Source organism: Candoia aspera, chromosome 3, assembly GCF_035149785.1.
Source record: "Candoia aspera isolate rCanAsp1 chromosome 3, rCanAsp1.hap2, whole genome shotgun sequence".
Classification (NCBI taxonomy): domain Eukaryota; kingdom Metazoa; phylum Chordata; class Lepidosauria; order Squamata; family Boidae; genus Candoia; species Candoia aspera.
The window spans coordinates 150,288,816-150,350,353 of record NC_086155.1 but is presented as its reverse complement, the minus strand read 5'-3'; the positions used below and the strand labels follow the sequence as shown (position 1 = coordinate 150,350,353).

At 38.4% G+C, this 61,538-nt stretch overlaps 2 protein-coding genes across 2 annotated transcripts in view; both read left to right on the top strand.

The window, feature by feature from the left end:
* Positions 1-3,407: 3,407 nt before the first annotated feature.
* Positions 3,408-28,385, top strand: CNDP1 (carnosine dipeptidase 1). The gene is made up of 12 exons (XM_063299032.1): positions 3,408-3,544; positions 8,042-8,164; positions 9,382-9,525; positions 10,844-11,006; positions 16,457-16,545; positions 18,457-18,657; positions 20,399-20,483; positions 21,223-21,383; positions 25,697-25,861; positions 26,911-27,052; positions 27,589-27,736; positions 28,175-28,385. Exons 2-12 carry the CDS (start codon positions 8,063-8,065, stop codon positions 28,263-28,265), a joined length of 1,491 nt encoding a protein of 496 aa, XP_063155102.1. The 5' UTR covers positions 3,408-3,544; positions 8,042-8,062; the 3' UTR covers positions 28,266-28,385.
* An 11,337-nt stretch (positions 28,386-39,722) lies between these two features.
* Positions 39,723-61,538, top strand: part of ZNF407 (zinc finger protein 407) — a 391,671-nt gene continuing 369,855 nt past the window's right edge. Inside the window, exons 1-2 of the mRNA XM_063299035.1 lie at positions 39,723-39,767; positions 58,220-61,538. The exon at positions 58,220-61,538 is cut by the window's right edge and continues 1,455 nt beyond it. Coding sequence (XP_063155105.1) covers positions 58,286-61,538 — 3,253 coding nt within the window. The 5' untranslated portion in view covers positions 39,723-39,767; positions 58,220-58,285. The remainder of the gene's footprint in view (positions 39,768-58,219) is intronic.

The following is a 61,538-nucleotide window of genomic DNA, read 5'->3' as shown; positions in this document are numbered from 1 at the left end:
GTTTACGTATCATGCTGAGTTATACTATGGCGTGTACGATAATGGCTTGGTGTGTGTGGAGATACCGATGTGATTTGTATATTAATTTTTTGGGCTCAGCATATGGATGGATCCTGTCATTGTGGTTTATTAAATCACGATGGGTCAGGCTGCCTTAGTAAAATGCACAAATCTAGTCAGAGATCGTACAGCCTTACCATGTCTTCCTCTGTGTATCCTTATCTGAAGAGATAAGTAAATTCATCTTTACAACTTCGTAAGATAAGATAAAGTGACAAGCTTCCTGAACCCTTTGGCAGTGATTGTAATATTTAAATGTTGGAATAAACCGAATTTTAATTTCACACATTTTCAGCAAGAAAGGGAACCTGTTCTTCAGCATTCCTCTCTTCATCTAATAGGGGAGCCACACTCCTTGTCTCATTCTGAGACATGGTTAGCAAATCACAAAGGCCATATGCCTTGCTACACCCTGCTTTGCTCTATCTAGTCTCAGAACATTACAGACATTTTGTGCGTTGCAGTCCCATATTATGTGAAGCCAATGCGCTTTGGGCTTTTTACTTAGCATGATGTGTGCCAGGACATTGAAAAGACCATGGTTTGTTTTAGAGCAGGAAACCACCATTTTCTTATTTCCTGATGGCAACTTTGGCCTGGTGTGATAAGTAAATGGGGATATAGTTTGTTTATAGATTTCCTAGTTTATTCCTGATTTATCTTTTGTCAATTCACAGATATGTAAGATAAGAGTAGGTTTGGGTGGGGAAAGCAAACCATTATTTATCTGCATGACTGATTTTTTTCCAGGTCTTCAATTAAGCATTATGAAAACAAACATTGGTACATTTGCATATTTTGCTTAGTATAGTATGCAAATATACTGTATGGCTTGAATTCTAAAGTGCAATGCTTGGGAGATTTTGCTCAGGTATGCCTGTCAAGATGTGATTGCAGCCTGTTGTTACTAATGCATAGATTTGAGGAGTCTTGTGCACAACAGTCACTTACTATCCAGTGCTCATGGCAAAAGTTTTCTTTTAGCATACTTTTATTAACTTAATTCTTAAGAAACAAAAATGAAGCTCCCTTGAAGCTAAAAATCATATGGGAAGATGATAATGCAAAGTGATCTTGAAAAAGAACATCTGAATGATATTTGAAGGCTGGTATTAGCTGCACCCTAAAAGTGGAGATCAAACCCAAGATGTAAAGCATGACATGAATAAAATGAATAAAACAGAGCTTGCGACAGGGTCACAATGCCAAGAGCCAGAGGAATGCTGATATCAACTGAGGGCAAAGTGAATTATTCCTTAGGAGAGCAGGTCATTACCATGCTCAGCAAAATACTTCCCTGATTAGCTTTACAGCCTTTTACTGAAGTGTATTATGATAAAGAAAAAAACAGGTATTTCATCCAGTCAACAGTGGAGAAGTATATCTGTCCCTCTCTGCATCAAATTGTGAGTCAGGTCAGTTCTGACCCTTACAAGGCAGATAAACCTCAGGAGACAAGGGCAAGCCTTCTCTGCATGGACCTCTCTTGCAGGGTTGCTGTTTTACAGTTTATCACATCATTGGCTAGGCAACCATGATGCTAAAAGCTATTTCCCTTGACTATTACTGTACTTTTTTGTACAGTAACCGGTGGCTAAATTCCTGGTAACCACACTTGCATGCCTGGGCCATTTTTCTTAGCAACAATGCAAAAGTGGTCTGTCATGGGGGTTTCCTGATGGTCTCCCATCCAAGTATCAACCAAGTCTGACTCTGCCTAGCTTAGTCTGAGATTAGCCTAGGTTGGATAGATGCTTCCACCTGCTATGTCAGTAACTTCCAATCCATTTCACAAAAAGATAATGTCCTTCCACTGAATATAAGCTTCAGGGTGAAGCTAAGCCAGGATTATGGAGCCAAAATGTGAGGATTCCACAGCTCAAGAGCCTCCCAAACAACTGTCAGAGGTGATGGAAGAAGCAACAAGTCCTGGGCAAAGATTGGTTTTCTGGAATCTTACAGCATTGATGCTGCCGGTCACATTATAGAGAGGGATGGTTAGAACAGTCAAGCAGACATGAATACAATCACAGATAGCCATTCTATTCTTTAAGTATATTCCATTTTCTCTAGCAGAATGATGCTTAATGTCAATATGTATGGTAACCAAGAACAATCACTTCCATTAGACGAGACCAGTGTTTCTCAACCTTGGCAGCTTTCAGATGTGTGGACTTCAACTCCCAGAATTCCCCAGCTGGCTAGGGAATTCTGGGAGTTGAAGTCCACACATCTGAAAGCTACTAAGGTTGAGAAACACTAGGTGAGACCTTGATTTGGCTGTATCTCTGCTCTCAGAATGCCAGCAAGTAGATAGAGGTCCCTGCCTATTTCATAGGAACCTTTGTAAAAATGAAATGGTTAGGCTGCTTACTGCAATCTTCACAAGTTACTATAAAATGAGAGATGTGAACTCTTTTTCATGAAAATGGATTGCCATTTTGTTTACCTACAGCAGCCTTTCTCAACCATTTGACCCTGGAGGAACCCTTGAAATATTTTTCAGGCCTCAGGGAACCCCTGCACATACAGGCTCAAATATAGTCCAGAAGTTACAAAATTATTTGTTTCATGTGTAGGTCTGTATATATGCATTAACAGTGTTCTTAAACTGAAATTAAAGAATGGAACTTTAATGTGAGGTTGCCTGAATTTGAAATAATGTTTTAAATAAATTGTGGTCTCCCAGGGAACTCCTAGTGACCTCTCTTGGAATGGAACCCTGGTTGAGAAACCCTGACCTACAGGGAAAAAATAATTATCTGGGTAGCTTCTTACTGTGAAATGGAGAGATTTTTTCAAAGCGGAGAAACCAGCCAGGGAGAGTGGAGAACTGAGTTCACCCACTATCCTAAGCTATGATTTCCCTTGACTTGGCCTGTTGAATAAACCACAATTGGCTTGGTTCACATTAAGCCAAAATTAAACCACACTGGCACCATGCGTGAATCCAGGTCTATGGGCAAAGCAGTCAGAAAACGCTGGCTTTCATTTGCAAGGATTCTCCACAACATTTAGCACACGGGTACAGTCGGCCCTCCCACACAACCTTCCCCAACTGGGCGCCTTCCAGAGGTGCTCAGGCAAAATCTCTTCCCGACTCCAACCAGCGTGTCCAAAGGTCCCAGGACAATGGAGACAGGACTGAGGGCTGGGAAATCGGCCTCCGGGAAGGGGTAGGCTCGTGCAAACGCGCTGAACTCCTGCCGCCAAAGGCGCTCGCCTTAGCAGTAGGTTCCGCGGGAACGCAACGCCCTCGCTCCTCCCCGTCCGCACCTCGCACCCGCTACTCCTCCCGCCGCGGGAGGCTCATAAAGTCAGCCTCCGCCAATCGCAGGCGTGTAACTCAGCTAGCGAGCTGGGAGCCGCAAGACTGGCTGACAGCTGCCCGGCGGCTAGCTGGTGCCCTTTGCGTTTGGAGGCGAGGGAGGGCGGAGTGGCCGCAGAGGATTGCCCCCTTGAGTAGACCCTTGGCGAGCGCCTCGTGAGTATTCAACCTCCTCCCTCCGAGTATCTCTCTGAGCGGCTTCCTTCGTCCTCTTCCTTGGCCATCCCATTGAGAAATGACAGCATGAACGAGAGACCAGGATAGGGCTCCAGGGTGGTCCACCTCAGCTTGCTCTCCAATTTGGCAGCCAAAGCCCTCCGTTGGCCCACCCCGCCCCTTTCCTCCAGCCCTCCATTTCACCATGCCAATGCAACCTCAAGGGGAGAGCCGAGAGGTGAGCCAGGATGAGCCCCTCCTGACCTGACTTGACCTCAGGCCGCGGGAGCACTGGACTACCATTTCCATTATCTTTAGCTGGCACCCTGGCTGGGCTGATGGAAGTGGGCTCTGGTTCCTGCCAGGGAGGTTGAGGTTGGGTGTGTGTGTGTGGCCATCTCCTTGGCCTGTGAGGGTTTTCTTTTGTGTCAGTCTCTAACCAGCCAGCCAGGGGTTGATCTGGATCTGGTGATGTGTTTGGAGCACCCTCTATTCCTGTAATACTTCAGTGGCTGGATTCCCACAACCTGTTAAGCCAGAATTAAATAAATAAAACCTGTGGACTTGGCTGATAATTTAGGGAAAACAACTGATGACCAACTTTCTTAGTCCCCACAAACATAGTATTGTCATTTACTATTAACATCATTAGCAACCAAAGATTGCCAGAAGAGTCACTGATGAAGCTCCATATCAAATGAGCTCCATATCAGATGAGATGGGCTGAGGTCTCTGGATGCTATTTTGCATTTGTAAACCCCCCACCTTTTGCCTACTCTTTGTCATAGCAGCAGACAGACTGAAAAGGGAAAAACTCAAGTGACTGTTCAATGTTTTTTGATTTATAACTTGTGTCTGCCACCTGTAAACAGTGCAAACCTAAGCAACAGCTCTTGTTTTGGGATCTGGATTTGCTAGTTCTCTTGCCAAATGGGTTAATTTGTTGCTGATGTCAGGCATATCCTGACATGCACCTCACCACCTCATAAATATGCCCCAACAGCATCTTTTGTCTGCTCTTTCTCTATAATGCTGCCTTCACCTTGTCTGCAGCCCATGAGTGGAACAGGCTTTAATCTGTCTTAGCTGTGGCTACTGTATTAAAACAGTAATTTCCCCATTTTTTGTCACCCTCCAAGGGCAACCTCAAAGTGTGTAAATGGCTTTGTCACCATTACTTGGACGGAAGTCAGATGACTGGCAGTACTTGCAAACAAAAGTGATAGAGATGGGATAGCAATCAACAATGGGCACATGTCATGCCAGTGTTTTTTGTCAACCTGAGGATGGGGTGGATAGCATTTACAGTAGGTAGCAGTTAACAAGCCTTAACTAACTGTTGTAAGAGTGCCTCTGGGCTTGGGTAGTGTGAATTCATGACTTATGGATCAAAAGCTGATTTAGATGGTGGTGTAATATTACAGGAGATTCATGCACATACAATATGTATAAGAAGGCCAGTATTTCATCTTATTCCTCTGGATAAAGAAATATTTATCACAATTCATGTCTCTGATCTTCATGTCATGCTTCCTCCTCCAGTAAGATGGAAATCTTGTACAATTATCCACAACAAACCTGGCACTTAGACTGTAACCAAATGTGCCTTCTGCCAGCAATATGTGGTAAATATCTTAGTTCCACTCCTATAATTTCATTCTCTTTGTTCTCACTGCCTCTAAAAGATGCCAGATAACTCTCACAAATAACGCCGAAACTGCTGCTAACTAAAGCATTAGCTTTATTCTGTAATAAGCAGGCTTTTACTTTTACAGCCAAAGTTGTATATTTATCGTAATCAAAACTGCATCTGAAGAGTATGCAAGGACTTATAGTTAGGCTGGGATTTCTTGTGAGCTGGAAGCCTTTTTCCCGATCTTTGTTTATTCAGATCTATGCCTCAAAGAAATGTTGAAATAATCCTCCCTAGCATAACATGATCCAGTAGTGATTTCTAACATACAGACTGATCAGAAAGGCAAAAAAAGAGGAAGGGGGCTTTCAATGTCACCCACTCCAGGGATTTTTAATTAATAGTTGGAGAGAAGAGCTTTTAACAAAGCCCGCTGCCACTGATCCCAATCTGTGGAATTGTGATTCTGTGAATGGAGACACTGTATATCCTGTTCCCGTTAGCACCACTGTGTTCATCACTAGCTCCTGCCCATTTCTGTAGTTCTCAGAAGACGAACTGTATGCCTCCTTCCAAAACTGACCTCAGTCACAATGTGACATAAATAACATATTTTATACTGCTAATTGATGATCAAGCATCATTAAATTGGTAAGTATACAAGTATCCTAAGTTTTTACTCTTTTTCACTGGCTTACCATTTTGCACTAAGTTTGCTTGGTCAGTTTGCTTTTACCCTGTCATTTAATAATCCACATCAAGCTAGAAATGGACTATGACTTCTAGTCCCACCTTAGGCACAAAGCCAGCTGGGTGACCTTGGGCCAGTCACTCTCTCTCAGCTCAAGGAAGGAGGCACTGGCAAACCACTTCCAAAATCTTGTCAAGAAAACTTCAAGGACTAGTCCAGGCAGTCACCAGGAGACAAGATTGACTCAAAGGCTGTGTGTGTGTGTGTGTGAAACAAATTTTGAAAGTAGAAAATAATACTTGAATGGGCTTTCCTTTCTTGTTTAAACATGGCAACATGAACCGATCAATCCCTAGAGTTAGGGTTTTTTTTAAGTTCTTGTTTTTAGGACCTGCTGTTTCACACTGAGAACTAGAAATGACAAATTCCAAAAGAATTATCCAGATATACTGTATGTAGTGCTGGGGAAATATCCCAAGTGAAACATTCAACAAGCTGGTGGAAATTAACAAGGCAAATTTTAAAAACAACAACAATGAGGGATTATCAGGCACTGATAATCCAGAAAGCAAAAAAGCTCTTGGAAAGAAACAAGCCCAGAATATATATTTTTCCAGTATCTATATTCATGTAACTAATATTCATATGAGAGCCACTTTGGTCTAGTGTTTAAGGCATCAGGCTAGAAACTGAGAGGCTGTGAGTTCTAGTTCTGTCTTAGGCACAAAGCCAGCTGGGTGACCTTGGGCCAGTCACTTTCGCTCAGCCCTAGGAAGGAGGCAGTGGCAAACCACTTCTGAAAAAAACCGTGCCAAGAAAACGGCAGGGACTTGTCCAGACAGTTTCCAAGAATCAGTCATGATTGGATATATGTGTGTGTGTGTGTGTGTGTGTCTGTCTGTAAAATTTATGAATAGCCAAGCAAGGTTACATTGTGTCATACACACATTGCTCTTCTAGAAAATCCTAACACCCTGATTCTAGACATTCTCCCTTTATCTACATATAAGGACCAGTTCAGACCAGCTTAAGAGTAGGGTGGTCAGGCAAATTCATAAAGTTACTAGTTTTCCTCAGGAGATTTCTTCAAGGCTATTTCGTACTACTGGTTGCATAATCTGCTTGCTTTGTATTTTTCCCTTTAGTAACCCAGCTGACTCCAAAGTAGATAAAGGGCAACTGGTAAGGGTGTCTGCAGGGTATGGTCAGAAAAATCAATATGGCAGCTGCAAAGGTGTGATTGAAGCTCTACCTGTTTTTTATTGTGTCACACATAAACGTTAGGAATGTTGGGGGGGGGATTCAAAGTTTGTAATCAAACCTTAGTCTGGGGAAGGAGATCCTGTTTTTTTTTCTCCCAAATCAGTATCCTTCTCCACACCCCCTGTATATCCTTTCTATATTTGGAATCTGAGTGCTTATCAGGAATTATGGTTGTATTGAGCATGGGGGTTGCTAAAAGAATCATATTGAGAAATTGGAAACAAGATATTATTCCAGATGTGAAGGAATGGTTGTTGGAAATGTGTAATGTATCTGTTTTGGAAAAGGCAGTATTTTCTACTAATCAAAGGATGCAGCAATATGGGTTACTATGGCAGAGATTTTCTCTCTTTTCTATTTTTAAAAAAGTTTTTTTTTAAGTTTAAAGATTGTCTGGTTAATTGTGTATGCATAAAATTTTGAGATAGACAAATAAATCCTCCCCTACTCCCAAAAGCTGAGTTTCCTAACAGAACTTCTGTTAATCAATAGTGAGTAGCAGCTCCTGACACTGAATTTAAGGGACAGAGATGCATGTCAGAACTGGTAGAAGATGATCCTAGTGGGAAATTTCAGAACTGGTACAACATTATTGTTGTAAGGCAGTGTTTCTCAACCTTGGCAACTTTAAGATGGGTGGACTTCAACTCCCAGAATTCCCCAACCAGCCTGGGCAACAAGTTGCCAAGGCTGAGAAACACTGTTGTAAGGTGTCCTTGTGTTTAAATAGAGTTAAATCTATTTGACAGTTTGATTTACTTTTTTCAGTCCATTATATGCAGATGTTGCTCTTTCACTTTCTCAGTCTACTTATAAATGCTGAGCTACAAAACACTATAGAATAATTTCATCTTGCAATATCTTTGAAGATTCTCTCTAAGATGCTGAATCTTGTCTTTGTAACCTGCAGCTATTCTACATCTCCCTCATCATGCTGCCCTTTGGAGTGGGCAATTCCTTATTTTCCAATTCCTTATCCCTGGAGGAGCAGCTTTTCAACTACATTGATGAACATCAGGATGAATTTGTTCAGGTAGAAAAAGAAATGATTGTGAGTTTTGCTAACAAAAGGCAACCCAAGTGTGTCTGCCTTTGCTTGGAAAGCTTGCTGATTTCTAGCAAGGATTATTGGCACGCCAATGCCCGCAGATTGCCAGTTTGAGCCACAGTGCAAAAAGAATTAAAGGCAACATTAATGCTGGCTGGGAGAGCTGTAAGACGTACAACAAAACAAGGCTTATGTACATTAGTTACATTCTGGATATTAAAAAGCACAAGACATGATGATGTAGTCTAAATACAGTATGTTCTGATTAACCTGTTGTTAGGAAAATATACAAAGCTTTTGGAAAAATTGCATTAGGCCTACCACATTTCACAGATATTTCATAGATATTTTCATATTCATAGATATTACCACAAAAAATCATCACAAAATTCATTTCCGAATAGCCTTCTGTGAATCAAAACCTCACCACACACCTTTAAATCTGCATAACTTACACACATGAGAGGTATCTACACTGACCCCTAAGTATACAAAATTACTCCTGAGATGTAATCTTGGTGGGTCAACTGCCTTCTCTTAGCCTGACGGAAATTCCTTCATTACTGTTCTAAACTTCTTGCAGAGGCTTTAAAGTTCTGTTCATGAAGAATTAGTTTTCTGGATCTCTGCCTGTTGCTTTCTTCTCTTCATACTCCAATCAAAAACACAGAGTATGTATGGAGAGGTATCAAAGTAATTGGTGAGCAATAGAAGCTGCTGCCAACAGCTTCACAAATTACAGTGTATATATGCAGGAATCCTCCTATATCCTCAGGAATCCTTGATTTACCAGGAGACCTGGCATTGCTACAGAAGGTATAGCTAGGCAAATGGAACATGGTTACAGGAAGATGTAGGTTCTGCAAGATGCTGTGTCTAGATAAAATGGAATAATAATCCACATTTGAAACATAGTCCAGATATTCTCCTCTCTTGATCTATGTCAGTGCTTCCCAAACCTGGGTAAATTACCCAAACCTGGGTAAAAGTGGTTTTTCTTGGGTAACGACACATGAACCCATTAAATTGACTTATTTTACCTACATTGGGTAAAAAGGGCTTTCTGATAAGCAGTTTTGGGTAATGAAGGAAAAAGTTTGGGAAGCACTGATCTAAGTACTTGATTGTTCAACAAAGAACATACAGACAACAGCATGACACTTCTATGAGAATATGAATTTTATCTCTGGCTTTCCTTTCAGAAACTTAAGGAATGGGTGGCTGTGGAGAGTGATCCGCAACAGCCACACCTAAGAGCAAAAGTCATACAAATGGTCAAGATAGCTGCAGCCAGTCTTGAAGACTTAGGAGCTGTTGTGACGCTCAGCGATACGGGCATTCAACAGGTACTGATCCTTGCTTACATCAGAAGAGTCCTGTGCTCAAATAGAAGGAATGTCTGATTGTGTAATGTGGTCAGCATAGAGTTATCAGATCTGGGTTACAAAAAATCTGGACAAACCACAAGAAAGCAGCAGAAAGATCTGGTAGGAGAAAGGTGGCACCCCAGATCTGGGAGCCCTAAATAAGAGACAGGGATAGGAAGATGTGTAGCAATGAGTAAGGCAGAGTTTTTGAGTCCAAGTCCATGTTTTAGTCTTACAATTGTTATGCAAATAGCTAGGCCTCTAATCAATTAAATAGCACCAAAAAAGATAATAGTTTCTTGGAAGGCACTGGCTGCTTTCCTTCACAATCTCTCTAATAAAAGAGTAAATATAACTTTGAATATTTCACCCTTTTCTTCCACTCCAACTACAAGCCATGTTAGTGGTTTAGATTTAGTGCTCTCTTAAAATATTTTTTTTCATGCAGGACGGCTTCATGTCTTCAGATTCAAGTATCAGATTATATCAGATAATTGATGAAAATAATGTTATTTTGCTCTATTTTTTAAATAGCTTGAAGCTCTGTTGGCTTTGTTGTTGGTTTAATTAAATGCTCTGTGATTTTGATATGGGAAAGCTACTAAGTGGATTGGATTGAACTAGGTGGTTTTTTCTTGAGTTGTGATTTTAATTACCCAGCCTTGATTAATACCTTAATGATAGAATCTATATTCTCTGTCCCTTCAGGAAAAAAGAAACAGGACATATTTAGGAAAAGATGTTTGGTCTCTGCTGGCTGGTATTATTGCCTGTCTCAGAGATAAGATAGTATGTACTTAGGATCTGATTAGAATCCAGTGTAAGGTATATGTGTAGACTGCTCTATAAAGATAAGACAGAAAACATTAAAGTTCCAGGTTCAGTCTCCAGACACTGTGAGAAAAGATCCTTTGAAGCTCAGCAGAACTATTACCACACAGTATTGATAGTACAGTACACTAGCCTGACTCAATATAATGCCACCAACTTTAAATCAGTAGCAGGCAATAGTCATATGGAGGTGTCACTTATGATAACAGGAGCTTTTACATGGCTACTGCACACAGTGAAGCTCTCAGGACAAGGACATTGGACATGCCCAGGCCCTGTTCAGCAAAAGAGTTAGAGGACTCTCTGTATAGATCCTTGGTGAATATGTAAAAAGTCTGAGCTGGAACAAAGCCAACAGCTAACACAAATGACATTGTTTCAAGTATATATCACAAAGAAGGAAATCATTGCTTATTATTTTCTTAAGAAACTCATTGAATAACTATGTTTCAATATCTTCCTGCAGCTGTCTGATGGTCAGAATATTCCATTACCTCCCATCATTCTGGCAAAGTTTGGGGATGATCCACAGAAGCCAACCGTGTGTTTTTACGGACATGTAGATGTGATGCCAGCTAAAAGTCAAGATGGATGGAAAACCCATCCTTTCAGTCTAACAGAAATTGATGGTATGTGTGTATTATCCAGTCAGTACAATCAAAAGTAAAAGGTGTATAAAAAAAAGTTGACAATTTTCAAAGTTTGTATGATAAAAACAGCAAGGATAGGCACTGTGTATATACAAAGACATGGTCATATCAATGTCAATCTTACTTAACAGCAAAGATGAATTTTTTGAGACCTTTTCGTTGCAAAATCATCCGTGCCATCTTCAAATGATGTTTTCTGCACAATCTCATTCTCAATAGAGAATGGAGCAAGAGAAGAGAAGTGTTGTTGTCCCATAGTTAACTGGAAACTAGTATTTTAAATCAGCTTTAACTTTACAAAATTATAGGCCCTTTCACAACTCACTCCCTAAACGTCAAGATACATTCTTTGAATATTGTGAACATTGGGAAATCTTGTTGATCAGGGCGGAAGGATATACTAGTAACTACCGTATCATCATATTATTTGAAATATATATAATGTCACACATAGTGTTTTGCTCTCTGAAAATAATTACCCACAATAATGTTGATCACCCATCAACATATTGAAACAAACACAGCCATAAAACTACATCTAATAAAGAACCAAGAAACTGAAGTATCTATAACTAACAAGACCTACTGTAACCATTCTTTTCAGGCAAATCCTTTTAAGTTTGTTAACTGGAGAAAGAAGAATACTTTGTTTAAAAGATGAATCTGATGACTTCTTATAAGAGGACCTTCCCCAATATATTAGGACTGTTGGAGGCTGAGGCATTCTCTGCATACATGTGAACCTTCCTAAAAGTAGAATCTGACCTGAGCAATGATTAGTGAACCAGGTGTTGTAACTATAACAGAACTGAGATTTATTTATAGGAAATACTTTTTTATTTTTATTTTTTTATTTATTAATTTTCTATCCCACCTTTTTTTTAAACAAATAACTCAAGGCAGCGAACATACCTAATACTCCTTCCTCCTCCTATTTTCTCCTGTGGAGTGAGTTGAACTGAGAGAAAGTGACTGGCCCAAGGTCACCCAGGGTCACTTAACAGGAATAGGCAGACTTAGTAGCATCTAGTTAGTACATCCAACCAAGAGGAGAGTCCAAGAGCATGTGCTCCATGACTGTGTGCCTGGGAAGAAAGGCAGAAAGAAGTGACTTCAGATTAGTAATCTTTTAGGCAAAGGATAGTCAGAATGGCTAAACAAAGAGGGGACACAGAGTAAATCCTTAACTCTATCTGCACTCCACTGCCTCTTTCTAGTCAGTAGGTCATGAAATACTGAAGAATCAGTACCATTGGATTCACAACTCCAACACACCTTCTCATTGGCTTATGCACCAATCCAAACACCCATCACTTTTCAAAGAGTTTTGTGCCAACTTCAGGACAAAGGCTTTGGAAGTGTATCTGCCAGATGGACTTTTCTGATGGATGGTATTTCAGTCCCATGAGATGAGTCCTGTGGGACATCTATGGGTCTATGTACTTTGTGATTTCCTCTTCATAGAAGAACTGAATGCTTCCTTGATTATTCTCAAAGAACTCTGTTGGCTTTGGTTCACCTTTCCTAGAGTCCATTAACAGTTTATATAGCCGCATAACCTCCTGGCATGCTTGGGCTGTGGATACCTACTTTACCTTGGTGGAAGACTGGGCAAAATATTGCTTCTTGCTTGCTCAACAGATTGTTTCCCCTATAAAAGAAGAGCTATCCGCTTGTGGACTTAAACTCTTCCTTTCTTCTGTCCAATTTGCATCAGTGTAGCCTATTAATTTTGGCTCGAAGTCTGATTAAGTATGCAGGGCCTTTTAGGTAATTACCCATCCTCTTGACTCAAATCTAATCTTCTTTGCTTAATACACTCACATTCCTATACAGAATCTCAACTGCTACAGCAGTGTCTGTTTTTTTCACTGTTTATAAGTACAGTAGTCCTTGGGTTATGACAGCCATTGGGACTGGGAACTCTGTTGCTAAGTGACACAGTCATAAAGTGTGATGTCATGTGACTATGTTGCTTAGTGATGGAAATTCCAGCAGTCCTGATTCCTGTAGTTAAACGAGGACCATGCAGTTTGTTAAGCAAGGACCTCACATGATTTCGACTTCCAATGGCTTCCCCATTGACTTTGCTTTTTGGAAGCTGGCAGTGAATGTCAGAAATTGCCCAGATCATGATCATGGGGCCACAGGGAGGCTGCGAGGGCCAGAACTCCGAGGACCCATCACAAGTCCGCCTTCTTCAGTGCTGTCGTAATTTTGAATGGTCACTGAACAAATGGTTGTAACCTGAGGACTACCTGTACAGGACTTTCCAACTGTAGTCCTTTATTTACAGTCTCCATCAGGGACTCCTTATCTGCAATCTGTTTCTGGAAGTCAGTTTCCATAGGCCTACTGGTTTTGTTAGCTTTACTTAGCCCTAGTGTCAGGGTCAGCCTCGCTCCGAATAAGACACGGACTCACTTAATAGGGATTAAGGATTTCCGGTTTATTGAAACGGTTCTGACAGAAAGAAAAACGGGAACGGGGGTGCGGTGGTGAGGTACCCTGTATATACCCTCTTGCGGGGTCCCGTGCTCCTCCACCCTTCATTGTCCCCAATCTCCCTTGATGGGTTTCTTGATGGCTGTGTGGGTGTTTTCCCGGTGGCTGTCCTTGTCCTCTTGGTTCAGGTGTGTCCTCCAGGGCACCAGGTGCGGCTTATCGCTGCTTATCTGAAGTCCTTCTATTCAGCTGCATATGATTCCATGGGTGTGGGTGCTTGGTTTAAGCGCTGATTTAATTATCTCCTTCCTCTCTCTCTTAATGATCATGATCCATGTTGTGAGGCTCTTTGTGCCTTGCAATGGGGTCATGACACCTAGACATTTAAGAAGAAATTTCAACTCTCTATGGTTGAAGAAGTAATTTCCATCCTCTCTTTCTACCTGGATGCCATGGTAGTAGGAGATGCTCCCCTCTGTTTCCTTGCTGAGGTTCCTCACAATCTCTAGGATATCCTTATCTTGGTAACACATTATTAAATCATCCACAAAGGTAAGTATGTCTGCCTGTCATTTCTGAATCTGGAATAAAGACAAGGATCAGCTTTATCTTGCATGAAGGCTTGCTTGACAAGCATCTGGTTGAGCTTCTCATTCCAGGTTCCAGCTGCTTGCTTCAGGCCCTAGATGCGCTTTTGAAGTTTGCATATGTACTAGATCTTTCTGTCCTAGTCCCTCAAATCTGGGTGTCTATTGCATGTATTTCTTCAATGATCTCTTCCATGCAGGAATGCAGTCTGTATCAAATGAGGTTTTGTAACTATGACAGAAAGGAGCTCTATTTACAGGAAATACATTTTAGTAATAGGCAAGGCCTAGCACTTAGCTAACTCCATCCTGCCAGAAAGAAGGTCCAAGAGAATATGCTCGATCCATGTATGCCTGGGAAGAAAGGCAGAAGAAATTGAGTTCAGATTAGCAGTCTCTTAGACAAAGAGCAGGCAGAGTTATAGATAGAGGATACTGAGTAAATCCTTCCCTCTCTATCTACACCTATTACCCTTTGAGGTGCTGAAGAGTTCATGCCATTGGGTTTACACCTCTAACAAGGACTAGGCTGGATATGAAATATTCAATTAATGGCGGGGGAGAAAAAAGCTTTCTACAGTTTTGTGGAGATGATCATTGCATATCTGGGCTTGTCTTTATGCTTTATAACTGGGTTGAGTGTAGAGATAGAGCCTTTGTATCAGCAAGGAGAATTATTCAGGCACTGCAGTATTTGGGACGTGGGCATCCATGACAACTTGCTGCTTTTGTCAGAAGGATAACAGGGTTGCACTGCCATGCTGCACGCTCTTGTATGTGCATCTGATGTCACATAGAACATGCATAAGGACCAGGCTTGTATCACAACATGCCCAACTGATTTGGGAGGAAAATTGTAAAGAGAATTACAGGGCTAAGCTTGATACAAGTATGAAATAGTCTTTTTATTTTTCCTGCCTTCCATTATGCCCATGATGAAAATAAAAAATGGAACCTTTTGTAATAAGAAATATTGTTCTATAGTTACTGAATTTAGAACTGCCTAGGCATTTTATTGAATATAAATGAAAGCGCACAAGATTTTGATTGCAGTTTTTCTAATCTCAGTTGAACTTTTTCTAAGATTCTAGATGAACTAGGGCAATCTCAACTGAGATTGAAAAAAAAATAAGGGTTTTCCTGAAGTGAAGCCCTAATACTTTATTGTCTGAAAATATCTTAATGGAATATATCAAGCATGAGCAGGTTGTTTTGGCCTAAGGATATACACGTCTCTGAGTAGCATGCTGGGTACTATTCTCTAAAAAAATGCATGAACCCACACAAAAATAACCTGAATTGTACTCTAATGCATTAAATATAGCAAATATAATTGTGCCTTTAATAATTTTCCTCTTCTGCCATATTACCCATTACAATTTCCCTCATATAAACTGAAATCCAGTAGATGCATACAATGTATATATTTAAAATGGCAAGTTTGAATCCATTTCTCATATTTTTAATAATTTTCTTCTTCTGCCACATTAAAAATGACAGTTTCCCATTTACACTGAATCCCATGAACACATTCAAAATGTATAGTTTAAATTTATTTCTCTCATGTATTTTGTAAAGGCCCTCCTCTGCACATTAAAAACCAAAAAGCAGTGGCAACTTTTGGTGTGGTTTTGGGACCAAAGAATCTGGAGTGTCACGCACAGTCCTGAGTCTGTAGGTTTTGCGCTGTTGTTGTACAGTATATAATTACATTGAACATGATGGATAGAAATGATAGAGACAGAGGCAGAGACAGCATACTGCAGTGTAAGGTGCCAGCCATTAGCATCATCTCTGTTTCCCAGAATGCTTGAGGTCTCTAACAGAACTCCTAAGAGTTCTTTAGACATGATGGGCAGCTGCACCTTGGTGTTCTGTTTGGAAGTGGAGAGTAGGTGAAAGAAACCTTGTGGTAGATGTGTGCTTTGTAACTGGCTGTATCTTCCACATAGTACTTTTGCAAGCAGGTAAGACCTTTGTCAGCAACCTTTTTGTAAGACTTTTGTCAACATTCCAAATCTGCCCACCAGCCCAAAACAGGTGGGATACCAGAAAAAGGATACAACTAATGCATACATCATAATTGGGGAAAGGCACTTTTGAGCAGAGCTGACTATTCAAGAACAGTGCTGGATACACAGACATGCCTGATACTTCCAAAGAAATGCAAAGCCATTTGGAGTAGGCAGGACTCTTAAGGTTGGCCTATCTATTGGATAGACGCACAGTTTATTTAGGCACATTTACTCTTTCAAGTTACTGCCACAGCCTCCTTAGCAGGGAGCTTCCTCAGCTGTCTTCATATCCATTGAAAGAGAGAGAAAGAAAGAGAGCTTTGTTCTGTTTTTAGCATAATCAGAAGTTTCAAATTTTAATATAAGTTTCCTTTATCCTAAGGAAATCTGTATGGGCGTGGAGCAACTGATAACAAAGGACCTGTCTTAGCTTGGATAAATGCTGTGAGCACATTCAAAGCACTAAACATAGTAAGTAAAAAAGTGGCCTTGTAGAAAAAGAAGGATTTTAAATGTTTTCAGCAATATTAAGTAGAGCAGCTTGGAAAAGCAGTTTAAATTAAGGAAAGATCAAGGAGGAGAGATCCAACACTCACTTAAGAGGCTAAAGGCTCATCTAGACTAGAATCCCTCATACACAGGGGCAATCAAATGCATCATGGAATCTCACATGCAAAACATAAACTCAATAGTTCTCTTGTGTGGTTCTTCCCAAATAACTGGTACTTCATGGGCTCAGCCTTGGATTCTGAAAGGGTTTATAGTTAGCCATTGATAGTCCATGTTCTATCATTGTGTCTGGTTGCTGTTGTTGTTGTTATTGTTATTATTATTATTATTTAGATTTGTTATAGCCACCCCACTCCAAAAGACTTTGGGTGGCTTACAACATCCAATATACAACTTAAAACAAATTAAAAACATAACTACACAGCATAACAGCCCATACAAAAACAGCCATAACGATTAAAAAAAACATGATAGGGGCTCTACTAACACATTAATCCCAGGCCTGGGAACACAGTCAGGTCTTGAGAGACACTTGGAAAGTGGAAGCCATATGTATGTCTGGGGAGATACTGTCCCAGAAAGCAGGGGCTACGATAGAGAGGGCACACTCCCTTGGTCCCATAAGATGACAACATTCAATTGAGAGGACCTGCAGTGTATCCAGTCTGCCTGAACATATGGATGGGCAAAGACAATTGGAGATAGGTGGTCCCTCAAATAACCAGGCCGTATGCCATGAAGGGCTTTATGGATGACGACCAGCACCTTAAATTGCACCCAGAAGCCAACTGGTAGCCAATGCAGCTTGCATAGCAGTGATGACACATGAGCATAACAAGAAATGCCTGTTACTTTTAAAACATCAAAACTGGTGGCCATGAACACATCTGGTGGCAGTGAATTTCATAGTTCAACTATGCATTGGGTAGAAATTGAATTTTCTAATTCACACCTCCTTAGATTCTGGAGAATATATGCAGGCTGGATGGTCCAAAGATGCTTTTCAAAGAACAGAAAATCATAACGTAGTCTGGCCCTCCAGTATCATATAAAATAGGAAAGGTAGCACCAAGGAATAACTCAGAATGAGAGGGTCAGTTTCTTACAGAGATAATCAAGAATGGGAGGAAGAGTGTGAGCTGGGAGTCATCATACTTTCAGTATATTTGCAAACTCACAAGGACCAGATTCCATTTAAAACAGATGTAGTTGTCCTGTTCATAAATGGTTTTAGTAGTTGGTAAGTCAACAAGTCCTAGAAACATATGCATTTGACACAGCATGTGATCATTCTTTGATCATTCCTGACAGTAATTATGACAGCTTCTGATTTCCCTTTCTTTCCCCTGTTATTTATCTCAGAGAGTCTAGTCCACAGATGTATTTGTCCAGAGCACTCCCTTTTAGTCAGTTATGCTGCATTCAGGCTTTAATATCTCCAGTTAAAACAGGGGTAGGAAATCTGCAGCCTTTAAGAACCTAATTTCTAGAGCTGTGTGAATCAGCCAAGATCTGATTTGCATGTACAGTTTGAATCATAAAATCAATTTGATTCCAAGTGTTGGTTTGATCTTATAAAGTGTGCGTGTGGATTCAGGAAAGGAAGCTGAATCTCAATTCAGTTCAAAGGCACCTGATTTGTTGAGACAAATCATGTTTGTTTTTTGCACCAGAGAACAAAAATGCTTTATCTCAATGCCACAAAGGTCTTTATTGAGGCGAATCACTAAGCTCTTTGTTGAGGCTAATCCAAGCTACTTTGCAATGAACTGGAATTTATTGGGATTGTACATTATAATTCTGTCTGACATTATACTGAGAATTCTTTTTTCTTTAATGGTTGCTTAAAAGGGGGTTTATTTTCTCTACCAGGATTTACCAGTAAACATCAAATTTCTTATTGAAGGCATGGAAGAAGCAGGATCCATTGGATTGGAAAAATTGGTTGAAAAAGAAAATGAGCAATTTTTCTCCAGTGTTGACTATATTGTGATTTCAGATAATACTTGGCTCACAAAAACAAAACCAGCTCTTACATATGGAGCTAGAGGAAATGCCTGCTTCTCAGTGAAGGTAAAATGGTAAAACCACAATTACTTGTGACTAAAAATTCTGATTGTGTTCTGGGGGAGTTTCTTTGAAACTGATAGGATGCAAATTTTACTATCTCCAGATAAGCTTTCCCAACTTGATGCCCAATAGAAAAATTGGATTACAACTTCTATAATTTCACTTTTTGGTGGGAATTGTGTAATATGTACAGAGAGCAACAGGTTGTAGAAGAATGGGTGTAGTCTGTGTGTGGTTAGAATGTTGGACTAGAATCAGGAAATCATAGGAGCTCCCTGGGAGAGTCTGAGCTGTCACAAATTCCCAAACAAATTCACAGAGTTGTGACAGGATAAAATCAGGGATGACACCCTTGAACTCCATGGAGAAAAGGAAGGATATAAAAGTAACCAACAGATAACAGATGAACAAGAATCCTAAAATCCATCAACTAGATTAGATGAAAAGAGATAGCTCATTTGAATGATGGGACACTAAAACCTGGAAGCTCTGAGCATGTGCTAAGATCAGTTGTTTGTGAACTATACCAGGATCAAGGTTAACAGCTTTTTTGTGCAAACATTCACTCCTAGTTTTCCTATAAATATTCTTTTTCAGCAACCCAGTTTAGGGGAAGGGCTATTGCTTTTTAGCCGTCGTTGTAGTTAGTTGATTGGGAGTCAGAAACCCAGGCTGACTTCCTGCAAACCTTCTTGAGATCTACTGATAGATCTTCTTCCCACCACTTCCATACAGGACTTCTTCATCTCTCTGCCCCTTTTCTGCTCTTCTTCTTAACTAAGCCTGACATTTCCAAGGATTTAATCATCAGCCCTAAGCTAATAAGCATAAATTTGTATTTCCTTCACTGTTTCTCATGCTCGTATTTATCATACTTGTTTCCTACACTCTATGTAAACAGATCAGGAGCTTATAGAGCTACCTCATTTTATTTTCATGACAACCTTTTGATAAATTTGATAAATAAATAAAATAAATAAATAAACCTTTTGAGATAGATTAGGTGTAAAAGAATAGTGACTTGTTCAAGATTGCTTTATAATGCCTGACAGAAATTTCAGATTGGGCTTCTTTCAGTCAGAATCAGTATCTTTTACCCACCATTCCACACTGGCTTCAAAATAACGTTGGGCATACGGAATTCTTGGATTGACAGCTACCTGTATTCTTGGCTCATTACAAGTAGCAGCTTTTAACAGAGCTGGTAGCTAGTGTCCAATGTATAAGCCAGGACTATTTTCTCACTCTCTGTCCTCACGTAAGCTAGACATAAAGACCCTCCATCCCAGGTGAGTTTCCATTAGTTCTGTGGAAAACTGAACTCTATCCTAGCCTGATGTATGTCTCTCTTGCTGAGGATCCTTAAGCAGTGTTTCCAATATTCCAAAAAAATTCTGGGTGGATGGTCTCCTTGACTGCCCTAATCTCTAAGAACATACTTCAAAATAGCCTTTATTGTAGTTATTGATTAGTACAATAAACATAGTTATATGAATGTTTGTTATTTGCATATTCTTCATTTACAGATGTAACTATGTTAAACAACTATCCTGATATAGCAAGGGCAACAGAAGGTTTGAACATTGGAGGAATCCATGCTAACTGATAGACAAAAAATGAATCGTTTTTTTACAATTAACTTTGGTGCAAGCACAAATAAAACACCAGTACTATAAATTCAAAATTCATTTAAATGTTGACCTTATCTGTGTGATGACCAATATGCTGTCTTTATTTTACTTAGGTAGAAGGTGGTGAAAAAGATCTTCATTCAGGAAGTGCAGGTGGCATCCTCCATGAACCCATGTCTGATTTGGTAGCTCTGCTTGGTAAAGAAGAAAAGTATACATTGTCTACATGGAATTAGTTAGCCAAAGTTTTTATTGATAGGAGTGGGTGGCCTCCCATTTCATCAGCATGTAGTACCATGAAAGTCAAAAACTGGGTTGAAAATGTTTAATCATGTCCTTCTGATAATTTCGCAGCATCACTGAGTAGACTCCTGAAATCCTCCAGAAGATTGGGAGGCTGAGTTGTGAGCAAGTCCCTCAACTCTATTATAGAGCAGTATACACACACAGATAACTGGTGCTGTATGGAAAGGTGGGAAAGTTGTAAAAGGCTTTCCAGAACAGCCTTCGCTAATGCCAAAGTCATTGTGATATTTAAGGAGATCTTAACTGTAAGGCTAAAACATAGAAGTGGAATGCTAATCAGAACATGGGCATGAGGCTAACTGATGTAAACTAACCACATGTTATAATGGCTGGTATAATTTATATGAAAATTAATTGATGCAGAGGCTTAAATCACACAAAACTTAAATTGGTTCTGTTTAAATCTGTTCATAAAGCAGAAGTAAACATACCAGAATATATTTCCTTTTATTTTAAAATGTCTCTCCATTTTCCATCCACACCTATATTTCACATGTAGCACAGTAACATCTACATTTTTGGTTTCCTCCCTCCCTTAACAGATTAGAGCCAGGCAATATCTTAGCTAGATTTCATTTAACAGTAAAAACATATGGTAAAATAATGATTACATTTTATTTTGGTTCCATAGACAGTCTTGTGAATTCATCTGGACGTATTCTGATCCCCGGAATGTATGATGATGTGGCTCCATTTACACAGGAAGATAAAAAGCAATATGAGTTAATAGAATTTGATACACAAGAACATAAATCAAATCTTGGAGTAAAGGAATTCCTCTATGATACCAAGGTACAGTACTTTCAGTGATAGTCTGAAGAAATGGTTACAAAACTCCCCATTCACAGGACAAGACTACTGTATGTATACAGTATCTATCATATTTCCCGCTGCAGACTCTGTCCTCTTTCTTCACAAAAAGTCAGGGAAAGAGAATAGATGCACATATTTTGATTAGTTTTATTAGAAATTGTCCCCTTGGAAGCACTGGGTAGGAAAGGAAACGAAGGCAGGCAAAAGGAAATAAATAAAAGCAATAGGAAGACCCAGTAATGTTATATTTAAGAAAATAAGTCTGAAGAAAAACAATTTGAAATATATGGTAAAAAGAAAATAAGTACCTTTGTATCAATGTGTTTTATGGACATAATGCTGTTTTTTTGCCTGTTTTTCCCTGTTCAAGCTGTCTGGGTAATTGATGTTCATGTTTTTTGAACTGAGTATTTAATACCTTGATAAAAATGTTGCACTGGACTGTCAAAGAATTTAATCACAGTAGATCTGGCTCTTCATTATCATTATCATACATGGTATTTGTTGGTTTCCACTTTGCCGCTTGTTTGGGTAGACAAAAAAAGACCAGGTCTAGTATCTAGGTTCTAGACCTCCCATGTTTTGTTGTGTAAGCCAATTTACAAAAATCATACAAAACACTAAATGTGTTGGTCTTTCCTGCTTCCTATACATATTGAAAGATGTGAAATCATGCTTGGGAATAAGAAATCAGATAAATGATTTCACACATTTAGTGTTTTGTATAATTTTTGTAAATTGGCTTACACAACAAAACATGATAAAAGTTTCAACCCATCATGTTATAAAGAAACAACAGGACCCTTTCTCATTGCAATTATTTATAGTTACCTGCTTTTCAAAGATTTGAGTAGAAAAAAAGGAAAACATCAATTTTATTTCTCTTGTCAGACCTAAAGATCCTTGTAGCAGGTACTTAAATTAACCTAGCAAGTAATTGAACATTGTGGAATTAAGGAAACATTTTCTTGTCAGCAACTTTCAGATTGTAAATTAACATTTAACAACCTAGACACATCATTTATTAGGTATGCTGTATATGACTTGAAACAGTCTTGGTGTGAGGAAGCAGAATCTCAATGATATCCCCACTGTGGTCACAAAAGAAATCCTTCAAACCTGACATTTGCATTGGAGGGCCATGCTCCAATGCTGAATGGAAGCGATGTCCGTCCATTCTTGAATTCTCATAAAGCTATCTTCCCATGATACTGTGCCCCTTTGCCAATACCTATGTTGCCTCTAATACATCTGTTTCAAGCTAGTGCAGTCATCTGACTGCCTTCTAAGTTAATGGGTGAGAAAGCCTAGAAGGTTTGACACACTTAGAGCTGCCCTTGGATGGTGAGGAATAAGGGAGAAAACACTACTTAACATCAACACAATTAAGGATAACTTAAGGTTGTGTCTCAGATGGACTGGAGTGACATGAAGGCAATTTCCGGAGGACATACGAAAAAGTGCTGTTGCCAGGGCATATTTATGCCATTGTCAGATGCAAATAGGAAAAGGTCCATCCATTGGGATGTTCTCATTGAGGTAAATGACATAAGAATTATTTTTTCAGTCTGCTGCAGAACATGAACCCATAAATAACAACTTCCAAATCAACTTACTTGTGACAGCAGAACTCACTGGTGCCAACCAATGCATGTAGCAGACTGAAACAGCAGCTTCAAAAGAGCAGTTGTGATCAAGACTGTTGTGAGAGAAAGGAAGAATTAAATTCAGTCTCTCTGACTGTCCTAGTCCAGTTTGAATATTTTGTTAAACCTCACGTTTAATGTTATATGTAGTTTGGGCCTTAATGACCAAAGAATTGGCACTGTAATGCAGCGTGAAGAATCCTTTGATAGTGTAATGGGAATGACCTTGGGAGACAGGGTGGGGGAGAGAGAGATGCTGCCTAGGGAATGATCAGATAAGAGAGGGCATAGCCCCATAATGGGCAGAGAAGAACACTCAGAAAGGAACCTCCCTAACTTACCAGGCTATAAAAGAGATGGCAAGAGATTTGTACTTTCAGACTTGCAAAATTTTGTTAATGTAGCCTTACAATAAAGTAGAATTAGCTCATATGGTCATGTTTCCTGTCTGGTCTACCTGGGACAGCTGGCAGGTAGCCAGTCAATGGTGTGGTCAAAAGGGGGATTCAAGGGATTTTGGGCTGCATGTGATGCTCAGGCTGCAAGTCTTGCCTTAATGGAAGAGGGAACATTGATTCTGTGAGGAAACAAGTCATACAAGCTTCACCTATATGATCAGCCATGCCAGCTGTAGCTCTAGACATACTTACAGAATAAATCCTGATGTAATGGGAAGAAGGAATAACCTTGAGGAACAGGAGGAAGAGATGCAAGCAAGACAATAGTCAGATAAAATAAATCTGAGTCCAGGGCAGTTCTGTAACCTGCGTAAACATCTCAGAGAAGGCCTTCCCTAGTTCTCTCTTTAATAGATTAATTAAAAATAGCAATTGCAACAATAAAAACTAATACAAACAAAAAAAAGAAAAGAATAAAAAGAAAAAATAGATGGTGCAGAAAAGAAAAAGAACAGAAAGAAAAAATAAGAATATAGTAGTAAAGGAAAGAAATATATAAAGAAACGACTACCCCCTTCATCATAACAAGTATAAACAATTTTAGTAACTTATCACCTTCTCTTAAAATACAACAAATGATCTCTTCTTTCCATATCCCATCTCTTATCTATAAACAAAGCCTTAAAGCCTCATCATTTCAGTCCTGATGTCAGCAGAAGTCCGTTAAGGGTTACCAGAGATAACATATTTATTTTAACCTTGATCAAATAAACTAACTTTATATTCCTTCCTTTTCCTTTTAACCATCTTGATCTTTAGTCCATTCAAATAATGCCCTAGAACTTTATTTCTTTTCATTTTTTCTTTGTCCCTCCTCACAAAACGCTTCAAAGTTTAACAAGCCTCTTTGGAAAATCCAGTATAGGAAAATTACCCAGTTCATTCTCTTGGTTTGTTATTTGTATATCCCTTTTAATTATTAAGACATCAGCCAGTTTCTTTTGTAAGTCCAGTATAACATCTTTTTCCATATAATTCTTGTAGCCTGTCATTTTTAAATCCACTTTCAACTCAGTCTCACTCTTGTCAGGTAAAACGTGTTCCTTTTCCATAACATCTTTTAAACACAGTCTATTTATAGAGGCAGACACTCTGAAAATTAAGTTCTGGGTCCATTGTTCAAAAATATCCTTCAATATGTCCAATGTTAAAATATTTTGCTTCATTCTGTGTTTGTAAGTCAAATTTAAGTGTTCTTCTCCTTTAATTGTAATCTTTAGTTCCTTCTGGTTCCCACTAGTGTCCAACCTTCAAAGTTCCATGCTATCATGTTTTTTTAAAAAAAGGATTCAAAACAAACACATTTTCCCATGGGAAGGATTCTTATAATTAATTTCAAAATCTTATTTCAAATCCATCTGGACTGTTTGTAACTTTCCAGAATCAAAGTTCTAATCATCCTTTTGCTGTTTATTAAAAAAATTAAGGCCTTAAACTTGTATTTAAAACTTCTTTGGCTAAGGATTGAAGGAAATTCACCTGGTGTTTTCAGACTTGTTGATCCAAAGGTTCCTAATATCTGAAAAGCAGTTAACAAGCAATTTCTGAAAGTGATTAGAAAAGAAAGTATGCAAACCCAGTGTCCTTTTAAAGGTGCTGACTGTGGTTTAAGCAAGATGGCTTATGCCCTCGTCTCCCAGAGCTCTAAATCTTCCGGAGACTGCTGTCTTGTGTCTTCTTGTGAGAAGCAGATGTCTGGAACACCTGTGGGTGATCTCAAGTCCTCTCCTTGTCTGGAAAGGAATTACAAAGAGCCAATGCACTTACTGGCTCTTCGTTCCACTACAATCATTGTCTCTGTTTTTAGTGGAGCTGTTTTCAGCTTGCCATTTCTCCCCCAGAAGTGACCTTCCCTAGTTCTCTCAAAGATAAAGGGAGGGATGGGGGAAGCACATTCACTTGCAAGATTCTGTTCATATAACCACATGATAAAAGTAGCATTAGCATGAATAACTTTGGTTTCCTAGTCTGGTCTATGTTGGAGGGCTGGCACCTGCTTAACATAATAAACTGTTTATGATTGGTTTTTAAACTTGGCTTTAGTTGTGTGGGAGCAGCCACTGAAAAAGCAATGGAATTGGAGTAATATTTATAAAGATATCCTGAAAGTGATATCATTGCTTGCTAGCTTTACTGAATGCACTCTGGCTAAAGTTTTCTATTTTGCTTTGTTCATTCTCTTTTTAAGGAGAAAATACTCTTACATATGTGGCACTTGCCATGTCTCTCTATTCATGGGATAGAGGGAGCTTTTTACGAACCAGGTATGAAAACGGTTATACCATCAAGAGTCATAGGAAAGTTTTCAATCCGGCAAGTCCCTCATATGGACCTGTCTAAAGTGGAACATCAGGTAATATCTTCTTGAAACTTAATGACTTTCATCATATCTTAGATGAGTAGTTATTGATCTTCAGCATATTTCTGAGTGGTTCAGTCTGACACTGTTTTGGTATCGTACCTCTTTTTCATAATGAGATATGAAGAAGGAGCAACTAAGCAAGACATTGAATTATGTGCAAGAGACCTTGGTAACAGGGCTTCGTCATACTAGCAGACCCTGGGTTATTCATGTTACAGTCTAAGCCCTGAACAGTTTGGTGTTAATAGCCCACAGTAGAATGAGGAACAGCTGGCTTCCTGGGTCAGATAAATAGGTAAAATTCAGCTGCATGCCTAGTTGCTTTTGGTTCCTGGCCTTCTTAGCATTGCTGGGTTACCAGGCTGCCTTGAATCAGAATTAGGGGAGAAACTGACCAATCAACCAGCTGGAATGATCTGTTTTCTTCTGAGAAATACTTTTTCTAATGGCTTGTCAGTTTTTAATAGCTTTTCAGGGCCCAGTCTATGGAAAACAAGAATGATATGAAGAGATTTGGTGTGGCTGCAAGATTCAGATCCCAATATTGTTTGATCACCAAGGGGTCCAACCCTTGCCAAAATCAAAACTGCATCTTTCTCCCTCAGTTTGTTCAGCTGTAGTCTGTGAAGTGGGGGTGGAGGGAACCAAATTGCTTACAGCCCAGATTCTGGGTGTGGAGGACTTGTCTAGGACAAACTCCTGACACTGGCACAGGCTGAAGATTGTGAAGAGGTTCTGAGTTGGGGAAAGTTAAAGAACAGCAGGCATACCAGAAGGAAACTGAGGGTGAGGCATGGAGGGTTACTAGAGGTAGGACCATCCATGAGGGGTGATGGTAATCAAGCACCATCCCTTTTTATGCCCTTTGATTGGATGGTACTGACTACTATCTTGACTTTAGTTGACACCCCACCCCCCAATCTTCTAGCCTAGCTCACTCACTCATTCAGAGGCTTCCTGCTTTGAGTTAAACACAATTCAAATAATATTTAAAAGACCACAAATACGTTAAGCTGAAAATAATTTATTTCTATTTTTAGGTGAAAAAACATTTAGAAAATGTATTCTCTAACCGAAGAAGTCCAAATAAACTGACAGTGTCTATGGAATTGGGTGCAAAGCCCTGGATTGCCAATATTAATGATCCTCAGTATACAGCTGCTAAAAAGGCAATCAGAAAAGGTTTGTACTGTTTTAGGCATTGCAGTTTATGTTCTGCATGTGGCTTCCCTGTGTCTTTATAAGGACAAGCAACAAAGGCTAATCAAAATTTATATTATACTTGTGTATTTTTCCATTTAAAGTTCTACAGAACTGGAAATAGGAAGATTCTTCAGATACAGATGGAAGCTATGGTTGAGTTACACAACAGTATTTTTATCTTATAAGGACATTTCAGATATAACATCTATATGTTGCATCAAAAGCCACTTTTGAAGGGATTTCAAAAACAAATTCTGATACAGTACAGGCTGGCCAGGGGATAAAGGGCAACCATTCAAGCTTTTTCCCATGCCTACTCAAACTTAAGCACAGCATGGAATGTTGGAATTGCTAAATTAGTTTCTATAGAATGACTCGTACTTAAGTACCTAGGAATGTTTACCAACATATACCACTTTGCCAGTAATTATATCTTGTTTTTATTTTTTTATTTGCCACCACAAAAAAATAAATTTTACATCAGGAATATATATTTCTCCTTACCTATGTTTCAGTTTTTAACCAGGATCCAGACATGATCCGGGATGGATCAACAATTCCAATTGCTGGGGTCCTTCAGAATATAACGAGGAAGAGTGTGATGATGCTTCCAATTGGTGCAGTGGATGATGGGGAGCATTCCCAGAAAGAGAAAATAAGCAGGTTCACAAGTTAAATTAATTTCATATGTTAGCATAAGAGAAAGATAAGCATAATCTCCCCTCCCCCATTTTTATTTCTACCAATTGTGGGGATAATTGTGGAAGGAGATAACTATTTCTCTGTCCCCCATTTTTGTGTGCATTACTGTATATCTTATTTCAGGCGCTTGAAAACTATTTATAGAGGACTCAGGTTGTATAAAACCTGGTTCATACTTTGTGTTAAACCAAGATTTGTTTTAACCGTAATTTGTTGGACAAGTCATTGCAGCCTCTTTGAGACATAATACTAAGCTAAAGCCCGTCATTTACAAAATATCTGGGTTCATATATCAAACTCAGCCCACAGGCCAGCTGTTTAGAACTTCAAAGCAACATAGCACCTTTTACTTTTAAATTGCTTTACAACTGTTTTTCTTTCCTTTCCTTTCCTGATCAGATTCAACTATATCAATGGAACAAAGATGTTTGTCTCCTTTTTACTGGAGATTTCAAAACTTCAAGCCTCCCATTTGAAAGTGGTGATATGATGGTGCATAAAACTACAATCTTATTAGTTTCATGTTTGTATTGGGTATGGTTGCAGCTCCAAATGCATATAATGATGCTGTATGAATCTTTCCAGAAATATATTTTCAGACTGACAAATCCTTATGCTACACAGCAAGATATTTCTTTCTCATTCTGAATGCATGTTGTCCCTTAAATGTATGTATTTCAATAATAGAAAGGCTGGATTCACACATTGTACTATTTGTTGAATAAGCCAGAGTAAATTAGTTCATATAAAACCAGGGATGGTGTCGGCCTTGCGGGGTAGGTAGGATAGATAGGTAGGTATCACAACCAGATGAGCTAATTCTATTTTATTGTAAAGCTACGTTGACAGAATCTTGCAAGTCTGAAAGTACAGTCCTCCCCTGCCCCCATCTCCTTTACAGCCCAAGAAACTAGGGAGGGTGTCTTCTAAGCCTCTTGCCCCACCCCCTATCCAGTTGCGGGCTATGCTGTCTCTTCCCTGACCATTCCCTTGGCAGCCGTCTCTTTGCCACATACCATTACAGATGAACAGCCCCATCTGTTTTTCCCACTACCATTACAGAATGGCAGCCTGCAGGCTGTATGTGGCAGCTTGTACCCCGTTTGTGTGATCCTTAAGCATCCAAGACCTTGCCACAAAAATTTGTGGCAAAAGGGTTGAAAAATCAGCAGTATTATTTAATTAAAAATGATAAATAATGTTGGGAATGGGAGCAGAGATTCTAGGAGATGAATCAGCTAGTTTGTTGGCCATGCTGTGCCCAAGTCTTCTGATACTCAGTTCTGTATCTGTGTTTTTTTAAAACACTTATGAATTTAGCACCATGGCAAGGCTAAATCATGGTGCATATAAACATTATTCAATATTCAGACTACTGTTTTGCTAGCATATTTGTCTCCCACATGGTTTCTCAAGTACAGTAGCATATTAGGTTCTATCTATAATGGCCTGTTAGATTCTATCTGAAATAATCTATTAGATTATATCCATTGCATTTGTTTTTAGTTTGAGCTCAATTATTTTCTAAACAGTATTGCTACCAATAATAGTTTTTAATTCTGGCACAATATTTTATTGGGTGAAGTGTTCCAAAAATTATTTCAACAATACCATTGCAATGGCTTTGTTGCTTATGGTAGACACTGAGCCACTTTAAGAACTCTGGAGTAGCTATGAAAAGTTGTTGTTGTTGTTATTATTAATTCGATTTGGATGGCCACCTGTCTCATCTAAGCAACTCTGGGTGGTTCACAATAGGTAAAACCAATCCAATAAAAGTAAGTTAAAAACCAATATTCAGACTTATAAAAACTGTCCATAATCAATTTTAAAAAATAGAAAATTGTGATCAGCGGCAGAATGCATTCTACATCAGCTCAACACAGCCACTATAAGAGGTTCTGACCATTGCTGGACCCCTGGGCGTGGCGGCAGAGCCATGTCTTCTGGGCCTGCCTAAAGGCTGGGCTGGTCGGTGCCAATCTAGGGTCCCAGGGGGTGATGTTCCACGGGGTGGGCACTATGGCAGAAAAAGCTTCTTCCTAGGTCCCACCAGATGACACTCTTTTCTAGATGGGACCGGTAACATGCCTCTCCTGCTGATCCTGATGGGGCAGGTAGATGTAACTGGGGAAAAGCAGTCCAGTCTCATGACATATAGGGCTTTATAGGTCATAACCAGCACCTTGAATGGTTGGGCCTAGTGATGGTTTCTTGAGAAGGGGGAAAACCAATGCCTCCTTAAGAGGTGAAGGGACAACCCCCTCTCTCAAGAAGAATTAACTGCTGCTAGAAGCCAACCACGTCACCTCCTGGGAGGCTTTTGCCAGCCAGTAAGGGCATGGATATAATAGACAGGTGGCCAAGCTTACAGTCATGAAGATCCAGTTCACTTCCTCAGGCCCAGCAGGATCAAACTCATCCCAGATAACAAAACAACACTGTGTCCCAGGCACCTCTAAAGGACCTTTACTAAGGCTGGTGTCCAACTGAGAGTGACTTCATTTTTTAAAAAAAAGGGAAATTCACACTAGAGCAATACCTTTATTAAGCCAAGCTGAATGTTACAAAATAGTGTGCAAACATCTGAGTTATCTAGGATTCCATTATGCAAGAGAGCTGATCTGATCTTTTTCTGTATTTTATTTTTAAGCTTGCTTAGCATATAAAATCATCTTGTGCTTTGGCAATATTGAAACATGCATTTTTCTCTGCCATATTTCTATTTTGTTGCCCACTAAGAGAGTAATGTTTTTTTAAAAAAACTGATGTTAGATAATTTTCAGTCAATTGTACATGTTTCTGAAAAACAGATGGATATTATAATCTTAAAAACAGGACCAATCAACAATGACAACATAATTTGTATCTTTATTTTAGAAGACCTTTGCAGATTCAGATACAGTCAGTACCAGAATGAGATTAGAAACTGATGTTAACATTTGGACAAAAGAGATCCAGGCACCATGAGATAGTTATGTTCTAAAATAATTTCTCATTTATCTGGGATGGTTATTATATTTTTGGGCTTTAATATACAATAACTATGGGAATGTAAGCGACTGAGAAATAGGCAGTTGCTTTCAACTCCCATGTTCTTGAGCTAAAATGCTGGGATTAGTAAAGGTATTCTGAAATTATATTTGGCTTTGTTTTGGTCTAAATCAAAAGAGTATAAAATACTTTATTTTTATAAAATAAAGGAATCTTCTATTGTTAATTTATGTTTAATTTTAAAATACTTTAAAAATATTTACAAAATTAAAAATGAAAGCAATTTTAATTGTTTGTTTTTTTCAGCAGTTATTGAGTACATGTTTTATGGTATAATATTGTCTCTTTCCACTAGATCTTAATCAGTTCCTTTAGATGGTAACTCCTTTTTCAATAGTCTCCAACCAATATCCTCCAGATATGTATGAGTGGAAACACATCTAGAGGTCATCAGGTTAGGAAAATCTGCTCTACAGTGTTTGCAAGAGTTCATTGGCACTTTTATATTTGCTCTTCAGGATTTTAGGCAGTTATAATATTAACTGTCTGTTGACTGATGAAAAAATGAAGATATTTGGGATCGAGTTTTCATGGAAAGCAGGAAGCTATTGAGAAGTATATATCCTATAGACAGAGCCACACATGCAGGTCTTCTGCAAGGATCCTTATGAAACAAACTTCTTCTAATTCTGCAGTTTGAAAGTCAAGCTGTGCAAGGCAATGATTCAGTGCGTCCTGAAATCTCATGAAGCGCCACGTAGCCAAAGCAGTAATTGCTTGCAGCGTTTTACTTTCACGCTAATTAAACTGAGGATTACTGAAGCTAAAAACAAAACAAAGACAATATGTGAGAATTTGCTTGTGGCTATTTCTGATGAGCGTTAAAGGAAGCCAAAAGTTTTTCTTATTGTACTGTGTTCATAATTGCAACGCTCATGAACAGCCCAATTAGATTTAAAATTTCCATTTAAAATACAGATTTATTTGGCGCCCAATCTCAGATCATGTATTCCTGGGGCAAAATTACATGCTTGTTTTTTAATAGCCGACGTCATAATTTGCACACACATTGTACATTTCTTGCACTTAGAACACTTGTGATTGCTGTTCAAAGGGAGGCTACCTCTATTCAAAGATTGACAAAGAGATGTTTTTCTGACATTACTGGTTAGTTTTACATCAAGTGGGAGGGAAGCAGGAGTCATTTGCAGAGTGAAATACTGTCTGCACCAGCAAGTTTTAAGCATCTGATCTGTTTACCTAGAATAGGGGCCATAAGAATGCTGGATTTCCTCATTCTTGCAGTCAGGGATGAGCTCCAGACCGCAGGGCAGAAATGTCAGGTCAGCAACTAACAACTGCTCAGCTTCAAGGCCATGAAGCGCAGAGCAAATCATCTGATGAAATGTGGGAAAGGCAGGAAGAAGCAGCACCAAGTGTAAGCTGCTCAGAGTATGAGAGGAAACTGCACCCTCATGCTGACAGACGATAATCAACTGGGCAAAGTTTTGGAGGCCGAGGGCTACACATTGTTTTTCAAAGGACTGGGAGCTACAGTAGTTGGGAAGTAATGCAAAGTGGGTGGATCTATATCACGTATCTGGATGAATTCAGGATTCCAATCTTCTTTCAAAGATTTGATAAGGGTTTTCTTCTTAACTTGTATTATACATATTTTATGGTGTATGTGGTGTTTTTTGTGAGCTTCCCGCTTCAAGATGGGAAATCGAAGCAAATACTTGTAGCTCAGGGTTGAACTGGGGAATCCTTGGTGCCTTGTGGTTTTCTTGCAGACATTTCATTGCCAGACTAGGCAACATCTTCAGTGCAAAGAGGGAGTGGGCCTTGCTCTCAGTTTATATACAGGCTCTCAGGCTTGCCCTGTTTGTGTTGGTAGGGGTGTTGTCAGCAAGTCAATCTTCATCTGTCCAACTAGAACAACAGAAATTTCAGAATATATTTAAACTAGCCAGCAATATATAAATTTTACCTATTTCGATCTAACTGATCACAAATAATGGCACCTTTGACTGCACCTTTTATATCTGTAGACCTGACGTTTGTACTTTTGAATGTTATCTAAGATACTCCCTTAATACTATTAATGTGTATACAGCATTCCTCTTCCATGTAAAGATTCAGGACAGTCAGCACTTACTGTGTCTGTCAGCACAAGACAGCACAAGACCGACAGCACGAGTCTGTCAGCACTTATTCAGAGTAAGTTCAGCTTCCATGAAAAGGAATTACTTCTGTGATACAAAAATTACTCATAAATGCAACCTAAGCATAAGATGAGTTCAAAACATTAACACAATGTATTTCTCTCTCGTCAGATTGCTGAGATTTCTTATACGATAGGGTTTGTTGCACTCACAGCTCAGACTGATTTTCTGCTTCGAACACAGCACTTTCTGTTTAATTTTTAAGGGGAAATAAGGATGGATAATCACAAGAGATCAGCAAACATTTTACCAGAGTGTTCTGGCATCAGGTCCCTTTGTGGGAGAGTAAAACATACTGTTTCAGCAGCTTGTTTGTCAGCGTTTAAAAGGCACTATTTTATGGCACCCACATTGATAAATGTACTAACAGAAAACTACTGTAATTCCCAAGAGTTGGGAGGGGACTCTTGAGAGGATATTTGGAGTACTCCCAAATGCATAATATGTTTAATTTGAAACAAAACATCCAACGTATTTACCCAGACTTTCAAGCTATTAATGAATTACTTAATGGCAGATTAAACTTAAGGCTGTTCCTCCAGGTGTTCATGTATTTCTCCTTTGGGCAGGTGGAATGTGCTAAGCGAGTTTTGCATTCAGAGGATGATTTGGGAAGCAACCAGTGACTTAAGAATTCTGTTGAGTTAATCTAATTGAGTATAACTGAGTATAATTTAGGTTACATTTCATAGAATTTTAGATAGTTTTGCCCTTATAATGTGTAAATACATGCAACTATTACTGTCCTGACTCCCAGGAAACACTCTGAGACAGGGAACTGTTCTCTAATGTTTTATTGCTAATACATAACAGTAATCCTAACAAACGTGGGAAAACCCAGCCATATAAACCCCGCAGGTTAAGGCAGTCCCAATCTGTGCCTCTTGGAATGGCTCAGTGCTACGCATGCGCTTAACAGTCTGGAAGGGAGCCCCCTGCTTGCCATCCTTACTCATGACAATTACCTAATCTTAAGCCTGGTTTGGTTGAAATTATTAGGATCGGGTAGACAAATGGCCATGAGAAGAACAGATGGTCCTATTTTACATTAAGTACATCTAGCTCTGTATACTCTGACTGTAAACGATCTTTGCAAAATTCCCAGATATGCAGAATGAGTTGTGTGCATCGGGTTCTTTTCATGCATTTGAATGAATTCATGGGTTGGAAGTAACTGATGCTTATGTTCATTAACCACATACTGTAACATCAGTGAGGTGAGACTGCATGAATGGTCATGGCCATTTCTCATGCTACTGTAGGAAGCTATTTTTTAATCTCTTCAGAGTAAGGAATAAAAAATTAAGAGGCCATGGAGGGGATGTATCTGGAAACAGCTCCATAAAGAGCAAGTATGTATGTTTAGTGGCTGTGGAAGGCAGACTGACTTTTGAGGAGGAAGGAGAAGCAGATGTTATAATTGGAGCAAGAATGGAATAAATTGCAAAACACACTGCAAAATATTGCTGCTAATTTCTAACAAATACATTTTGCATTCAGACTTCACCAGACATTCTTGTCTCTTCTAACTCAGCCCCTGACATCCCCTTCACAATATGGTGCTCCCCTATGCGGATGGTGATGTGTTTCCTCAAACTCTCAACTAGTGTTGCTGGTAACCATGTTAGATGGGAACTCCAGAAACTTTAGCTCCAACAGTTGGAGGGCACTAGGTTTTCTTCTGCAAAATATGGGGTTGCCTCAAGCCGCAGATTCCTCTAGTTTGCTATTTCAGCTACAGTTGCATCTGAGTACTGAACAATGTACAATTAAAACAGTTACATAAAAATAAAATGGGAGGCAGCACCAACACAATAAAATGTACCAAATACAACAGATGAAAATACAGAAAAAAATGAAAGGGTTTTACTTTAGAGGGAAAGACTATCTCAAATTGAGCCTGACTCCTGATGACTATATCAATTTTACATAAGATCTTATTAAAAATATTCAATAAACTGAAATTGAACATAGTTTTTAGAGTCTCATTTGTGGGGGAGGAGGTTTTCTCTAGATTAAAAATAAGCCATCCCAATGGAGATTTAATAAACATTTTTGTATTTGTTTTTACCATTGAAACAAACTTTGGTAAACTGTGTTGTGCTGAATAAGATACAACAGAATTTGTTTTCAGCAACGCTTGTTAATTCTTCAGGTTGTATCTTGATCCCTGGGTTTATGAAGCCATTCTTCCTGTCACAGAAAAACAAAATGAACTCAATAAAAATGCTAATTTTGAGGTGGCCACATTTGAAATAAAAACTTGACACATAACGTAAAAATACATCTCTCTCTCAGGCTTTTCCCATCATCTTCCCATCATCTCAATTAACAGAAAGGTAGCATCAGAAGATGCATAGGACTAATATTCAGCAAAATCTTCCAATTCAATCCTTTACTCTTCAGAGCTCCTACCTTTATGTGATTGAGGAACTTCACTAAGATATTATTATGTATATGGTGTAGTAATTCTCTGCATCTATGTACTCCTAATTAAAAACCTATTCATAAAACAGTAAGATTTAACATAAGCTTCCATTTCCTCAACACTCTTTGTCAATATTTCAAACTATAGGTAGATCTACATCAGTTTTTTTCAAACTTGGCAACTTTTAAGATATGTGTACTTCAACTCCCAGAATTCCCCAGCCAGAATTCTGGGAGTTAAAAGTCCACACATCTTAAAGTTGCCAAGTTTGAAAAACACCAAACTACATGGACATTATGTTACCTCAGTATTTCAATAACCACGGTCATAGAATATACAATATAGGCTCCAACACACTTTCTGGATGCTGCCAGAAAATCTGATTTCCTTTATGCATATTCACAGAAAATCTAATAGTCATCATTCTTTCTTATAATAAAACATGTGTATGAGATGCTGCCATTAGTCCTTAATTTATTGCTAAATATTTTCCTTTAAGTGAACCTCCAAAATCTATCTTGCCCACCTGCTATTTCATATTTTATCAGCATATTCCTCATGAATCTCACTATGCAGGAATAGGGCTGTTTATTTTTTTAAAAAAACGTATTGCTTTAAAGTTGATGTTTTTTATTCTGGAAGAATTATTAAAATAGAATGCTTACTACCTCTGTCTCTGTCCAACCTTGGAACTCAAGGCACTTTTTTTGCATCTGGAAATAAAATGCATCTGGTTCAAAGTTACATCACTGAAAAAAGTGACCTACGACCAGTCCTTGCACTTATGTCCATCACCGCATCCCTGTAGTCACGTGATCAAAATTGCCGTGCTTGGCAACCAGCTTGTACTTGGTTGCAGTATTACAAATCTGTTATTATATAAGTTACTTTTGTAGAAAAACGTAACAGATTAAATTTTTTCAAAACTTCATTATGTTACTTAATCCATGAATTCAAATATTCTTTTTGTATTCTAGGTACAATGCATATTGTAGATATCCACTCAGGAGTTCCCATGCAATTCAATGGGACACTTTTACTTGTTTATACGCATAATGATAAGAAAAGGCTCTGAATGCTGGAACTTAACTTGCAGCAAAATATACAATCTTGAGGTCCGTTTCAAATTTCCTTATTAAAAATATGATAGATATGTGCTTATATTATTTGGTACCTGCTACTGGGAATGTGGTTTGTTCAAGACCACCATATTATGTTGCTTCAGTTTGATTGGACACATAGAGCTTAATGGACCTAACATCAGCGGTTTAGGCCTATACCACAATGCAGGAGTATTAATTGGTAAAGCAAATGGAATATTTTCAAACATCAAGGGGGGAATATATTTTTGAACATCCCTCATTAAAAACTTACACAAGAAAGCTACCAGATCGTGCAGCATTTCTAACCCATCCATCTCTGCTGTGAGTCTTCTACTTGCTGGAATGATTTTTTTCTCCCTTGAATCGAACATTCAAAGATGTTCAGGAGCCCAAAATACGATTCAGTTGCATATATAAAAGAGATTTCATGGGCTACATAGCCATAACACAGAAATATATCCAATATCTTCACAGATGCGTACCTATTCAATAAAATATCAGAAAGGCCATTTATATGATAATCTTTATATTGGGATCTATCACTACTGTACAACATTTTCTGGGAAGTAAATTGGTATACTAATACTATAATGTACAATGGTTAAAGATAATTGTATCATATGAATGCTGAAGACAATTCATCATAAGTCTAATTGAGAAATAAATGAATTCATCTAATTTAAAAATATAGCCCAAAGAGCATAAATATATAAAAATGAAAAGAAAAAAGAAAAAGCAATCCCAGGTGCTTCTTATATACTGTAAATACCTCCCACTATAGCAAGAAACAGGAGTGAATCTCAACACCTTCATTTTGTAAACTTGTGAATCTTCTATTGATTTCCCTTATGCTATATTACTACTCACAAATGACATAAAACATTTCAAGAACATTTGATAGAAACAAATCCATTTTTTAAAAAAGAGGCACTAATAGAGTTATCTATGTCCACTGTACACCCTCTACTGGCTACATGAGTTTTTACAGAATCTTTTCTTAAATTCTAACCCTATATTTTTTATTAGAATCGTGGCATACTTACTTTTTAAATGCTTTCTTTTGCACTAAAGTCCTTGTTGCTTGATTCCAGAAGTAGAGAACTACAATTTTATATTTTTTTGTGGGCCAAGAACTGTACTCTCAGCAGAAAATGCTGTTTCCCCCCCCCCTAGATGAGATAGCAAAGAAACAAGAATGTGTAATAACTAGCTTCTCCATGACAAAAATCAACACTAAGCTCATGGTTGCTAGGACTATTATAAACAAATGGACATATATCACAGTTATATTAGGTTGTAGACATATACTGGAACTATGCCTTGAACACAACACACAGTAAACTAATATAATTTCAGCTCATATATGAATTAAACGGCAAAGCAGAGACAAGTTAGCTTCACATTACACACGTATAAATGTTCTAAGAGAATGCTTATTTATCTGTATTCCCACCCAAATTGTGTAGAATATCTCTTGCGAAGAATGTGTTTATAAAATAAAGCTAGATAAAAATTAAGATGTGTAGCTAGGCTGTTTATAAAAAAGAATAGAACATATAAAATACTGTGAGGAACTCAGCAGAGAAGCTGCTGCTCAGTCGCCATCTTAGCTCCGCCCACCCAATTGTGTAGCAATCAGTTGCTATAACTATTCTATCAGAGAATCTGTATATGAAACCTTTTTCCTCGCTGATGGGATACCAAATTAATAATTACCACACAGTGATGTGTTTGAAAAAATGTACACAGTGCTAACCTGCCAGAATACCCCATGCTATTGTATGGTATTAACTTTTACATTGATATTTGCTATTACTTTTAAATTAATTTGACATTTGCTATTATCTTTGCTATTAGCTGATTTAAATGAATAGATCGAACTGTTCTTCATGTTCTCAATAGTATAAGTACTAAGAGAAAGAATAGCTGATTCCAGAAAAGAACAAGATGAGCAACTACTTGATTATAGACAAATCAAAGCTGCACAATAGTAACTTACCTTTTTTCTTAAATCTTTTCAGTTTAATTAACTTGTGACTTAGTTCTTAGTTCAAAAATGTAACATTGAAACCATTTCCAGAGAGGAACTTGGGTTATGCTTTTGCAAAAAAACAGTGTTGTAGTAGTTTAAAGAGCCTCATGTGGCGCAGAGTGGTAGGCGGCAATATTGCAACCGAAATTCTCCCCACGATCCAAGTTGGATCCCAGAAAAAGCTGGATTCTCGGGTAGCCGGCTCAGCCTTCCATCCTTTCATCCTTCCGAGGTCGGTAAAATGAGCACCCAGCTTGCTGGGGAAGGTGACAACTGGGGAAGGCAATGGCAAACCACCCCGCTATGGTCTGCCAAGAAAACGTCATGAAAGTGGCATCCCCCCAAAGGGTCAGACATGACTTGGTGCTTGCACAGGGGACCTTTCACCTTTCACAGTAGTTTAAAGACTAGAAAATCAATTTACCACATCACAGTCCTCTCCACAGAATGACTGAAATGTAAATACAGAGAAAGGACACACAAGAAGTTTTTTTGTACTGGGCTCAGTCCACTTTCCTGGGCTCGCATCTAAACCTTCAATATCCAGTCTACAAAATTCCAGACGACCACTAGATGTCAGCAAAGAGATTCAGAAAATCCTAGCCTTTTGCTGCCATTCAGTGCTCCTCCGGATTTCTCCAGCCCCTCTATACTGTAAAGTGATCAAATGTACTGGTATGGCGCAGATGTAGGCTGTTAGTTTGTACTTCGTTATATATCTACGTGCATAATCCCTTCTGAGACCAATGAAATCCCAAAATCTGTTCAGAGTAACTATTAGTCTGCTAGGCCGTTATAACGACAGAAGAACCTCTGAGCATGTAAAGAACGCATGTCTTCCTCACTGATATGCCAAGCATAACCTATCCCCTCATTTCTCAGAGGGCACACTTCCGGGACAGACGCAAGGCCTATCGGCGGACACCGGCACCACAACTGTCACGGCTTTCCTGAGAGTAGCTCCATTTCGTGCTCCGGTGAAAACCTCGAGGCACCGATAAAAACGTTTCATTAAAAAAAAAAAAAACACTCGCGCACCGCCTCACGCGGCTTTTGCCGCTCTGCTGTCACGACGTTTCCAGTTTTCCCGCCCACACCTGTCGCAGGACGTTACGTATTACGTTCCGACAGTGACGTCTTACGGCGATTCTACGGCACGCCACTTGTGACCAAGATCATCACAAGCGGAGGAAGACGGCTCCCCCACCTGGTAAGCAAAGACCAACGGTTGGCAGTTACCGCGCGTTTCAGGAAGACCTCCGCATGTGATTGTTATACGAGTCAATCTGTGGGGCAGATGGTTTTCCCAGACTTTCACCGGACCTTTTTCCTTTCCGTAGGGCTTTTTGGGCCTTTCTGCTGCCGTCGTTTTAACCCCCTTCCTCCTCTCGGTAATGGGCTGGAAGGTAAAAAAAAATACAAGTTTTTGGCCAATCAGTACCCGCTGCCGCCACCCGTGGCTTATGAACGCATTTCTGAGTGGTTGGGCAAGGAGGGCGGGAATATAACAGTACATAGTGATTGGTTAACGCTGTAAGTCTTCTCGCCCTTATTTTAAGGGGGGGGAAAGAGTTCATGTCTCGAGTGCGCATGCGAGATAATAATTATCTACGACTTTTGTCGTACTGCGCAGGTACCAGGCGCGACAGCTATTATCCAGAAATGCGAAAGTAAAGTACCTGAGAAACTTATAGAGAGTTTTTAAATGCTAGTTCACCAAGACTTGACGGTACCTGCGCGATAAAGCTTGTTGTGCTCAGGTGGCTTGTTCGTTTGCTCCATTAGAGATACCAGATACCACTAATTCTATGCTGCTGTCTAGCAACTCATATCTGGAAGCCTTTACTAGGCACAAATATAGGCCATTTGATTTATCTAGAGAATAGTTGGAAATGAAGAGCTTAGAGCAGTGTTTCTCAGTCTTGGCAACTGTAAGATGTGTGGGCTTCAGCTCCCAGAATCTGGGAGCTGAAGCCCACACATCTTACAGTTGCCAAGACTGAGAAACACTGGTTTAGGGCATGACCACACACACTGCTAGATGGCTGTCATTCTGTCAAGATTTCTGCAGAAGTCTGTTTTATGAGTGGATCCAGAGAGAAGTGGAGCCAGATGAAGGATCCTGCATACTTCTCTACTGAATTAAAAAGTGTGCAGTGTTATGGGACATTTGGCTTAGTTGTAATAAAGATCCTTTTTCAATATCTTTAAAACATACTCAGACACACTCTTTTAACATTAAAAATTAGTGGCAACATTTGGATGAGCTCTGGGGCCTGCCGTTCAAGACTTTGGGAGGCTTCCAATTGTGGTTCAAAAATATAATGCTAAACGATATGCAGCCACACCGAAACCATATGAAATTTTAATAAATCAAAGATCAAGGAAGGACACAGCACTGGTATCCTAGAATTGTCTTTTGTTGTTAAGGGCATTGCCCCCTACATTGGCCTCTTCAAAACAGCCAAAGCAAAGCTGGTACAGAATGTCCCAGGCTTTTGAAACAGCAAGATTCTCTGCATTTCCTGGGGCAAATAATCCTCTTAGCAACTTCCTTCAACCTGGTTGCTGTATAATGGGTTTTAACTTCCATAATCCCTTTGCCACAAGACCATTCTATTTGACTATCATTGCAGATGTAGCTCAGTGTATTTTAATGGTTTCAGATTTGGGAAGGCTGACATGGAACAACCAAAGCAATTCCATATTGAAATTAGGCTAAAAAGTCAAACTGGTTTCAGTAGATTCTTTTGTATCGTCATGACATTCTGACACAGGAAAATCTGCAGATGTTCTTTAAGCATATATGGAAAAAATTCTGAGTTTTGCATAGTTCCTATTAAGAGAATGTGAGAGCAGTGATGATAAACAGTGATCTATGAGATTCAGGGTAGTAGTTCTCAACATCCATATAATGAGATGTCAGCAATTGTCACCAGATACTATAATATTAAGGAAAAAGTTCAAATCTTGTTAACTACCGGGATGTATCTGTGTGGTTTTCTTGGCAAACAAAACAGAAGTGCTTTGCCATTTATTTCTTGCAGCATGATTTTAACTTCCCAATATGGTTCACCAACTAAAAAGAGATGCTTGGTAAACTAAGAGCTTGATGTGGACTTACATTTTGAATAAAAATGGATGTAGTTTTGCACAGAAGAATATTTATTGTGAAATGTATCCTTCAGCATACTTAGAGCCCTAATGTATGTTGCTTGTTGTATAGTTGTAAAGATTTGTATTAGGGTTGTGCAGTACTCAGCTTTGTTGGGGAAAACAATTCTTTGGAGCACGCAGGGATGCTCTCATAGTACCTATTGGAAACTTCTTATAGCAGCTGCACCTTTTCCTGGGGTTGTGTGGCTGCCATTCCTGGTACAAAATACATTGAGTTTAAGAATTTGCTGACAGGTGGTGTATGTGCACTTCGAAGCACCTTTTTTAGTATGAATCCAAAATGCTACATAATCCCAATTTGTGTATCTTAAAAAAAGAGAAATGTAAATGTAAAATAGCCATGTGTACTTTTAATTAGTGGCGTGATGTAGTTATAGAACCGTCCAACATGCTGCATGTTTGTTCATGCATTTGTATGGATGGAACTTACTCAGAGGTCTGGGTGAAAATGCCCTTTCCTTTAGAGACATTTGCACTTGTGCTTTAAATGCATATGGTTCAGTGAAGTTCCATAGCTATGGAAGATGTATTATAATATTACTATTATTATAATCCTACCTGGGGCAGGAAGATCTTGCTACAATGACTCATGCCTTTATCACCAGCGGCTTAGACTACTGCAATGTGCTCCATGCCGGGCTGCCTTTGAAATTGCAGTTGGCTCAGTGCAGCGGCCCTTGTGCTGCCTGAGGTTTGCAGGTGGAGGCACATTACACCAGAGCTGCAGGCTTTGCACTGGTTGCCAACAGGCTTCCTGGTGCAATGTGAAGTGCTGGAACTAAACCCCAAAGTGCTACATGGCTTGGCACCTAGTTATCTGCAGGAATTCATGCTCTCATTGGAACTGGCCTGGCCAATTTGATCTACCTGGGAGAAACTATTTCCAGTGCCAAAGTTCAAGGAGGTGAGGGGGTCTGAGACTTGATGGTGCTGCTTTTCAGTGGCCATGCCTCTTATTTGGAGTGGCTGTTGTACAGAGATAACTTTAGTGAAGGAATGCAAGAATTGTCAAAGTAAACGACAGCTCAGTCCTGGGAAAGGAGAAAGGGTGAGAAAGAAATGCAAAATAACTCTACTTTGATTCTGCTTAGTATAAGAGGGGGCAGAGGGATATTCTGGCAGGCTTTTGAGATTGTGTTATTACACTCTACATCAGTAAAATGGCATTCTTGAAATCTTCTGTCTATTTCCGGACCTGGCCTACCTCAAAGGATTGACAGCTGCTTAAAACAGAACTCTCTGGAGGGCATTTGGGCCTTGATTCCATCTTGGTTTGATAATAGTTTGGTTTGGTTAAGTGTATTTTATTCTGTGTTGATTAGTTTGTGGATCTTTTCTTTGTATACTTTTTGTTTATTGTCTATTATTTCTTATGTACTGTATCTTATCTATAAACTGCTGAAAATTCTTAAGGATTTGGCAGTCTGTAAATGTAATAAATAATAATAATGGTCACTGTTTCAAGCTGTCATAGTTCAAGTAAGAAACAAAATCAAGCTGTTAGCGCTATATTGAGGCATTCTGCTTACTTTAAACCAGTTGCAAATATAATTACAATCTTGCACTTTAACTTGGCTATATTTAATGCATTGTTAAATCTTACTTATAAATATTGCACAAGGACAAACATGAAAGTTTTTCAGGCTATATTATGGAACAAATTAGATTACCCGATCTGGGCATAACCCAATATGGCAATTTTAATTGGCAGAATTCCTCAGCCAGCATGGCTTTTGGTGGCAGTTCTGAATCAAAGCCAAAACACTTGCATGGCATCTACATTAAAGAAGACTAGTACAGAATTTTAAAAAGATCCATATTTTGCTTGAGCAAAGTGGGCGACTACTTTCAACTGAATTTCAGGACCCCTTTAAACAGATGTAATGCTTTTTAGAACATTTTAAAAAAGAATTAATGACAGGGTGTCATGCAAGCTACTTGAACATTATTTTGAAACATATTTATTTAGTAAAGCTGAGACATATGTATGCATTATATGTCCATATAGTTCTCTTGGCAACAATACAGAAGTAGTTTGCCTTTGCCTTCTGGAATGTGTTTATTTACTGGCTTCCCAAACTCGACTGTAATCTTGACTATAATTTCCTGGTGGTGGCCTATCCAGGTTTACTGAGGCTTACATTGGGCAAACAGTTTTAGTGGCTACATCTCTGTATTCTTTCTCATACTTATGAGGGAAATGGGTGAGTGACTTTCTATATAGTTTTATGCTACAAATTCATTGGGAATAAATGTGTACCTGCAGCTGGGATGCATAGTCTAACAGAATGCATTTGGCCTAGAATTAAAGTATGGCGGTTGGCACGGATGTTGTTCCTTCTTTTGGGAAGAAGCAGTTAGTAAAAAAAATGGTCTGGAAATTGTTTAATTCAGAATGTATTCTCTGCATGGAAAAGGACATGGGCATGGGGTACCAGATGTCTGGCAAAAGGAGGACATGTTCTCCCTTTTGTCCTCATGTCCTCCATCTGGCAGGTATAGCCATAAAATCAAATATTGTCTGGTCTTTTGAGTATCTACAAGCTATCTCTTCCTGAGCAGCCTTTCTCCACAGTTGGGGCATGGTCCAACCATAGAAATAATTAACAAATTAAAAAAAAAACAGCAGTTAAAAATGACAGAAAAAGAATAAAATCAGCATATACCATAATATATTTACAATCACAATGAAAATAATGCTGTCCAATGATAAAAGCCTAAACTTACCTATCATCTAATTTTATTAATATGATTTAGAGTAAAACAACTGCCATTCCCAGCATCTGCTCACTACCATTTCTACCACTCAGTCTGCTTTATTGAACATATTTTTTTTTTGTTTTCAAATTCTCCTTAAATGCATCCAAGGATATGTGGAGCCAGAATAAGGGGGAAAGAGAATTCTATTAATTCAATGTTGTGCAAGTGAATTTTGCTTGTGTCATGTGGCTTTTGCCTCCTGTCCTCACTTCTGCACCTTTGATATGTTCAAAATCTGGTTCAGTGAGTTGGGAAACTTTTTAGAATATATGGGGGCAGATTTACAAGAGCATAGGGGAATTGCTCTGCTCCCTTTCATCAATGGAAACTATTGGATTATGCCCCCTAGCCCAAATATAACATTACAATCTCAGTAAATACAGTTAATTTAAGTAATATCAGCATTTAAAAAAGCATAAAGTACACCAATAACTTAGTGAAGACCAATAATACCAACACCGTTCTTACATTGTTAAGCATTTCATTCATAAATTTCATAGCAACTTTGCCCTTTGAAGCAAAGCAAACAGATCAACTGCAAGGCCCTTCAGCAGCAGAAAGAGACTTTCTAGTTGCTCGGATTCCACATCCCAAACTGAAAAATGGCATCTCCTGGCAATTCTCCTCTTGGCCCAAGAGAGGGAAGATGAAGAAATTCCTTGCCAGGAGTTGTGTGAAAGGAAACAGAAATAATATAAAAATAATAGCTTAGTTTTAGAACCTACTGTCTCCAAGAGCTTGAGGTGGGTTATATGGGAGTCTCATTTCACTTTATCCTTATAACAACAATCCTTTGAGGTGGGTTGGTCCACAGATACCTAGTGAGTTTCACTGCCCAGGAGTGGAACCTGTGAATCCCTAGTGATAGTTCTAAATCTGACTTAGCACAGTATGTGAACTCTTTTACCGTATTCAAACTGGGCTTGAAAAAGATGAAAGTAGTACAAACGTGTGCAGTTGTTTAACATGCTCATCCTGATTGATGTCTAAATTAATTTTGTGGATGAGATTAAGCACACAATCTTTGTTTTAGTAATGCTCATTTTGACAGATATATAGCAGATGCCTCCTTCTCTCTGTGTGTTTTTTTCATTGACTTTTTCCTTTTGTTCATATTTTTAACTTTAAATTATTTATTACTCAAAGCTGATAAGCTAATGAAGAGTTTTCTTTAAAAATGTTGTCTGTCAGTGCCTTGAATTTATGTGGCAAATTGTAATGCATATTACCCCAGTTACACTTGTCTTGGAATACCCATTTTACAAATTCTCTTAAGGAGCAAAAGATCAGTTTGGCTATTCAGAATTAATGAAAAACAGAGTTTTAATGAGGGGAAAGTAGATAACAGGTTCATGATAGTATCCTGAAAATGCTGCACATAGGGAAATGAGAAGACCTTGATTTTCCTTGTAGTAATAGCCACCAAATTATCCAGCTCCATTACAGTCCTTTTTAAAAAACATTTTTTTAAAAAAAAATAGATGGCTTTGATACTGGTTAGTTAGCTATGTTGGGAGGGCGAAGGGGAAAAGCAGTGCTATTACCAGGATGGTGCTTCTCCAGTCTGCGGCCTAATCAGCTTTTACCCTCCAAGCTGGCTGAACCAGCATGCATAGCTATAAGTAGTGGCCCTCCATTGAAATCCTGCCTCCTTCTCCTTTCCTTGGCCATTTACAAACCAGTTCCGCCAGCATTCTTGTAGACATGCTTTTTACCCATGCTTCATAGTTCCTTCTGGATTCTGCTTCTGCAGTAGAACTAGTGGCCTGATATTGGTGGGGAGCAGGACTGGGTTGGCCTTTCGCACACCCTGCCTTTCTCCTTCAAGGGCAAGGCTGAGGTATGGATGAAGCCATCCTTCCGTGATGGAGGAAGGCAAGAGTTGGCAGAACTGCTTTTGTTCTCCAGCAAGAAATATGGCTGTAGTTGGGGACAGAGGGGCTAATGTCACCATGTTCAGTCTTGAACCATAATGTTATGTAAGCCACCAGATGAAGTGAGGGTTCTGATTCTCAGACTTGCCCTTTTTAGCCATTTGGGATGTTGTAGTGACTTTCAGTATAGTCAGCATCTGCATCCTCTGGATTATTTGTCTTGGAATGACAACTGGACAGATCATGGTTATTCCTGGTAAGTTTGTCTGGAAAGTACAGCATTGCTCTTCACTCAGATGGGTACTGGTGTAACAGTTTGTTTAAAGTGCTGGTAAAAGTGCTTTCAAAGTCTTGGACAGTCTGGAGTCAGATTATTTAAACCAAGGATGGCTAACTTCTAAGCCTGCAGCTTTTGGGGCTAGTTAAAGTGTTAAGGGCCAAAATGAGTATTAAGCCTTAACCCCCCCCCCCCAAGGAATCAGGCCAGTTTTGGCCTCCATTTTTTGAGGATTAAAGAGGGAAATATATACCTGCTGGTCCTACAACATATAGTTCTCCCTTTGACCCCCCTCCTAAAAATGCACGGGGGGAAAAAGTCTCAAATACTGCACACATAAAGTCATCACTGGGCTAAAATTTAGTCCCCAGGGTTGTTTTTTGCACACAACCCTTTCTCATTTGTTGAGATTGTCAATGGAATTCCTGCTCCATGATATACCACTAGCAGAGATGCCTTTAGTGGTAACACCTGATATACTGTGTGTGTGTGTATATATATATATATATATATATAGAGAGAGAGAGAGAGAGAGAGAGAGAGAAGTGCCTTGACTAGGGCTACTAATCTGAATGTCAGCAAAGAGTTACAAAGACCTCTAATAATCTACTGATTATCTGCCTTTTTACAGCCTGGTTATGGTAGCCCAAGCCTGGGGCTTTGACATTTTTTCACCTGGTTTATCCATGTGATCCTGCTTCATAGATCATTTTATGGTCATGCTGTCATTTTAATTCTATGCTGCTTTGAATGCTTTGGGCAGAAAACTTTAGGCATTTCTAAGAAACGGAAATAAAATCTTAACCAAAATCTGGATTTTTATTTAGGGATTGCAGAGGACTAGGTTTATGGATGTAGGCTATTGGTTCTGGCGTGTTTCACTCTTTATTTTTCTGGCAACAAGTTCAAGGGAAAAATGCTACTCTCCTCCCACTCTCCTAATTTGGCTGGCAATCTAAAGAATGAAGGATTTGGAAACTGTACGTATATATCTTCCACTGGCTGGCTCACTTGCCCTCTGTCTTGTGGTATTGTTCATAATATAAGTGCATAACAGTCCGTATTAAGAGGTAAGTGTAATCACTAATAGCTGTGTATTACAATAGAGCAAGCAAGTAGCTTAGATTTAGGGTAAATCTTCTAGTGAGGACAAGACATCACCACTTCTGATCTTATCTGAAGATTGCTTTTTGAATTTGCTGTGTGTGCACACGTTGCACTCCTGTAGTTAGCAATGCTACTGAAAGGATCCAAATAGAAGATGACAGTCTGGTAACAAACCTCCCAAGGTTCATGAATTTTATTATTACGTACATGAAACTTTTGAATTTTTGACAACTTGTTTTCTTTCAAGAGGATGAATATTATAGGATAAGCATGAATTGCACTGTAGAATTCTAGAATTTAGATGAAAAGGAAACCACAGTGCTTGGAATATTTATTCCTCTGAGCTAAGCTATTTTGCATGCATGGTGAGGATGTAGTTCTCTTTGGGGACAGGGTGATTTCAGAGATTGGATTGCTGATGATGGAGGCAGCCCCATTTCTGATTTCCTTCTTTCCATGTAACATGTAATAGAATTCACCTAATGATGTGATGTCAGCAAATGATGGGATGTTACTTTTGCTTTTCTGCATTGCTGGCAGCCATTTAGTTCAGGAGAAGACTTCTTTTTGCATAGATTGGGCCAAGAGAGAGCTTCCATGGCTAAGGATAGATTTGAACCCGAATCACTACAGACCTAGTCCAACATGTTGACTGTGCCACCTCATTGGCTTTATATTTTGAGTTGCTTTAGTGCCCCTGTATTGCATGTTCAGTTTATATATTTGTAAATAAAATGGATTGTTAAATGAGAACTGTGGGCTGTCCCTATACTTTGTATATGTAGACATATCATAAAGTTTCATCATGCTGAGTAAGTTTAAGAATAAATGAAGAGTAGATCCAGTTGGGTTAAATTCTCTACCCACTGTGAATAAGCTTTGTTGAACTTGGAGAAATTTATCTGAAAGTAATGTATAGGACTATAGTTTTTGGCTAATGCAACTATTTTAGATTTATATCTGTTGAAAAGAATATAAATTTTACAGGATGGCCTATTTTTCTACGTGGTTATTCTACAGTATATGTGTTTCTGTTTCTTGGCAACATCTTTGGGTTTTACCTGATACACTGCAGTAAAACATTAGGATAGTATCTGTATGGTATTTAGATTTTTATATAGGACTGAAAGCACATTATAAATGAGTAAATAAATCATACAGTAAAAAAGCTTGAGACGGAGTAGATGTACTGTACATTAAATGAATTTTTATTTTTTTTCTCAGGAGAATGGAGTATGTGCTGGATAATAAATACACATATAAGTAGAAAGTAATACTGCCAAGTAACCATTATGAAACTGTGGTGGAAGTCAAAGGGATTTCTAAAACAAAGCTACATACAGAATGTTGTTTTATAAAACAATATCTTCAGTGCATTGCAATTTGTCTGACCCATCAGAATTGTTCAGTATGGGTAATTTCCAGTAAAGCCAGACTCCTGATAAAACAGTTAACAGCCTGTGGGAGTTTGATCATCGACAGCTGATGTCTACATTCCTTACATTTGTAGTGATTGCAATCTGAGTGAAGACACTGAGATCCACAATTTTTTGAGACATAGAAATTTCAGATGTTTAATTAAATACTTTGCTGTTCTACTTTTAGCTCGCATACTTTTTTGCTGATGTCAGGTTTTCTCAATATTTTGGCTCTTGCTGTCTTTCATTACACTTCATTTTTTCATATTTATTTTTTCTTCTTTGTTGTACTTTCTTCCCTCTAGCTTTCTCTTAGACCTTTAAACAAAAAGGATATGGTAATATATATCCTAATAGGAAGAAGGCACTGTTTAACTCAGTTGGGGTGCCACTAATTCAACTGCCAAACACAACTGCAGCACAGCATGCTTTTTAATTTTTAAATAAAATGGAAACTTTGCATTCTAAATTTAGGACTCTAACATTTATATAAAAGAGCAGTATTTTTCCATTATTCCAACTCATAATGAGTTAGAGAGCAGTATGGGATTGATAATTATTTTATTGATTTATCTATCGATTTTAATGTTACATCCCACTCTTCAATCAAAGCAAAATTCCCAAAGCTGGCTACATAAAAACAATTAAAAACAGCCAATAAAACAATTCAAACAAGTGAACTTAGATAGAACAATTTGTTAAAAGTAAATTGCCTTAAACCAAACTTTAAAGATCTAGGCAAATAAAAAAGGTACCAGGCACACAGTTCTTAAAAGGCAAAAGAAAACAGACGAAGAATAGAATTGATGAATCTTTAATTTATTTGTGTATTATTTTAAAAACAATACTTTGCATTATACCTGACAACAGACAGGGAAGCTAGTAGAATCCTCTATCATGATTCTTCCATGAAGGTAACCAGGCTCCTTCGATTGTAATGGATCTTGCTACCTAGTGTCCTCCAGGGGTGTTTGCAGTTGTTTGACAACCTCTAGAAACCATTTTGCTTGGATGGATGGATGGAATTTAAGGCCAGTATTTAGGGTCAAAGAAAGCTATTTAGTTTAAAAATAGCTTCAAAGGAGCTGAGACCATGAAGTTTACATAGTCATCTATTATCTAAATTCAGTAAGTCAGTCTATTCTCATTGCAGATGTTACAAGCGATTGTGTAGATGCTAAATTGTGAACTCTTGTGGTCTCAGCAACTGAATCTACTCATGAAAAGAGCAGCCTCTGGATGTACTTACTCACTGATGAAGGTAAAGTGGCATCTGTGTCATTGTGGATTGAAGTAGCTCTAGCTTCAAAGTGGGAAATATATTTGAATATCTTTTTAACAGCAAAGATGAAGATGGCCCCTAGATGTTTCTCAGTTTCTCTATTTTCAGGCCTATGTCAATTCTTACATGAAAAACCTTCCATTTTACTTTGTTTTTCAGAGGTTATTGTGCTATTCTGTAGTAAAGTTTTATGGTTTTTATAATAATGTTTTTATGATTCGATATGAGAGGTTTCTCATTTTTCTACACCTTAGAGCAAAATTTCTCAACCTCAGCAACTTTAAGATGTGTGGACTTCAACTCCCAAAAGTCTCTAGCCAGCACACTGGCTGGGGACTTCTGGGAGTTGAAGTCCACACATCTTAAAGCTGCTGAAGTTGAGAAACACTGCCTTAGAGGCATTCTTAGCTGACAAAACAGTACATGACTGTAGCCAAATGTTTTGTTTAGGAATGTGCCCATCTGGCCAGAAACTTCCACAAAGGTAAGCTGAAGTGGAAGAGATCATCTTAGGGGTCTAGAGGAGAAGGTATGGAGCATCCTCCTCAGTTTGCCTTTCGTCTCTGGTCATAACTCCCTTGCAGCCATTTTATGTTAGGCTCCACAACATACTTTCAAAATTCCAACTATGTACAATGGCTCAAAGAGATTTCAACTTCCACTTGAAGGAAGAAAGACAATGGTCTTTCCCAGTTTACTAAATTCTCTTATCACTTGACTTTACCTGCTCCCTAAAATCTGCTCAGTTTTATTTCCACATTAGCCATAGGCCATAGAAAATAACTTAGGACCATTAGGACAGAATGGATGGGAGCTTCTCTGTCCAAGCCAGTTTACATGTTGCACTACAAGTTGTTTTTATGTTCTTGTTTATGTTAGACTATGAAATTTTATGACAGGTCCTAGTTTCTGTCCTCTTTGATGGCACTCAGATCCTTGAACAGGAATATCATGATAGGCTTACAGCAGCTCCTATATATTCATAGTCTGCACAATGCAATTTGTGTGCTATCAGGGACGTGTTAGTCTTGTTGGTTCCTCAGCATCAAAAGACCTCTGCTGATGAATTACTTGTGTATTGTGTGAATAAACATTTTCAACATCATTTGAAAAGAATAACCACAGTGAAGCAAGCAGAAATGAGTACGTAGTAGCTTTTAGGTGCAGACTTGCAAACTATTTCAGTTTCATAAATGACTTTTTGCAAATTTGCAAGGAGGCATCAATTCAGTTTCTTGATTTTGAGCTATTATTCTTTCCAGCAAAGATGAGCCATAAAGAGATACTTATTCCTGAATAGACGGAACTTTAGAAGTAGGAAATCCTTTCTGGTATACAACAATTGAGATGAACAGACTATTACTTTGGTGACTTGTATTAGTGGTGTGAAAACTGGGAAATAGGCTAGTTGCGATGTGGGACTGTTCACAGAAGAAGATGCTGTTGCTTGCTTGGATACACTGAGTTGTTTCTTACAGGAAAGAATGAGCTCCATCATACCCTCCTGGCAACACTACAGTACATAAGCCATATAAAGCTCTTACTTGGCATAACGGTGTAGAAACTGTGCAAATTGAATCTTAAAACCATGTTCAATACCTGGGCTTGTTAAAACGAAGAAACAAACATGGTGATAGTCAGAGAGAAAGACAAATTCTGCGACTGTGCCTCTAATTATCATTAAACAGTGTTGTTACCAGGGTGACTTTTTCTATAACATACCCATAATGTGATTTGCTATCAGTGAAAGTGTGTGTGGCTACCTCACTTGAATGTGCTGGAGGGCTGTAGTTTGTCCTTTAACCTTGCTTTCCTGATGATGAATAAAAGGGCACACAGTAGCAGTATACAAAAGTGACATTTTTTTATTTCTAACTTCACTTGTCGTCTTTCTTGTAATTTGATACGTTTGCACTGCTGTGTTTAATGATCCCTTTCCTGGCTATGATGAATTGAAATAGCTCATACCAAACTGGCCTATTACTCTCCATTAGTTCTTCTTTACTGGTAAGTTAAATACATCCTCTTTTTCTCAGTTGATGTTGTCTTCTGGATAACGGAGGTGCCTTAGATTTGGTTTACTAGCTTCATATAAAAAAACCCTCAACATCAACTATTACGATTACTTTGCAACAATTGGTCTTTTTCTTCCTTTACAACACAGATGCCATTTTTTAAAAAAATTGTATAAGTATTTTTGTGCCCTCCTTTGTATTGTATGTTTCAGTAGGCCTAGAACTATCTTAGTGCTTAGTTGTATACAACTCAAAAGTGAACACTTAGGACTGTGGATAGGTGGATAAAAGTGGGAACAGAAAGAAAAAGGTGGAAAGGACCAACTTTTTAAAATTAACTATCCATCCAACTGTATTCTTTTATTTTATTTTATTATTTACATATATACACAACCCATCTACAAACTAGACGAGTCTGGCTACATTATACCAAAGGCTCATCTCATCTGGCAGTTGTCTGTTAGAGGTTTACAAGCAGAGTAATAGATCTCTTTTTTGGCAACTGTATCTCTTTGGAGATACTTCTGATAGTAGAGAAAGAGTGGGAGAGAGAGAGATGAGATTATATATAAACAGAAATATATATGTATATTCTGTTTACTGAACTAATTCATTATGGTGTTCAATTTTTGCGAGATATTTCAGAATGAGAAAATTATTCAAGGTAACTTATTTAGTAGCCTTGAGAAGACATTTTCCTCTATGGCAGGCCATAAAGGTCTCACTGTATCAATCTTTCGTTTATTTGGAAATAATGTCATTGTATTTGCTTAGGTATTTTATGCCCTGTGTATATGAGTGGAAAAGAATGTGCCACTTGAACTATAGAGAATAGAGGAATTCTACCAGGTTCTCCCAGCGTGCTTTCTAGTCACACTGCCATATACCAATCTAGAAGTAGCATGTCAACTATGTCCCCATTTTAACCTTGCATTTGATAATATCAAGGTAAATCTGATGCTGAGAAATTACTCCCACAACATCATGGTACTGCAGCAGAGGCAATAAGAACCACCCATCTCTCTCCGTTGGGGAGAGATGGGCGGTGAATAAATTTATAAAAATAAATAAATAAATAAATAAATAAAATAAACATAGAAAGGCTGAAGGCAACATTCAACATTGTGGCATTGGAGCTTCCACACATTTTGTGGACTATCTCTTTATTTTCTTTCAGCTTCCAGTTGGAGCAGATGTTGTGGTCACTTGGAGAAGCGGGGGTTGTTTTTTTTCCTAGTCCTGTATATGGAGACAACTCTGTCAGTGGAAATATTCTATTAGATTTCTCATGGAAGTCTGTGTGGTAGGTATAAGAACACTGTCCTGGGTGTGTCGATATGATCTGAATTTTATTTGATCTGCATTCTTGTTCTATTGATAAGTAGGGGCAAAACATAGTTTCTCACTTTGGACGTAATTATAACTGTTCGTTTGTTCGTTCATTTATTCATTCATTCAATTTTGAGGCCACTTGACTCCACAAGGACTCTGGCTAATTTACAATTAAAAAAACTAAAAGAAACAAATATCAAAGAAAAAGAATTCAGCTGACCAGAAGACAGAACCAAAAAACAAGTGGGCTCAACCACCATCCTAACCGAAGGCCTGGGAGAACAACCAGGTCTTTAACAATTTGCCGAACCTCAAAAAGATGGGAGCAGTACAGATATCTGGGGGGATATCATCCTGCAGGACAAGAGCCATCACCAAGAATGGATGCTTCTTGGGTCCTGCAAGATGACACTGCTTAATTGATAGGACCTGGAGTGTGCCCACTGTAGGTGACTTTGCTGGACAGGCAGAAACATATGGAGAACATTGGTGGTCAGGCCCTATTCCATGAAGGGCTTTATAGATAACAACAAGCTATGTAAACCCTGGTCTGTAGTTGTTTAGGCAAGTAGAGCCATGATTGTTTGAAGTAGTGAAATTTAAGATGTGCTGAGGAGCGGGAGAGGAATTTCCACGACAGAGTAGATTGTTACAGGTTGGTGGTTTGAATTTGTGTTCAGGAATCTGCGTTATAATTACTAAAGCTTTATTTCAGTTGTAGATATGAAACATTATTTTCCTTGGCCCAAGATGTATTCTGCTGATCTTTATCTCTATTATGAAACATATTTAGACTGTACTATCTGCAGACTGAGAGCACGGTATGGCTGTTAATTTTGTCTTAACAGCATGATCTGAAATATATTCAACACGGAAGCAAGTCCTACTGAGTTCAGTAAGTCATGCTTTCCACAAAGTATGCTTAGCATTTCAGCTAAAGTTTTTTTGGTTGTATTTCCATGAGTCTTTTCAGTAGTTACTTCTGTAATAGGATGACTTAAAAAAAAAAAAAGTGTTACAGGACAAGTATATCAGTGCTTGGTCTGGAGTGGAAATTTTATAACTGAGTTATAAATCCTAGAAACAATATGGTTTGTAATGGAAAAATTATAAGGGGTAGTAGAAGGGATATAATAATACATGTGCAACCCTTCCCTTCCTTTTGTGAATAGACCACTTAAATTAAATTAAGGATGTAAATTCTGTTGTTTCATTTGCTTAATATTTTGTGTCAAATTTTATAGATAAAAATTACATTTAGCAATAAATATGAAGAAGAATTTATGCAACCTGTTCTGGTTTGATATCTCATTTCTCTGTAGCTGTCAAGAAAATTCATTATTACATCTTTGGTTTTAATAGGTAGCCTCATTACACTGAGAATAAAACAACTTAAAAAAATGACACAAGATGCATGGGATATCATATATCTACTTTTAGTGGCCCTGAATTTGTGTGTTGGCTACATTTTTCCTGAATCTTTCCTTCCCATGATGTATTTGAGCTCAACTGAACATATGGAACTTATTATAGACCTTTAAATGTTGATAGTAAGCGTTTAATATTTTAGAAATATGTTAAACAATTAATGAAAGTATATGTTTATGGGCAGGCATAATCAGTGCAGAAATAGCCTGAGATGCATGAAATGCTAGATTCTTGTAATTAACTGTTTGTAGAGTTGGAGCCAGCTGTGAGAATAGGAATATAGTCCTCTCCTCTCTAGAATGATTTTTCCCTCTACCTGTCATCTCCATTTGATCTGAAAAAGTGTTTGAACTACAACACTGTGTTGATGAGCAACATTTCAGTTTTAGTCTCCTTGTGTAAAGTGGCCACCAGGTGTCATCAGAATACTTTACTTATGCTGATGACTACTACTTTGTGTGGTTGCACTTTTTAAAAAAAAAACTTTAGATTTCCTATTAAGCGTAGCTGTTGTGTGAAATATTTCATATTTTTCTTGAGGCTACTGTGACATTGCACTTCCACGGAAATAGCCAAAAAGGTTATGGCCAAGCCACCCAGTAGCTTTGGTATTTCTGTGCTGTGACTGCTTTGTGGGAGAAGGGGCAGTAATGCTTGTGTGAGAAGGCAGTTCACTGATTTGCAGTGATGCTGTTGTGAGCTTGATCTATGTCCATGTGCACGTATGTGGCAGTGACAGTAATATTATAGGCCAGTGGTTTGGAAGGAGTAATGTTGCAATTCAGTTGCTGAATGCCCCCTTTTTCAGAAACCCACCAACCTAAAAAATGTCTGCCGAAAGGAAGTCAAAATTTTGTAAAGCTGACTTCAATGCTCAAAAAGAGTGTCACTACTCAATGGAGGGCACCCTTAGCAGGAGACAGAAAGTTAAAACAGGTCCAGAACCTGTTAGGGTTCTCTCAAAGCTGACCTCCCCCCACAAAAGCCATTTTTGGTCCATGAGGAATTTAAAGATTTTATAGTAACTTTATTTAGACTTTTACAAAATTTAATCAGTATCTGCCTTCTATTTCCTAATTCTTTTACTGTGTCATCATGCTTTCCATTTTAACTAATGTACTAGCACAATTATTTAGATTTTTATTTTCTTGTTTGGTGGATGATGAGTTAGTCATCTGGAAGGAGGGTTCTAGAATGAAGATAACAGTAACCTAATGTGGAATTTTTTTCTAAGGGGAAGCAACATGATCTCTAATCGTTAGATAATCCTTCACAATTTGACAATTTAGGACTGGATATATCATTTAATTTCTTATTATAAGGCAGAGAGCAGAAGTACAGAAAAATATGGCAGATCTTTTCCATGTTGTATTGCCTTGTTCCTGGTGAAAGGATATTTGTTTTCAAACACCAATGGTTTGAGCTGCCAGTAGTTTTAACTTATGCCAAAGAGGAGATCTGATCTTTGAGGCTGTAAATACCACTTGCTGCTTTCCGTATCATTGGACATTAGTTGTAACAAAGGAGTTGTAGGCCATGTCTGTATTAATTAAAGTCTAGAATACATTCTTTGCTGTTGCTGAATATTGATAGATTATTTCCAAGGATATATAATGTAAGGTAAAGGTAAAGGTTTCCCTTGACGTAAAGTCCAGTCGTGTCCGACTCTAGGGGGCGGTGCTCATCTCCGTTTCAAAGCCTTGGAGCCGGCGTTGTCCATAGGACACTTCCGGGTCATGTGGCCAGCATGACTCACGGAACGCCGTTACCTTCCCGCCGAAGCGGTACCAATTAATCTACTCACATTTGCATGTTTTCGAACTGCTTGGTGTGCAGAAGCTGGGACGAGCAACGGGAGCTCACCCCGCCGCGCGGTTTCGAACCGCCGACCTTCCGATCGACAGCTCAGTGGTTTAACCTGCAGCGCCACCGCGTCCCTATATAATGTAGAACTAGCATATTTATTAAGACTGTACAAATAATCCAACAACTTCCTTTACTCATCAGCAAAACATCCTTCTGGATCTACTTCTTGAAGCTCTGACAGAGCTGTAGTTGCTTAAATGCTTCAGTGCCCTTTAGAGGCACCATGACAGATGATTTGCACAGGCCTAGTATAGTAGAGGCACTCCGAACAACTGTAGTTTTGATATTGCTACTGCAATAAAATAGCATACAAATTACTTAAAATTATATAGGTTGTACAAAAAGCATTCCAGAAGAATGCACAGGCAAACCACTTCTGTAGTATTGCTAAGAAAACAGCAGCAGCAGCAACAAAATGGACATATTCATGAGTCCCAGAATCCCAGAGCCAAGCTTGACTTGTGAGGAAAATTATTTTTATCTGAAAGTATGCCATCTTTAGGTTTTGGTAATGGCTTGTTTAGCTATATTTCATTATTTTGAGTAAATCATACTTTTTTAATGTGGAATTCTGTTTGAAGTCAGTTGTTTAGTTGTAAATTTTTTAATTCAGGAAATAGTATTTTTTCTCCATTTTCTAGTTGCCCTTTAAATCAATGCTATGCTTTCTTAGAGCATTATGCCAAGTTATCAAAAACAAAGGACTTAGAGGTGAATTCCCAGAATGGCTATATTTACATTGCAGCCTTGATATGACTTCTATGGATTGATTCAATTTAAAGTATATAATCTTATTCAGAAGTGCTGGAATCAACTAATGTCTATCTGTATTGTTGTGAGCTGTTACAAAGATTTTGTTTTCAGAGACACTAAAAATAATTTCTGTTTTCCATGATATTTTACTGATGTCTGTTGTCTTGTTTCTTCATAATGACTGCACCATACTTGTTAAAAAAATATAGTGTTCTGTATTAGAAAATACTTAGCAAAATCAATAGCTGAATATGTCCTTGAAAATTTTTAAAAATAGCATATATCCAGCAAGTTATGAATTGGATTGTAATAAAACATGCTTGTTTTTTATGTACACAGAAGCTAATTTACTCTTTCTGTTTTTTCTTTTTAGATATTCCTAGAACAGATGTGCTAATTCAATTTACTGGAATTGTGCTCTACATTATCTTCATTAAAGATGAACATTGAAAAAGATCAGAATTATGAATGTGATGAAAACATAGAAAATGACTTACTACAAGACATTACTAAAAATGTTTTAGCAGGAAAAACTCCCAACGAGTCTTTCTCTAATTCAAAAATGCTTTTGATTAATGAACAGAAAAATCCATTGAAAAAAACCGAAGAGAATGGCTTAGCTAAACGGCCATTATCCCAAACAGCTGATCAAGAACTTAGTGAAACAACTATAGTTGAAAATGAACCTATCTCAAAAAGATTAAAGCTGGCTGTTACAAAAGAGAATGAAGGGAACCTATCTGATGCTACAACATGTGAATATACTGTTGATGGGACAAATAATGCCATAGAAAAAGTGGCTAAAAATACCCCTCCCAGTAGATGTTCATTTATATCAAATTCTTCACATGAATTTGTGCCTGAAGATGATAATACTGTGCAGATAACACATACAGAAAACGAACATTCTCCAGAGAATGAAATACTTCCAGAATGCAGATCATCTATCTTAGATGATTCAACTAGCATTAATTATACAACAAGTAGTATTATGAATGTTTCAAAATGCAAAACCTGTGAGAAGCTTTTTTCTTCTGCTCTTGATCTAGAAAAGCATATTCAGGAAAATCACCTTAAGCAATCAAAAGAAAAAGTGATCTTGCATTGTACTTCTAAATCAGAGCATACTTCACCTTTGCAAACACACATCAGGCAGACTTCTGGCCAACTTACATATTTTTGTGATCTCTGTGGTTATCAGACCTTTAAGGAAGCTCTCCTACAAGCTCATTTTCTTGGCAAGACACACCTAAGACGGCAGAATCTTGCTGCCCATGGTGGATTTGTGAAGATATTAACAAAAAAATCCTTTTGTAAAAAACAGCGGTATCCAATCAAAGAAAAGAATGTAGGAACAAAATTGGCACTTAATAAACCAAAAATAAAGGATGAAATTTCAGATCATTTAAGAATTTCAGGCAATAAGGTAGAGAACTTGAAAGAAAACTGCCAACTTCTAGTTGAAATGATACCATCTACTGAAACAACAGAAAATATTACTAGGGAAGAAGCCTTTTTCTGGAAAGTGGATGGAAATGGTGAAATCCTACCTGAAAAATCAGATGTATCAGAGTCTTCAGAATGCGATCCATGTGTATTGAAACCTGCCAAAAGTAGTCAAGTCACAGCTTGCAACTTAAGGACCACAGGGGTATTTGGTAGTTTCCACCAAAAAAGAAGAATCCTATCACGAAGAATAACTTTCAGGCAAAGTAATTCATTCAGAATAAATCAACAGATTAAAAGAAGATATAATCTTTTAGGCATTGGTAAAAAAAGTAAGCTTGGTTCTAGCACGAAGCATTGCATTCGAGGGGAGCTGCATCAGAGTGATTTATCACAGGCCAAAGTTTTACAAACTGAAGGTGATGGTAAGCATTTCTATGCAGGTATCCCAGAAATAGCAGCATTACATCAAGATGAAAAAGATACACATTCCTGTGTTATCCTGGAGCATGAGAATGCTTCGGAAAAAGAACTTGATGAGCGGAAAACACTAGATCCTGGTAACCATTGTGGATCTACTTTGTCAAATAAAGAAGACCTGAAATTGGATACTGATAAAACTAATGGTGAATTTAAACTCCATTGTCAAATATGTGGGTATTCCTCAGACAGAAAGGACTCAGAATGTGATTGTCAAAAGAATAATCATCATATAGGCAATTGCAAGGTAAATTGCCCTCAATGTTCATTTCTTGCCCCAAATGACATAAGCCTTGGGAAACACATGTGTGATGAGCATGGCATGGCCTTCTCCTGTTCTGCTTGTTGCATGTATTTTCTAACCAAAGAAGAAGTAGCAGCTCATAATGCAGCTGAGCATCATACTGATATATTGCCTCAAGGAAATGCTATTCAGTCACTTAAGAGTGATTTGGCTCTGCAAGCAACATCTTGCCTTTCAGTGGAACTTCCAAAGGTTGTAGAATCGAAAACACAGCAAGAAAACCCGAAGCTTTCAATGGTACATCCTGGTAGCGAGTTCAAGGAGTCTGTTTTGAGCAGAAGTCAGTTTCAGTGTAAAAAATGTTTTTATAAAACAAGGTCTTCTTCTGTGCTTACAAGACACATAAAACTTCGACATGCTCAGGAATATCATTTCCTTTGTAAAGCATGTAACCTTTATTCATTAAGCAAAGAAGGAATGGAAAAACACATAAAACGAAGTAAACACCTTGAAAATGCCAGAAAAAATAATATTGGTTTACGATTTGAGGAATGTATTGAAAAGTTATGTGTAGGTGGAACAGATGGTAAAAAAGGAACAGAAACTCCTGTTTGTGGAAGTTTAAAGACAGTATCAGAAAATGAGAGTGTACGTGCACCCTTCTCTTCTCTGGAGAAGGTATCGATAAATAAAGAGCTATACCCATCAAATGAAACTATTAAGGACAGTGAATTGATTCTTGGCAGTGTGCAAAAGAAAGGTAAACCCAAAGGGACACTTTCTCGGACATGTCCTCACTGTGGTTTATTAGCTTCTAGTGTAACAAACTTGACTGTTCACATTCGCCGAAAGCATAGCCACCAGTACAGCTATTTATGCAAAGTATGTAATTACTATACTGTAACTAAAGGTGATATGGAACGTCACTGCGCTACAAAGAAGCATAAAGGCCGCCTGGAAGCCAATGGAGAGAAAAATGTAGAGTTTATTGTTTGCCCAGAAGAAGACAATAGTGAAGCCAAGCTCAAGAAAATAAACAATCCATTAAGCCTTTCAAATGAATCTGTAGATTCTAATGATCAGTCTTCAGAGACGGACCAAGCTATTTTGGAAAGCAAGGGAGATGAACAGGATACTGCCATCCAATTAAAAGTCAAAAATATAATTCACCTTTCCAAAATAGATAGAGATAGAAACTTTTCTGAAACACAGCATGCAGTTGCAGAATCAGGTAACATTAGCCAAGATAAAAATATGCTAGTTCAAACAAGACTGGCAACTGCAAATGACAATAAGTGTGCTCATTGTAACTTCATTGCACATTCTTTTTCTTCCCTGGAAGTACATATAAAACGCAAGCACACTAAAGAATTTGAATACTATTGCATGGCCTGTGACTATTATGCAGTTACTCGCCGAGAGATGATTAGGCACGCAGCAACAGAAAAGCATAAAATTAAAAGACAATCGTATATATGTGCTTCCTCTGGAGAGGCGACAGATGTAGCAAATATTGCCAAAG

What these genes read in the sequence shown, in the direction of transcription:
- CNDP1 (XM_063299032.1), top strand. Translation starts at nt 8,063, where the DNA reads ATGCTGCCCTTTGGAGTGGGCAATTCCTTATTTTCCAATTCCTTATCC. An exon ending in ATGCCTGCTTCTCAGTGAAG is followed by an intron (nt 18,658 to 20,398) that starts GTAAAATGGTAA and finishes TATTTTACTTAG; the next exon opens with GTAGAAGGTGGTGAAAAAGA. An exon ending in AATTCCTCTATGATACCAAG is followed by an intron (nt 21,384 to 25,696) that starts GTACAGTACTTT and finishes TCTCTTTTTAAG; the next exon opens with GAGAAAATACTCTTACATAT.